The 72,089-nt window shown below is 45.4% G+C and overlaps 1 protein-coding gene across 1 annotated transcript; it reads right to left on the bottom strand.

The window, feature by feature from the left end:
• Positions 1-33,563: 33,563 nt before the first annotated feature.
• LOC123124088 (ankyrin repeat domain-containing protein 65-like) lies at positions 33,564-62,602 on the bottom strand. Its single transcript, XM_044544790.1, has 10 exons — positions 62,563-62,602; positions 61,905-62,078; positions 61,679-61,816; positions 36,549-36,688; positions 35,893-35,976; positions 35,615-35,740; positions 35,130-35,282; positions 34,562-34,663; positions 33,899-34,069; positions 33,564-33,575 (listed from the first exon to the last, which is right to left on the bottom strand). Exons 1-10 carry the CDS (start codon positions 62,600-62,602, stop codon positions 33,564-33,566), a joined length of 1,140 nt encoding a protein of 379 aa, XP_044400725.1.
• Positions 62,603-72,089: the final 9,487 nt, after the last annotated feature.

The following is a 72,089-nucleotide window of genomic DNA, read 5'->3' as shown; positions in this document are numbered from 1 at the left end:
AATTGTCACGGCAGATGTCCTAGTGTGAGGACTTAGACTTGGAGCCATCGCAACGAGGTTAGCTTAAAGGGGTTAATCAGGACAAAGGACACGAGGAGTTTATACTGGTTCGGCCCCTTGCGGTGAAGGTAAAGGCCTAATCCAGTTTGAGGTGGTATTGCTAGGGTTTCGATGACCAGGGAGCGAATACGCTTAGCCTGGCTCTCAATCTGTTGTTTCTTGTCCTAAGCCGCCGCTGGGTCGTCCCCTTATATACACGGGTTGACGCCCTGCAGCCTACAGAGTCTCGGCCGGCTCATACAACGTGTCCGGCTCGGTGACTTTTCTTACATGCCTTACAATACAAGTCTACATATACATGGCGGTTTATATTCATGGGCCTTAAGCCGCCTTCGGGTTTGGGCTCTCTACTAAGACAATCTACGAACGGCCATTGTTAATATCCTTCTTGGCTTCATTGAGATGAACTGCCATAGGGATGACTCAGCCCCTCCTGGGCGGGTCATACCTGATAGTCATATCCCCAACACCAACTGACAGCTCCACCATTCAATATAAACACGTATCCGGTTTGTGATTTAGAGTCATCCGGATCAGTATCAAAGCTTGCATCGACATAACCATTTACGACGAGCTCTTTGTCACCTCCATAAATGAGAAACATATCCTTAGTCCTTTTCACGTATTTCAGGATGTTCTTGACCGATGTCCAGTGATCCACTCGTGGATTACTTTGGTACCTCCCTGCTAAACTAATAGCAAGGCACACATCAGGTCTGGTACACAGCATTGCATACATGATAGAGCCTATGGCTGAAGCATAGGGAACACCTTTCATTTTCTCTCTATCTTCTGCAGTGGTCGGGCATTGAGTCTGACTCAACTTCACACCTTGTAACACAGGCAAGAACCCTTTCTTTGCTTGATCCATTTTGAACTTCTTCAAAACTTTATCAAGGTATGTGCTTTGTGAAAGTCCAATTAAGCATCTTGATCTATCTCTATAGATCTTGATGCCCAATATATAAGCAGCTTCACCGAGGTCTTTCATTGAAAAACTCTTATTCAAGTATCCTTTTATGATATCCAGAAATTCTATATCATTTCCAATCAACAATATGTCATCCACATATAATATTAGAAATGGTACAGAGCTCCCACTCACTTTCTTGTAAATACAGGCTTCTCCAAAAGTCTATATAAAACCATATGCTTTGATCACACTTTCAAAACGTTTATTCCAACTCCGAGATGCTTGCACCAGTCCATAAATGGATCGCTGGAGCTTGCACACTTTTTTAGCATCTTTTGGATCGATAAAACCTTCAGGTTGCATCATATACAACTCTTCTTCCAGAAATCCATTCAGGAATGCAGTCTTTACATCCATTTGCCAAATTTCATAATCATAAAACGGCAATTGCTAACATGATTCAGACGGACTTAAGCATCGCTACGGGTGAGAAGTTCTCCTCGTAGTCAACTCCTTGAACTTGTCGAAAACCTTTCGCAACAAGTCGAGCTTTGTAGACAGTAACATTACCGTCAGCGTCAGCCTTCTTCTTGAAGATCCATTTATTCTTGATGGCTTGCCGATCATCGGGAAGTCAACCAAAGTCCACACTTTGTTCTCATACATGGATCCCATCTCAGATTTCATGGCCTCAAGCCATTTCGCGGAATCTGGGCTCATCATCGCTTCCTCATAGTTCGTAGGTTCGTCATGGTCAAGTAACATGACCTCCAGAACAGGATTACCGTACCACTCTGGTGCGGATCTTACTCTGATTGACCTACGAGGTTCGGTAGTAACTTGATCTGAAGTTACATGATCATCATCATTAGCTTCCTCACTAATTGGTGTAGGAGTCAGAGGAACAGATTTCTGTGATGAACTACTTTCCAATAAGGGAGCAGGTATAGTTAACTCATCAAGTTCTATTTTCCTCCCACTCACTTCTTTCAAGAGAAACTCCTTCTCTAGAAATGATCCATTCTTAGCAACGAATGTCTTGCCTTCGGACCTGTGATAGAAGGTGTACCCAACAGTCTCCTTTGGGTATCCTATGAAGACTCATTTCTCCTATTTGGGTTCGAGATTATCAGGTTGAAGCTTTTTCACATAAGCATTGCAGCCCCAAACTATAAGAAACGACAACTTTGGTTTCTTGCCAAACCACAGATCATAAGGTGTCGTCTCAACGGATTTAGATGGTGCCCTACTTAACGTGAATGCAGCCGTCTCTAAAGCATAACCCCAAAACGATAGCGGTAAATCAGTAAGAGACACCATAGATCGCAGCATATCTAGTAAAGTACGATTACGACGTTCGGACACACCATTACGCTGTGGTGTTCCGGGTGGCGTGAGTTGCGAAACTATTCCGCATTGTTTCAAATGAAGACCAAACTTGTAACTCAAATATTCTCCTCCACGATCAGATCGTAGAAACTTTATTTTCTTGTTACAATGATTTTTCACTTCACTCTGAAATTCTTTGAACTTTTCAAATGTTTCAGATTTATGTTTCATCAAGTAGATATACGCATATCTGCTCAAATCATCTGTGAAGGTGAGAAAATAATGATACCCGCCGCGAGCCTCAACATTCATTGGACCACATACATCAGTATGTATGATTTCCAACAAATCTGTTGCTCGCTCCATTGTTCCGGAGAACGGCGTTTTAGTCATCTTGCCCATGAGGCATGGTTCGCAAGTACCAAGTGATTCATAATCAAGTGATTCCAAAAGTCCATCAGAATGGAGTTTCTTCATGCGCTTTACACCAATATGACCTAAATGGCAGTGCCACAAATAAGTTGCACTATCATTATCAAATCTGCATCTTTTGGCTTCAATATTATGAATATGTGTATCACTACTATCGAGATTTAATATAACTAGACCATTCTTCAAGGATGCATGACCATAAAAGATATTACTCATATAAATAGAACAACCATTATTCTCTGATTTAAATGAATAACCGTCTCGCATCAAACAAGATCCAGATATAATGTTCATGCTCAATGCTGGCACCAAATAACAATTATTCAGGTCTAAAACTAATCCCGAAGGTAGATGTAGAGGTAGCGTGCCGACCGCAATCACATCGACTTTGGAACCATTTCCCATGCGCATCGTCACCTCGTCCTTAGCCAATCTTCACTTAATACGTAGTCCCTGTTTCGAGTTGCAAATATTAGCAACAGAAGCAGTATCAAATACCCAGGCACTACTGCGAGCATTAGTAAGCTACACATCAATAACATGTATATCACATATAGCTTTGTTCACCTTGTCATCCTTCTTATCCGCCAAATACTTGGGGCAGTTTCGCTTCCAGTGACCAGTCCCTTTGCAGTAGAAGCACTCAGTCTCAGGCTTAGGTCCAGACTTGGGCTTCTTCACTTGAGCAACAACTTGCTTGTCGTTCTTCTTGAAGTTCCCCTTTTTTCCTTTACCCTTTTTCTTGAAACTGGTGATCTTGTTGACCATCAACACTTGATGCTCCTTCTTGATTTCTACCTCCGCGGCCTTTAGCATTGCGAAGAGGTCGGGAATTGTCTTATCCATCCCTTGCATGTTATAGTTCATCACGAAACTCTTGTAGCTTGGTGGCAGTGATTGAAAAATTCTGTTAATGACACACTACTAGGAAAAGGCCTACTAATGGCGCACCTAATTTGGCCATTAATGGCGCATTAGTGGTGCGCCATTAGTGCCACGCCATTAGTATATTTTACTAATGGCGCACCACTGGTGCGCCATTAGTATCTGGTATACTAATGGCGCACCCCAGATGCGCCATTAGTATATACAACAGTGCGCCATTAGTATGCCTCCCAGGGGGCCATCTATACCCAGGTGCTTTGGCTTACTAATGGCGCACAACAACAGGATGCGCCATTAGTAACTTCGGCATACTAATGGCGCACTGTTTAGTGATGCGCCATTAGTATCCTTTGGCATACTAATGGCGCACTATGATGTGATGCGCCATTAGTATGAATATTAGGTTTTTTTATTTTTTATTTTCTGTTTTTTGCACAGGTTACAAAATGTATAATTGGACAAAATATAGACAGCACACATCAACAACAGATTCATCGAATACAATAGAAGATTAGTCTCTGAATACAATTCATCATTTTAGTCTCCGAATACAATTCATCATATTAGTCTCCGAATTGAAAAGACCGAACAAAGATAGAACATTATATTACAAGTCTCGAGACCGCGAGTTTGTCTTCACATTACAAGTCGATATCGATCATCTAAACTACCATCACATAGAAGAGAGCTGCGGTCATCACGATGAGCATCATCACGATGAAACTCGTCTTCATCCGGTTCCTCCAACGCTCCCTCCCCTCTCCCGCTAGATAGCGGGCGTATCTAGATTCGGCCTCGGCCCTAGTGGCGTACCCTTTGTAACTGTTACCGCTGAATCGGTGAACCTGTCTCCGACACTCCTCCCAGTCGTCGTAGACTCCGGGAACCTTACCCTTGTACACGACATACCACGGCATCGCTATGCAGTAGCCAAACGAAACGTTAGTACCAATTCACAGACAATACATAAGCAATATATAAGTATGCAACAGAACGATCGGAAGAGAAAAGCAAGACATTAATAGCATCGATTACATCTAAGTTGAACGACTCTCGAAACCAAAGAGACATACTACAAGTTCATTAAAGTTTAATTACAACATGAGCCAATCGATGTTTCAGAACTAGACACAGCATCACTGCTTTCGACTCGACTCAAGGGACCGGAGCGTGGATGAAGCCGCCGTCTATCGTGGGAGTCATGAAACAACGGGCGTTGTCAGCCTGCATTTGTAGGATTGTGTCGATGTCACTGTTGGACGGTTGATTTCTGAGGTAGAACTGCCCCGAGGTACGAAGGACATCTTGATGGATGATTTCCGCAAACTCCGACTGGATGCGAAAGAATTCTTGTCTGATGTCCGCGTCCTGGATTGCCGACACGCTCGCGGCCCAATCTTTGAGTCTACTCGGTAGCAGAAGTTGATGATGGTCCCGTACGATCGCCCGCATGTGATGGATGGCGTAGTAGGCACCCTTCTGACCGCCAGGCGGCTGCTTGACGCAGCAGAACGTCGTATTGTGGGAGAACACGTGCTTGCCGTACTTACGAATAGGCCTGGTGAAGGTGCCTCCAGATTTGACGTAGCCGGGGAGAACATCATCAAGAACCTTCTTGACATTTGTGTAGTCTACGTTCGACTGACGGTCCGGGTCGAAATACGTGGCCATGGAATATTTGGGGCTTAGGAGGATGAGCGTGCAATGTGTGTCACTGCAGAAAACACGGAATGTTAAAAGAAAAACGATCGAAATCTAAGAATTCATATGTTACGGGGCGGTTGAGGGGAGGACTTACTCGGGAAAGTAAGGCACGAGGAAGTTATCCTTATCTTGGTTTGCCAGAATGACGCCTTCGAGGTAAGAACTCGCGACTTGCCGGTCCCCAGCGCTGCCCAAGATCTTGGCACGCATGTAGAAGGGGTCGACTATCACGATGTCCGGGGTCTTGTCGCGAATGATCCGCATCTCCATACTCAGCGAAAATAGCCGAACGAAGGTGTAGTGCAGCGGATGAAGGTTCAACATAGCGTGGATGTCATCAAACCGCAGGACGATCGTACCCCCGATGGAGTTATCCACAAAGCCCTTGCCCTCTGGCACCTTGGCCGCGAAAACCGGGTATGCCACATCCTTCTCTCCGAGACGCCGCTTCTCCAAAGAAAGAACACTGTCATGCAGACTCCGCATAGCACCGGTTGCAGCATCGAGCATATTTCTCGGTAGCATCGGCCTACCCGCCACATGCACCCTCCTCGAGATATCCTCAGTTGAAGGTGGCCCGTCCTGAGCACGGATCGTACTCGGTGCCGGCTGGCCCGCACCCTTGTTAGTCTTTCTTTTGCGTGCCTTCTTCTTCTCCTGTAATGGGACCGAGTTCTGCTCACAGACCGCCTTCTTGAGTGTGTTGGGGCTGATCATATTTCGCACCTCGCCTATCTGAGGCTCGGTGAAGTCGGCAGCTGGAGGCGTCTCCTGAGAGCTGAACTGCAGACGACGCCTGTTGCAACTTGGCTTCTCCGCGGTACCAGCTAGATCGCACACGTCTTTTGTTGGGTTGGGTTCTTGAGAAGGAGGCCCCATGAAGTCGCCACCGTACCCATGATCGGCAAAGTACTGATCGACGTTGGCAAATGTATCGTCGTCGTCGTCGTTCTGATCCTGTGCCATATGCATGTTTGGATCCAGTGGCATAGGGATGTCCGGCACCGTTGCGGCGGTCTTGCCATGGGGCCGACTTGGCGCCGGCACGACTGGCGGTGTTGTCTTTGGGGTGGTGTCCCCCGCCCCCAAACGAATCTGGCTCTTCGGCCAAAGCAGGGGCCAGCTCAGGCAGGCGCTGAGGGTCATCACGTCATCATCGTCGGCCCCGATGGGTCGAATCGGAGGTAACAACTCGTCGCAGCCTGGCAGCACCCGAACCAGTTGAACCCTAAACAAGTTGGGTGGCATCTGGGTACCGTGGAACAAGGGGTTGCCCGGTTGAACGATTTTGCCCTTGGCGACATCGACCAACTCGTTGTTCACGAAGTGCAGGAGAGTGCACGGAACGTCGGCGGCGCCCTGCGAAAACATGTAGGGCGTTAGGGATGCCCAGTCAAAGGCAAGGAGATGAAGTCCTCGGCCGAGAGAGGCTTAATTAGTTACCGTGATGATGGCGTCGAGCTCGGCTAATGTCGAGGCACCGCCAACGGCGGGCGTGCAGTTGACGGAGGGGCCGCTTGCTGCAGAGGTGCCGGCCGGCGTACACCCGGGTGCATTAAGCTCCCGTGCCGGCGTCGGAGACACCAATGCCGCCTCCGCCGGAGACACCAATGGCCCCGCCATCGCGTTCTGCGAGTTGCTGGCCGTGAAGCTAGGAATCGGGGGCGGCCCCTGTTGGCCGCCCGCAATCCACGCACTAATCCCCTGGATCAAGGTAGGCACAATGGCGGTGATCGTCGCTCCGAGTTGTTGTTGCACTTGCTCTTGGACAATCTCCGGAATCCGCGCCACCTGTGCCCTGAGTTCTTGAACCTCGCGCGCCTGGCTTTCCGAGCTGGTCTTTTTCTCCTTTCGCCCACCAGTGTTATAGTATGACGACCATTTTGTCGACAAGCCTTTGCCGGCCACACGACCAGCTGACGTCGGCTTACTGAGCTTATCCTTGTTCTTCATTACATTCAACGCCCTATTTAGAGTGGTGTCCCAAGGGTTGCTCTTAGTCGACCCCGCGCTACTGCTTTCAGTCGCCTGCGGAAGGAATGTGAACCATTTAGAAATTTGGCTTCATTAATTAGAATGCAACCATATGGAGCTAATTACGCGGGGGTGTATTCCTTACCAGAACAAGCTCAAGCGCCCTGGTCTTCGGATCCGTGGTAAGCTCCTTTGTTTTCGGGTCCTTCTTGTACCGGGCCCTGACAAAGTTCCTGGTCTGCTTGTCACCGTATTTATCGAAGAGGGGCGGTAGGCCTTGCTCGGCACGGTCCGCCTCCTCCTTGTCCCATATAGGCTCCGCCACTCTGTAACCGCCGGGACCGAGTGTGTGTTCCCCTAAGTTCAGCTCCCGCATTTCTTTCCCCCACTTACTTGATTCGGAGTTTGCGGTGCTCGAGCAATTGATCTTGAAGTCGTTGTAGTCATCTTCGGTGATCGAAGGATTTTTCTCCTTGATCTTCTCATAACTCTCACCTTTCTCGATCATTCTCTTCACATTGCTTTTCCAAGTAGACAGGGCCTTGCTCATCTTCGTGAGGGCAGCATTGTTCACTTTATTCCCTTTGAGGCTTGTGTTTTCAAATTCAGCGGGGAACTTGTATCGTTCGTGCAGCTTCGTGAAGAGGAGGTTGCGCAAATTCCCTCGGTCAGGATGCCTCAGGTTCTCGGTGTTGATCGAGACGGTGCTCCGGAGAATGCACCCGAGCTGAAGCGAGTACCCCTTGACTATTCGTTCGGGCGCCGTTGGATTCCCGTCGGAGTCCACTTCAGTAACTTCCTCCTTGAGGGTGCGGAGCACGGTCGGGCGCCGGTCCTTCCGTTGCCTCTTCGGTTGGCTGCCATCTGTGCGTGCGCCGCCATCATCAGTGGTGGCATCCTCGGCGGCACCATCAGTGGTGGCATCAGTGGGGTCATCCTCGGCGGTACCATCAGTGGTCTCAGGATCGGTGGGGAAGGCGGCGTCCTCATACAAGTGAGGTTGTTCCTCCATCTCCTGGGACAGCTTCCAGAATGCCTTGACGCCCGAACCCCCGGCCTCATCGTTGTTGGCCATGTTTCTCTCTAAATAGGAACAAAGTTTGGTCAAAAAGTTGGTTATTGTCAAGGAACAAGATCATGGTCTCATCATTTAGGGTTTGTCGACACCGAGGCATCCTAAAAGCTAAGCTTTTATCATTGAGGGTTTTTCGACGCCGAGGCACCCTAAAAGCCTAAGCTTTCATCATTTCGGTTTTTATCGACACCGAGGCACCCTAAAAGCCATGCATTAGTCACAAGTACGCCGGGGCACTTGATCCTACTTAATTAACTACTAAGATACCCCGGCCCATGCATTAGTCACAAGTACCCCATATGTCCTATTTTTAGCAAAGTCATGCTAAAATTCACGGAAAATTTCAGCATGACCTTTGCTGAAAATAGGACATATGGAGTACCCGAATTTGCCGGAACGGAAGTTAATCGACATTCCGGCAAACTCAAGGGCCTCTCGGGTGGACAAGGCAAAAAAGGCCTCCATCACAACATGGAAAATACATTGGCATGTGAAGAGGTGAAACAATATATGCATCTCCAAGCAGTATCATTCAACATTTTGGACAAAACACTACAAGCAACATGAGACACTGAAAACAATTGCTACCAATGAATCTACACTTCTATAACAAAATAAATCAGAAACTTAGTCTGTCATCATTAGGCAGCCACCATTAGTTATTCCGTTATGTTAAAGCAGAAATAGAAAAATAGACTGAAAACACTAAAATCAGAAACAAATCCAACTGTACAGGCCAATGCATATAGGAAAAGTGAGGGGTTGAACTTCATTTTTTTCAGGTTTTCTTGGGTGTATGAGGTCTGCAGATCATATGATCCATTTGACTTATTATACTAACACTAGCATTTGACATATCTAATCCCGACTAACTGAGCTATGATTCACTTTTGTTATTGTGTTGTTCATGCAAAGACAGGCCGGGTGCGGCATTGTCGTGATTTGGTTTATGCCTCAATCAAACAATCAAGAGCAAAAGTTTACCTAAATACTAAACCGAAGACTCAAAAAACATGGTGCCATGGTCGATGCGGTTTATGCAATGCCCAATCAAATAATCAAGAGCAAATGTGGCCACAGCCACTGGACACGCAAAATAAACGGCGCCCACGGTCATTCTATCAACACTTAAAATTTTGAGGAATGTCAAACTGCTGTACATGACTAGAACACATAGTAACAGAGCTTTGTGAACCCAACACTTATGTAACATGATTCAGACTATTGCAGCACAATGGAATTTTAAGTGTTGATCTCACCATACTATGTGCTGGATATGATCTCAACTAGTACTGCTGCAGATCACTTGGCTCCTTCTCCTTCTGGATTAATCAGAAGCAAAATTAAACTGCAGCTCGTGTCCACCGAAAGTAAGGAAACTACTAGGATGCATCTCGTGTATGATGAAGCCACTGTCGCCGTTGACGGCCTGGCCATCGCTTTCCTGCCCACACTTGAGCTCAACGCGGAGGGCAATCGAGTGACAAGGACATTCATTTGACACTACTGATGCCAATGCTATGACTGATCGGTCTGGAATAAGGTGACTCATACCTCATGAGGAGCCATTAATTTCTCCTTCATACATAAGCAGTGCACTATTGTTTCAGGCCTAGGGGACATGCGACTGCAATTTTGTTAGTAATGATTGGTAGCATCAGCATAGAGTACTAGACCACTTCACTTTTTTGAACATTTACCAAGTTTTAATCTTGACAAACTATGAACGAGTTGTGATGCCTGCATAAAAACCTTTCACCTGATGCATGCCTAAAAGCCTCATATGCAAACAGCGGTCCTGAAACTCCCAATGCGGAAGGTATGCTTACACTCCTCTCGTTTCACATTTGCAGTTTGATAATTTACAATTGGTGGTTGATAATAATTTACAGCTTTTAGTTGAAGTTTGGGGATAAGGGATGCAAGGGTCCACCAGTGACTGGACAAAGTCCGTAAATTCAAATTATATCCGGTTCACACTTTTCGTTCATAATATGCATGGACAAGCCATCCAGCCAGCATAGAAAGGAAGTGAAGGTGTTTGTTCAAAACTGCAGGATATCACAGGAAGTCTATAAGGATAATGAATTGCAACTCATCAGAACTTCAGGAAAAATATAGGGGATAACTGCAGGATATCACAGTAAGTCTATAAGTATAATGGATTACAACTCATCAGAACCTCGGAAACTAAATAGGGGGGAAGTGTAGTCTAGAAAATACACAAGACACATATAAGTTGGTACTTGACAAACAGAATGGGGTTTGTAGCATTTTCACAGAGTATAGAATGCTGTAGAGTAGGCCGGGTGGCGGGGTACCTGGAGGAAGGCGGGGAGGAGCGCGAACTTGTCGACGGGGCTGGCGGGCGCGGCGCGGGAGAGAGGCGGCGGCGCGGGGCGTCGCGGCGGAGACGAGGACGACGGGGCGGCGGCGTCGGGAGAGGAGAGGGCGGCGTCGGGGCGTCGGGGCGGAGACGAGGACGACGGGGCGGCGTCGAGGCGGCGGGGCAGCGGCGTCGGGAGAGGAGAGGGCGGCGTCGGGGCGTCGGGGCGGAGACGAGGACGACGGGGCGGCGGCGTCGGGAGAGGAGAGGGCGGCGTCGGGGCATCGGGGCGGAGACGAGGACGACGGGGCGGCGTCGAGGCGGCGGGGCAGCGGCGTCGGGAGAGGAGAGGGGAAGGGGATCGAGGGCGAGGGCGAGGGAGAGAGAGGGGATAGGTTTGGGCCGGGGATAGGAGAGGGGAAGGGGATCGAGGGCGAGGGCACAATACTAATGGCGCACCTCACCCTGGTGCGCCATTAGTTTTTTTTTATTTTTGCTCGAGCCAACAGGTTATCTTCCACCTGACCTGATCCACACCAAGTTCCCTCTACTAGCTCGACTGGTCAGCAGCCAGTTCTCACACTAGGAGGTCCTGGGTTCGATTCCCAGGCTCCACAATTTTTTTATGCATTTAAAATGCTGTTTGATATTTATTTGTGTTTAAATATGTTCAAACTTGTTTAAATCATAACAGTAATATTTTTTTATAAGACAGTAATAATTTTTTTAAAAATATCATCAAACAGTAATGCCGGTGGAGCGGGGGAGGGTGCGCGGGGTGCGGGGGGCCGGTGGACCGGGGGGTGCTCGGCGGCGAGGGGGACCGGATCTGGCGAGGTGGGATAGCGATCGAGATGGAGGGGGATCGAGATCGAGTGTCCATGAAATTTAAAAATATTCATGATAGTTCAAAAAGTGCCCATGAAATACAATCGAGAAATGAAGGCTACGATTTAAATACAATCGATCTTAGCTAGCTATCTGTTCACAATCTTCTTGCCCTTCTTTTTCGCAAATGGAGTTCTTCTGTGGAACGGACGTACTTTAGGTAGGGTGGTCCTGCTTCTTCTTGTGGTGTATGCTGCTACTTCATCATCGTCGTCATGTTCGATTCTCGGGTCGCCGTACTTGTCGAAGTCTTGCTCATTGGCTAATCCATCCATTCCGATGATCTTCCTTTTGCCTCTCCTCACGACAACACGACTGGGCTTTGATGGGTCGGTAATGAAGAAGCATTGGTCCACTTGGGAAGCCAGTACCCATGGCTCATTTTTCGCGGTGACGTTTGCGCATGCGGTCTTGGATTTGGCTTCGGGTATAACCATGATGGTGAAATACCGGTCTTCTTTTAGGACGCTCTTGGCCCATCTGACACGGAACATCGGGACCTTCTCTCCAGCGTAGCTCAGCTCCCAGATCTCCTTGATCCTTCCGTAGTATCTGTCCTTGTCGTTACCGGTGTAGGATTCCATCGTTACCCCGGAGTTCTGATAACCATCGCTCTTCATGTCCTTGGCCTCGGTGTAGAATGTGTAGCCGTTGATATCGTACGCCTCATAGGTCATCAGGTTGTGCTCGGCGCCCTGTGACAAGGCAAATATGAGTTGTTCTTCCGTGGAAGAATCCTCATGTAAAGGGTACGACAGAAGCTTCTGCTTGAACCAACGCGTGAAACATGAGTTGTGCTCTTTGAGTATATCTCCGTCCGTCCTCTGTTGGCCTTGGTCATTGTACGTCTTCTTAATAAAGGTTTTGTGCTCTACCACCCAAGGATCGACCACGTCTATGTGTTGTAGCGCGACTAGGTTTGCTCTTTCAAAGTCGGCGAGTCGACCCTCGAAGTCGGCATGCATTTCGCGGCGACCCTCACGGTGACCCCATCCAGCGAGCCTGCCGAGGTGCCTGTTGACGGGCAGACCAACGGGGTTCTCGATGCCTAGATAATTCGTGCAGTAGGAGATGCACTCTTCGGTCAGAAAGCCCCTGGCTATGCTTCCCTCTGGACGTGACATGTTGCGAACGTATCCTTTGATGACACCATTCATCCTTTCAAACGGCATCATGCTGTGCAGGAACGTCGGCCTGAGTTGGATGATATCGTCCACGATATGGACCAGCAGATGCACCATAACGTCGAAGAATGCGGGCGGGAAGTACATCTCAAGCTCGCATAGTATCACCACGATCTCTTCCTGTAGCCTTCTGAGTTGCCTCATGCCAACAGACTTCCGAGTGATGACGTCGAAAAAGTTGCATAGGCCAAATAGCGTTTCACGGACGTGTGCGTCCATGATCCCACAGATTGCAACTGGAAGTATCTGCGTCATCAGCACGTGATAGTCGTGAGACTTCATCCCGCTGAACTTCAGCTTCGCTAGGTCTAGGTATCTGCTTATCTTCCCCGCGTAACCGTAAGGAAGTTTTACTCCTACGAGGCAGTTGAAAAACTGCTCGATCTCCTCCTGACTTAGAGTGAAGCACGCGGGAGGGTAGTCATTTCCGGTCTTCTTGGCCTTTTTGCCTTTGCGACGACTTTCCGTGTCCTGCTTCGCCTCATCATCATCATCATCATCATATATAGCGTGAAGCTCCTGCCTGATGCCCATTGATTTCAAGTCTGCCCTTGCTTTCGGCCCATCTTTGGTCCTCTCTGGCATGTTGAGCAGGGTACCAAGCAGACTCTCGCACACGTTCTTCGTGATATGCATGACATCAAGGCTGTGAGGCACACGGTGGATCTTCCAGTACGGCAAGTCCCAGAAAACAGACCTCGTTTTCCATACCTTCAGCAGCGGCTCTGGCGCCTTTCGCTTCTTTCCCGGCTCTGGCGCCTTTTGCTTCTTTCCCGGCAGTGGGCAGTCTTTCCAATTTTTCAACAGCTCGTCTATTTCCTTGCCGCTCCTCGTACGCGGGCGTCCTCGGGGTTCGGTTTCACCATCGAATAGATCCTTGCGTTTTCTCCACGGGTCATCGTCGCGAAGCCACCTTCGATGTCCCATGAACACGGTTTTCGAAGACCCGGGATCTCTATCTAGCTGGCGATACGTTGTGTCATCCATGCACCTGACGCATCCAGAAAATCCGTGGACCACCTGCCCCGCGACACATCCGTAACCGAGATAGTCGTGCACCGTCGTGAGCAGCGCGACTCTCATAGGGAAATATTCTTTCTCTGCGGCGTCCCACGTATTGGCTGGCGTTTTCCACAGCGTGTCAAGCTCCTCTTTCTGCAGCCCCAGATACAGATTGATGTCGTTCCCTGGTTGTTTCGGTCCTTCAATTAGCATACTCATGTGAATGTACTTCCTCTTCATGCACAACCAGGGGGGAAGGTTGTACATCCACACAAACACAGGCCAGGTGCTATGTGTGCTTCTCTGGCTGCCAAACGGATTGACTCCATCGGTGCTCGCGCCCAGCACGATGTTCCTTGGATCGTTCCCAAATTCTAGGTCTTCGAAGTTCAACGCTTGCCACTGGCTCGCATCCTTAGGGTAACTCAGCATCTTGTCTTTTTTATCTATCTCCGGATCATTTGCGTCATCTTCTCGCTTCTTCTCCTCCCTATCCGCGTGCCAACGCAGGAGCTTTGCTACCTTAGGGTCCGCGAAATACCGCTGCAGACGAGGAGTGATCGGAAAGTACCACACCACTTTTCGAGGAGCTTTCTTCCTCTTCTTGTATCGAGTGACGCCGCACACCGGACATATGGTAGACTCCGCGTGCTCGTCCCGATAAATGATGCAATTGTTCATGCACACATGGTATTTCACGTGCGGTAAATCCAGAGGACACACGATTTTCTTCGCCTCCTCCAAACTGGTCGGGCACTTGTTCCCCTTGGGAAGACGTTCGTGCCAGAATGACATGTTCTCGTCGAAGCATGCGTCGGTCATTTTGTGTTTTACCTTCATCTCCAGAGCCATGAGCGTTACTTTCAGGCGGGTATCCTCGGTCCTGCATCCTTCATACAATGGAGTAACCGCGTCTAACTCAAGTTGATCCATCTTGGCTTTCTCTCGGGCGGCAGCTCTTGCGTTATCCGTCTGCTTGAGAAGCAGCTCTTGAATATGAGGGTCCTGCACCCAGCCCATCGATGGTCCAGCGTCGTCTGCTTCGCCGGCATCATCATCTTCAGGATCATGCCCGTCGTCTGCTCCGGCATCTTCCTCATCATCATGTCCTGCATCTTCTACATGATGACTGTGTACAGCATCACCGTCGTGATCATCTCCTGGGGATTCTTCGTCTTCTTGCCCGCCCGAGCCGCGGCGGTTGTCTTGCTGCCCTTCCTCATTTCTTGCCCGGCCCCCATGGACGACTTCGTAGTCATCTTCATCACCTTGCCACCGATAGCCATCCATGAAACCACGCAAGAGCAGGTGGTCCCGCACCTGCCCGGATTCAAGGTCCGCAATAAGGCTCTTCAGCTTGCATCTTCGACACAGACATCTTATCTCCGTCTCGTTCTTTTGAAGCATCTCGGCCTTCGCGGACCTCAAAAACCTATTCACGATGCCTTCGGTCATCATGCGGACCATGGTCGCCTGCGGGGTAGAGCAAAACGATATTTTAGAACCAAGAAAAAATTTGGCATGACTTTCCCTAAAAATAGGACCAAAAAGAATGCTTAATGCCAAAATTCTCGCCGAAACGGAAATGAATCAACATTCCGGCAAAATATTGGCAACTATCGCATTTCAAATACCGGTACACCTCCAAACACAAACACATATGCAACACCACAAACATATGCAACACCACGAACATACATAGATCTAGCTAGGCCATAAAAAGTGCATGTGCACATTGTTGTAGGGAGAACAACATAAATATAGCTTCCCCCCTTACTTACCTATCAAAACAAGGTAATTTAACCACTTAAATTGAATGAATCTATGGTGGAAATGAGGTGAAAAAGAGGAGGCACCCGAGACAAGGAGGAGGTGGAGAGAATGAAGTGGGGAGAAAGTGAGTGTGGGTAGGAGAGCCTGTCCAAAATATCTTGTTGCTGCCCACTTACTAATGGCGCACCAACACTAAATGCGCCATTAGTAATCCAGGTTACTAATGGCGCACCTTCTGGTGGTGCGCCATTAGTATTTTTGCAAAAAAAAACATACTAATGGCGCACTGTTCCACAGTGCGCCATTACTAGTTTAAACTAGTAATGGCGCACGGTGGAAAAGTGCGCCATTAGTAGTTTTGCAAAAAAGGGAATAAAAAATATAATAGAAAAAACAACATTAGTGGCGCACTTTCCGGCAGGTGCGCCATTACTAGTTACAACTAGTAATGGCGCACTGCGTCTGGATGCGCCATTAGTATGTTTGGACAGGCGCACTAGTTAAAAAAAAAATTTGATACTAATGGCGCACCCTGGGCCAGGTGCGCCATTAGTAGTTTCAACTCTAATGGCGTATCAGAAGGTGGTGCGCCATTAGTATATACTAATGGCGCACCGCTTGTCTGGTGCGCCATTAGTGTCAATCCCATCTATAGCCTTTTTTCTAGTAGTGACACTATCATCCGGAAGATTAACTCCCAGTTGAATCAAGTGATTGTTATACCCAGACATTTTGAGTATATGCTCACTGACAGAACTATTCTTCTCCATTTTGCAGTTGTAGAACTTATTGGAGACTTCATATCTCTAAATACGGGCATTTTCTTGAAATATTAACTTCAACTCCTGGAACATCTCATATGCTCCATGACGTTCAAAACGTTGTTGAAGTCCCGGTTCTAAGCCGTAAAGAAAGGCACGCTGAACTATGGAGTAGTCATCAGCTTTGCTCTGTGAGACGTTCATAACATCTGGCGTTGCTCTTGTAGCGGGTTTGGCACCTAGCGGTGCTTCCAGGACGTAATTCTTCTGTTCAGCAATGAGGATAATCCTCAGATCACGGACCCAGTCCGTGTAGTTGCTACCATCATCTTTCAACTTAGCTTTCTCTAGGAACGCATTAAAATTCAACGGAACAACAGCACGGGCCATCTATCTACAACAACATAGACATGCAAAATACTATCAGGTACTAAGTTCATGATAAATTAAAGTTCAATTAATCAAATTACTTCAGAAGTCCCACTTAGATAGACATCCCTCTAATCATCTAAGTGATCACATGATCCATATCAACTAAACCATGTCCGATCATCACGTGAGATGGAGTAGTTTTCAATGGTGAACATCACTATGTTGATCATATCTACTATATGATTCACGCTCGACCTTTCGGTCTCAGTGTTCCGAGGCCATATCTACATATGCTAGGCTCGTCAAGTTTAACCCGAGTATTCTGCATGTGCAAAACTGGCTTGCACCCGTTGTATGTGAACGTAGAGCTTATCACACCCGATCATCACGTGGTGTCTCGGCACGACGAACTTTCGCAACGGTGCATACTCAGGGAGAACACTTGTACCTTGAAATTTAGTGAGAGATCATCTTATAATGCTACCGTCGAACTAAGCAAAATAAGATGCATAAAGGATAAACATCACATGCAATCAATATAAGTGATATGATATGGCCATCATCATCTTGTGCCTTTGATCTCCATCTCCAAAGCACCGTCATGATCACCATCGTCACCGGCGCGACACCTTGATCTTCATCATAGCATCGTCGTCGTCTCGCCAACTATTGCTTCTACGACTATTGCTACCGCTTAGTGATAAAGTAAAGCAATTACATGGCGATTGCATTTCATACAATAAAGCGACAACCATATGGCTCCTGCCAGTTGCCGAAAACTCTGTTACAAAACATGATCATCTCATACAATAAAATTTAGCATCATGTCTTGACCATATCACATCACAACATGACCTGCAAAAACAAGTTAGACGTCCTCTACCTTGTTGTTGCAAGTTTTACGTGGCTGCTACGGGCTGAGCAAGAACTGTTCTTACCTACGCTCAAAACCACAACGATTTTTCGTCAAGTGTGTTGCTTTAACCTTCAACAAGGACCGGGCGTAGCCATACTCGATTCAACTAAAGTTGGAGAAACTGACACCCGCCAGCCACCTGTGTGCGAAGCACGTCGGTAGAACCAGTCTCACGTAAGCGTACGCGTAATGTCGGTCCGGGCCGCTTCATCCAACAATACACCGAATCAAAGTATGACATGCTGGTAAGCAGTATGACTAGTATCGCCCACAACTCACTTGTGTTCTACTCATGCATATAACATCTACGAATAAAGCTGGCTCGGATGCCACTGTTGGGGAACGTAGTAATTTCAAAAAAATTCCTACGCACACGCAAGATCATGGTGATGCACAGCAACGAGAGGGGAGAGTGTTGTCCACGTACCCTCGTAGACCGAAAGCAGAAGCGTTATGACAACGCGGTTGATGTAATCATACGTCTTCACGATCGACCGATCCTAGTACCAAACGTACGGCACCTCCACGATCTGCACACGTTCAGCTCGGTGACGTCCCACAAACAAACGATCCAGTAGAGCTTCGAGGGAGAGCTTTGTCAGCACGACGGCGTGATGACGGTGATGATGAAGCTACCGGCGCAGGGCTTCGCCTAAGCACTACGAGGATATGACCGAGGCGGATTATGGTGGAGGGGGCGCCGCACACGGCTAAGAGATCAATGATCAACTTGTGTGTCTATGGGGTGCCCCCTCCCCCGTATATAAAGGAGTGGAGGAGGGGGAGGGCCGGCCCTCCTATGGCGCGCCCCATGGAGAGTCCTACTCCCACCGGGAGTAGGATTCCCCCCTTCCATGTAGTAGGAGTAGGAGAGAAGGAAGGAGGAGAGAGGGAGAAGGAAAGGGGGGCGCCGCCCCCCCCCCCTTCCTAGTCCAATTCGGACCAGAGGGGGAGGGGGCGCGCGGCCTGCCCTGGCAGCCCCTCTCTCTCTCCACTAAGGCCCATTAAACTCCCCGGGGGGTCCAGTAACCCCCCGGTACTCCGGTATATGCCCGAACTCACTCGGAACCCTTCCGATGTCCAAACATAGTCATCCAATATATCGATCTTTATGTTTCAATCATTTCGAGACTCCTCGTCATGTCCGTGATCATATCCGGGACTCCGAACTACCTTCGGTACATCAAAACACATAAACTCATAATACCGAACGTTAAGCGTGCGGACCCTACGGGTTCGAGAACTATGTAGACATGACTGAGACACGTCTCCGGTCAATAACCAATAGCGGAACCTGGATGCTCATATTGGCTCCTACATATTCAACGAAGATCTTTATCGGTCAAACCGCATAACAACATACGTTGTTCCCTTTGTCATCGGTATGTTACTTGCCCGAGATTCGATCGTCTGTATCTCAATATCTAGTTCAATCTCGTTACCGGCAAGTCTCTTTACTCGTTCCGTAATGCATCATCCCGTAACTAACTCATTAGTCACATTGCTTGCAAGGCTTATAGTGATGTGCATTACCGAGAGGGCCCAGCGATACCTCTCCGACAATCGGAGTGACAAATCCTAATCTTGATCTATGCCAACTCAACAAGTACCATCGGAGACACCTGTAGAGCACCTTTATAATCACCCAGTTACGTTGTGACGTTTGGTAGCACACAAAGTGTTCCTCCGGTATTCGGGAGTTGCATAATCTCATAGTCATAAGAACATGTATAAGTCATGAAGAAAGCAATAGCAATATACTAAATGATCAAATGCTAAGCTAACGGAATGGGTCAAGTCAATCACATCATTCTCTAATGATGTGATCCCGTTAATCAAATGACAACTCATGTCAATGGCTAGGAAACTTAACCATCTTTGATTCAACGAGCTAGTCAAGTAGAGGCATACTAGTGACACTTTGTTTGTCTATGTATTCACACATGTACTAAGTTTCTGGTTAATACAATTCTAGCATGAATAATAAACATTTATCATGATATAAGGAAATATAAATAACAACTTTATTATTGCCTCTAGGGCATATTTCCTTCACTTCTCCCCTCTCTCCACTAAAGCCCAATAAGGCCCATTAATTCTCCCGGTGAATTCCCGTGACTCCCCGGTACTCCGAAAAATACCCGAATCACTCGGAACCTTTCCGATGTCCGAATATAGCCTTCCAATATATGAATCTTTACCTCTCAACCATTTCGAGACTCCTCGTCATGTCCGCGATCTCATTCGGGACTCCGAACAAACTTTGGTCATCAAATCACATAACTCATAATACAAATCGTCATCGAACGCTAAGCATGCGGACCCAACGGGTTCGAGAACTATGTAGACATGACCGAGACACATCTTCGGTCAATAACCAATAGCGGAACCTGGATGCTCATATTGGTTCCTACATATTCTACGAAGATCTTTTATCGGTCAAACCGCATAACAACATACGCTGTTCCCTTTGTCATCGGTATGTTACTTGCCCGAGATTCGATCGTCGGTATCACCATACCTAGTTCAATCTCGTTACCAGAAAGTCTCTTTACTCGTTCCGTAATGCATCATCCCGTGACTAACTCATTAGTCACATTGCTTGCAAGACTCAAAGTGATGTGCATTACCGAGAGGGCCCAGAGATACCTCTCTGACACACGGAGTGACAAATCCTAATCTCGGTCTATGCCAACTCAACAAACACCATCGGAGACACCTGTAGAGCATCTTTATAATCACCCGGTTAAGTTATGACGTTTGATAGCACACAAGGTGTTCCTCCGGTATTCGGGAGTTGCATATCATAGTCTGAGGAACAAGTATAAGTCATGAAGAAAGCAATAGCAATAAACTAAACGATCATAGTGCTAAGCTAACGGATGGGTCTTGTCCATCACATCATTCTCTAATGATGTGATCCCTTTCATCAAATGACAACACATGTCTATGGCTAGGAAACTTAACCATCTTTGATTAACGAGCTAGTCAAGTAGAGGCATACTAGGGACACTCTGTTTGTCTATGTATTCACACATGTACTAAGTTTCCGGTTAATACAATTCTAGCATGAATAATAAACATTTATCATGATATAAGGAAATATAAATAACAACTTTATTATTGCCTCTAGGGCATATTTCCTTCAGTCTCCCACTTGCACTAGAGTCAATAATCTAATTCACATTGTCATGTGCTTTCACACCAATAGTTCACATCTTTATGTGATTAGCTCACATATCCATGTGACTAATACCCAAAGGGTTTACTAGAGTCAATAATCTAGTTCACATTGCTATGTGATTAATTCCCAAAGAGTGATCATGTTTTGCTTGTGAGAGAAGTTTAGTCAACGGGTCTGCCACATTCAGAGCCGTATGTATTTTGCAAATTTTCTATGTCTACAATGCTCTGCACGGAGCTACTCTAGCTAATCGCTCCCACTTTCAATATGTATCTAGATCAAGAATTAGAGTTATCCAGATCGGTATCAAAGCTTGCATTGACGTAAATCTTTACGATGAACTCTTTGTCACCTCCATAATCGAGAAACATTTCCTTATTCCACTAAGGATAATTTTGACCATTGCTCAGTGATCCACTCTTGGATCACTATTGTACCCTCTTGCCAAACTCATGGTGAGGTACACAATAGGTCTGGTACACAACATAGCATACTTTATAGAACCTATGACTGAGGCATAGGGAATGACTTTTCATTCTCTTTCTATTTTCTCCGTGGTCGGGTTTTGAGTCTTTACTCAACTTCACACCTTGCAACACAGGCAAGAACTCCTTCTTTGACTGTCCCATTTTTAACTACTTCAAAAAAACTTGTCAAGGTATGTACTCATTGAAAAAAAAATATCAAGCGTCTTGATCTATATCTATAGATCTTGATGCTCAATAGGTAAGCAACTTCACCGAGGTCTTTCTTTGAAAATCTCCTTTCAAACACTCCTTTATGCTTTCCAGAAAATTCTACATCATTTCCGATCAACAATATGTCATTCACATATACTTATCAGAAAGGCTGTAGTGCTCCCACTCACTTTCTTGTAAATACAGGCTTCACAAAAAGTCTGTATAAAACCATATGCTTTGATCACCTTATCAAAGCGTATATTCCAACTTCGAGATGCTTGCACCAGTACATAGATGGGTCGCTGGATCTTGCACACTTTGTTAGCACCTTTAGGATCGACAAAACCTTCTGGTTGCAACATATACAACTCATCTTTAAGATATACATTAAGGAATGCAGTTTTGACATCCATTTGCCAAATTTCATAATCATAAAATGTGGCAATTGCTAACATGATTCAGACGGACTTAAGCATCGCTACGGGTGAGAAGGTCTCATCGTAATCAACTCCTTGAACTTGTCGAAAACCTTTTGCAACAAGTCGAGCTTTGTAGACAGTAACATTACCGTCAGCGTCAGCCTTCTTCTTAAAGATCTATTTATTCTCTATGGCTTGCCGATCATCAGGCAAGTCAACCAAAGTCCACACTTTGTTCTCATACATGGATCCCATCTCAGATTTCATGGCCTCAAGCCATTTTGCGGAATTTGGGCTCATCATCGCTTCCTCATAGTTCGTAGGTTCGTCATGGTCAAGTAACATGACCTCCAGAACAGGATTACCGTACCACTCTGGTGCGGATCTTACTCTGGTTGACCTACGAGGTTCGGTAGTAACTTGATCAGAAGTTTCATGATCATCATCATTAGCTTCCTCACTTACTGGTGTCGGAATCAGTGAAACTGATTTCTGTGATGAACTACTTTCCAATAAGGGAGCAGGTACAATTACCTCGTCAAGTTATACTTTCCTCCCACTCACTTATTTCAAGAGAAACTCCTTGTCTAGAAAGGATCCATTCTCAACAAAGATCTTGCCTTCGGATCTGTGATAGAAGGTATACCCAACTGTTTCTTTTGGGTATCCTATGAATACGCACTTCTCCGATTTGGTTTCGAGCTTATCAGGCTGAAACTTTTCACATAAGCATCACAATCCCAAACTTTAAGAAACGATCGCTTTGGTTTCTTGCCAAACCATAGATCATACGGTGTCGTTTCAACGGATTTAGACGATGCCCTATTAAACGTGAATGCAGTTGTCTCTAATGCATAATCCCAAAATGATAGTGGTAAATCGGTAAGAGACATCATAGATCGCACTATATCTAATAAAGTACGGTTACGACGTTTGGACACACCATTACGCTGTGGTGTTCCAGGTGGCTTGAGTTGCGAAACTATTCCACATTGTTTCAAATGAGGACTAAACTCGTAACTCAAATATTCGCCTCCGCGATCAGAACGTAGAAACTTTATTTTCTTGTTACGATGATTTTCCACTTCACGCTGAAATTCTTTGAACTTTTCAAATATTTCAGACTTATGTTTCATTAAGTAGATACACCCATATCTGCTCAAATCATATGTGAAGGTCAGAAAATAATGATACCCGCCGTGAGCCTCAACACTCATCTGACCGCATACATCAGTATGTATTATTTCCAATAAGTCAGTGGCTCACCCCATTGTTCCGAAGAACGGAGTTTTAGTCATCTTGCCCATGAGGCATGGTTCGCAAGTATCAAGTGATTCATAATCAAATTATTCCAAAAGCCCATCGGCATGGAGTTTCTTCATGCACTTTACACCAATATGACCTAAACGGCAGTGCCACAAATAAGTTGCACTATCATTATTAACTTTGCATCTTTTGGCTTCAATATTATGAATATGTGTATCACTACGATCGAGATTCAATAAACCATTTATATTGAGTGTATGACCATAGAAGGTTTTATTCAGTAAACAGAATAACAATTATTCTTTGACTTAAATGAATAATCGTACTGCAATAAACATGATCCAATCATATTCATGCTCAACGCAAACACCAAATAACATTTATTTTAGGTTCAACACTAATCCCGAAGGTAAAGGGAGTGTGCGATGGTGATCTTATCAACCTTGGAATCACTTCCAACTCACATCATCACCTCGCCCTTAACTAGTCTCTGTTTATTTTGCAACTCCCGTTTCGAGTTACTACTCTTAGCAACTGAAACGGTATCAAATACTGAGGGGTTGCTATAAACACTAGTAAAGTACACATTAATAACATGTATATCAAATATACCTTTGTTCACTTTGCCATCCTTCTTTCCGCCAAGTATCTAGGGCAGTTCCACTTCCAGTGACCATTTCCTTTGCAGCAGAAGCACTCAGTTTCAGGCTTGGGTCTATCTTTGGGCTTCTTCATGAGAGTGACAAGTTGCTTGCCATTCTTCTTGAAGTCCCCTTTCTTTCCCTTGCCCTTTTACTTGAAACTAGTGTTCTTGTCAACCATCAACATTTGATGCTTTTCTTGATTTCTACCTTCGTTGATTTCAGCATCACGAAGAGCACGGGAATCGTTTTCGTCATCCCTTGCATATTATAGTTCATCACGAAGTACCGGTAACTTGGTGATAGTGACTAGAGAACTCTGTCAATCACTATCTTATATGGAAGATTAACTCCCACTTTGATTCAAGAGATTGTAGTACTCGGACATTCTGAGCACATGCTCACTGGTTGAGCTATTCTCCTCCATCTTGTAGGCAAAGTACTTGTCAGGGGTCTCATACCTCTCGACTCGGGCATGAGTCTGAAATACCAATTTCAGTTCTTGGAACATCTTATATGCTCCGTGGCGTTCAAAACCTTTTTTGAAGTCCCGGTTCTAAGCCGTAAATATGGTGCACTAAACTATCAAGTAGTCATCATACCGAGATTGTCAAACATTCATAACATCTGCATCTGCTCCTACAATAGGTCTATCACCTAGCGGTGCATCAAGGACATAATTCTTCGGTGCAGCAATGAGGATAATCCTCAGATCACGGACCACATCCGCATCATTGCTACTATCATCTTTCAACTTATTTTTCTCTAGCAACATATCAAAAAATAAACGGGGAACTACATCGCGAGCTATTAATCTACAACATAATTTGCAAATACTATCAGGACTAAGTTCATGATAAATTTAAGTTCAATTAATCATATTACTTAAGAACTCCCACTTAGATAGACATCCCCCGAGTCATCTTAATGATCACGTGATCCATATCAACTAAACCATGTCCGATCATCACGTGAGATGGAGTAGTTTTCAATGGTGAACATCACTATGTTGATCATATCTACTATATGATTCACGCTCGACCTTTCGGTCTCAGTGTTCCGAGGCCATATCTGCATATGCTAGGCTCGTCAAGTTTAACCCGAGTATTTTGCGTGTGCAAAACTGGCTTGCACCCGTTGTATGTGAACGTAGAGCTTATCACACATGATCATCACGTGGTGTCCCAGCACGAAGAACTTTCGCAACGGTGCATACTCAGGAAGAACACTTATACCTTGAAATTTTTAGTGAGAGATCATCTTATAATGCTACCGCCGTACTAAGCAAAATAAGATGCATAAAGGATAAACATCACATGCAATCAATATAAGTGATATGATATGGCTGTCATCATCTTGTGCCTTTGATCTCCATCTCCAAAGCACCATCATGATCACCATCGTCACCGGCTTGACACCTTGATCTCCATCGTGGCATCGTTGTCGTCTCGCCAACTATTGCTTCTACGACTATCGCTACTGCTTACTGATAAAGTAAAGCAATTACATGGCGATTGCATTTCATACAATAAAGCGACAACCATAAGGCTCCTGCCAGTTGCCGATAACTGATACAAAACATGATCATCTCATACAACAATTTATATATCATCACGTCTTGACCATATCACATCACAACATGCCCTGCAAAAACAAGTTAGGCGTCCTCTACTTTGTTGTTGCAAGTTTTACGTTGCTGCTACGGGCTTCTAGAAAGAAACGTTCTTACCTACGCATCAAAATCACAACGATTTTTTGTCAAGTGTGCTGTTTTAACCTTCAACAAGGACCGGGCGTAGCCACACTCGATTCAACTAAAGTTGGAGAAACAGACACCCACTAGCCACCTGTGTGCGAAGCACGGCGGTAGAACCAGTCTCATGAACGTGGTCATGTAATGTCGGTCTAGGCCGCTTCATCCAACAATACCGCCGAGTCAAAGTATGACATGCTGGTAAGCAGTATGACTATTATCGCCCACAACTCTTTGTGTTCTACTCGTGCATATAACATCTACGTATAGACCTGGCTCGGATGCCACTGTTGGGGAACGTAGTATTTCAAAAATTTCCTACGATCACGCAAGATCTATCTAGGAGATGCATAGCAACGAGACGGGAGAGTGTGTCCATGTACCCTCGTAGACCGAAAGCGGAAGCGTTTAGTAACATGGTTGATGTAGTCGAACGTCTTCACGATCCAACCGATCCAAGTACGGAACGTACGGCACCTCCGTGATCTGCACACGTTCAGCTCGGTGACGTCCCTCGAACTCTTGATCCAGTTGAGGCCGAGGGAGAGTTTCGTCAGCATGACTGCGTGGTGACGGTGATGATGAAGTTACTGGTGCAGGGCTTCGCCTAAGCACTACGACGATATGACCGAGGTGTGTAACTGTGGAGGGGGGCACTGCACACGGCTAAGACTCAACTTGTGTGTCTTTGGGGTGCTCCCCTCCCACGTATATAAAGGAGGGAGGGAGGAGGCGGCCGGCCTAGGGGGCGCACCAAGCATAGGGAGTCCTACTAGGACTCCCAAGTCCTAGTAGGATTCCCTTTCCTATTCGGAGTAGGAGAGAAGGAAAGAGAGGGAGAGGGAGAAGGAAAGGAGGGGGCCGCGCCCCCACCCCTTGTCCAATTCGGATTGGGCAGGGGGGAGGCGCGCGCCGCCTCTTCGCCCTTCTCCCCTCTCTCCACTAAAACCTAATAAGGCCCATTACTTCTCCCGGTGATTTCCCGTAACTCCCCGGTACTCCGAAAAATATCCGAATCACTCGGAACCTTTCCGATGTCCGAATATAGCCTTCCAATATATGAATCTTTACCTATCGACCATTTCGAGACTCCTCGTCATGTTCGCGATCTCATCCGGGACTCCGAACAAACTTCGGTCATCAAATCACATAATTCATAACACAAATCGTCATCGAACGTTAAGCGTGCGGACCCTACGGGTTCGAGAACTATGTAGACATGACCGAGACACATCTCCGGTCAATAACCAATAGCGGAACCTGGATGCTCATATTGGTTCCTACATATTCTACGAAGATCTTTTATCGGTCAAACCGCATAACAACATACGTTGTTCCCTTTGTCATCGGTATGTTACTTGCCCGAGATTCGATCGTCGGTATCATCATACCTAGTTCAATCTCGTTACCGGCAAGTCTCTTTACTCGTCCGTAATGCATCATCCCGTGACTAACTCATTAGTCACATTGCTTGCAAGGCTCATAGTGATGTGCATTACCGAGAGGGCCCAGAGATACCTCTCCGATACACGGAGTGACAAATCCTAATCTCGATCTATGCCAACTCAACAAACACCATCGGAGACACCTGTAGAGCATCTTTATAATCACCCAGTTACGTTATGACGTTTGATAGTACACAAGGTGTTCCTCCGGTATTCGGGAGTTGCATAATCTCATAGTCTGAGGAACATGTATAAGTCATGAAGAAAGCAATAGCAATAAACTAAACGATCATAGTGCTAAGCTAACGGATGGGTCTTGTCCATCACATCATTCTCTAATGATGTGATCCCATTCATCAAATGACAACACGTGTCTATGGCTAGGAAACTTAACCATCTTTGATTAACGAGCTAGTCAAGTAGAGGCATAGTAGCTAGGGACACTCTATTTGTCTATGTATTCACACATGTACTAAGTTTTCGGTTAATACAATTCTAGCATGAATAATAAACATTTATCATGATACAAGGAAATATAAATAACAACTTTATTATTGCCTCTAGGGCATATTTCATTCACTGACAACTACTCATGTTCGAAAATTTTCTGCAGCCAATACAGCTGAGCATGTTATTCTGAATAGTGATGGTCAAACTCTTGCTTATACGAGTATCTTGTGGCGACTAGCCATGTATGGGTTTCGCTTGGAAGCATACTAGCATAGTGTAGAGGCTCACATAATTCTCGAGAGGTAATTTTAGTCTAAGCACATAGATGTAAAGATGATATCCTTCAATACCATGTACTCCGTATTTTTTTTACTTATGGTTTGATCTTGTAACAAATAACAGGAAGATATAAACCTCTGACCTCGAGTATGAGTTCATAACTGTAGATATTGCAGCAAGTGTTATCAAGATTACTCGAGTCCATTGATATAAAAAAAGTTTAGAATGAATTTCGTGGCTACATGATAACATTCCAAAGGAATATTTGCACAACAAAGGAAGATTAATGGTGGGAAAAGGATACATAAGAATAAAGAGAACAAACTTTCTTCGTTTTGAGACAACATGGATACATGTCCATCGAATTTATGGATTCTCCACAGTTGAGAATGTTTTGTTTTCATCGGGTTGATTTATCAGAATTTACATGCATATACTAGCAATTGTTTCACCTAAACCCAGTTGTGACCGAGCTATGCATTTGTTTGTAGACTGTTTGGTTGATCCAACAATTCCCTCTCTACCCGCTAATGACTATGTTCTGCCTTTCATGTACTTATGACTTGCAACTTCATCAGCGAGAAGGGCCGGCGTGATGCTGGTGTAGCGACGGTCACAATTCTGCTGTGTGGGCTGATGATGACGATCTGCAGGACTTAAAAACCAAGCATCAGATCCTTCCCCTCCCTAGGTCTAAGGCTATCGAGGAGGTAGTAATAGGCTTAATAAAAGCAAGAAAATAAAACCATCTCGATGAGCTTAGGAGCAACATGTCATCAGCATTTACATTTTTCAAATACTTGTTCGACATTTTTTAAAATGCTTGATTAACATTTTCTAAAAACATGATCAAATTGTTTCATCATTTTTAATACATGGTCAATAGTTTTTATACATATTTAAAAAATCAAATGTATGATTAACATTTTTTCAAATGCTTGATTAAACAGTTTTTAAATACATGATCAAATTTGTTCATACACATTGAATTTTTTTGTATACGTGATAAACATTTTCTTTATACACATTTAATTTTTAATGTAGTCTGTTTGTTTTAATATAAATATTTAGAATATTTGAAAGTATAAAGAAAAGTAAAAAACTAATAGCAAAAAACAAAAACAAAAACAGAAAACGTGAAAAAAAAAGAAACAAAATGAGGCTGTGGCCTCCCGTGCACCTGGGCCGGCCCATCTGGGGCTCCCCTTCACAGGAGGGTTCCCTAGATCCCGCTATAAGCGAGACATAGGGGCGCCTGGAGGGAAAGTGCTATTGTGATCCCGAGCACCTGTAAACTCGGTATCGTTGCCGTTGTCTCGCTCCGAGATGCCAATCGCATCACGTATGGGCCAGGTATAACTAATGTACTGTTGTAAAATCCAGGGCCCATGGCCCACAACTGTCAGCCAAGAAACATTACGCCGTCAGTCAGGTTCCGTGTGGCTCGGACGGGAGGAAACGGTATGAGCCATCATCCACGAGATTCTGAACTAACGTCGTCATCCACGATACGCCCCTTAATTGTGCCGCACCTTGTCTCCTTCCTCAAAAAAAAACACACACACACACACACACCGCCCAACAGCACAGCAAGATCCCCTCAAGAAAAGAAAAACCACAGCAAGAGTTTTTTTTAACCACAGCAAGAGTTTTCCCTCGAAAGAAAAAAAAAAGACGTATATACAATGCAGGGGTCACCTCCGTCAGCTACAACTTATGTATCCGTCCACCTAAGTTCTCTCAAAAGAAAAAGGCGATTAATAAGCGCCGGCGCACCGGCCTAATCGTTCGGCGGTCCACTTTCAGCCGTCTGATTAAGTTGTCTGCAGTTGTCTGCCGCACGAGCACGTATGGAAAAAGACCCCCTGCCTCTCATCGCTCCCTTTGTCTCGCCGGATCACACGCTCTCTGATTGCCGCACCTCATCGGCCGTCCTCGCCACCCTCGCCGGATGTCCTCGTCGTCGGTCGCCGCACTCGCCGCCGAGCGCCGCATCTCGCCGCTGGTCGCCGCCTGCACTTGTCTCTGACTCCACGCATGCAACGACTGTGGCCTGCAATTGCAGCCCCGATAGTGACGGTTGCAGCTCCGGTGGCGACGGGCCCGTCGCTCGCCGTCGACGCTCACCGTCGGCACGCTCGCCATCGTCAAAATCGCAAACAAACAAGGTGAATTGGTTCCAGCAAAATTGAAGAACAGTTGTAGCACAAAAATACACTGGTTCCAGCAAAAAAAACCAAGACGATGGTAACAAAAATAATGGATGTTTGTTCCAGCAAAAATCAAAGCAGTCATAACAAAAAGAAATTATGCTTGCAACAAAAAAAGAAAATGGTTCCAGCAAAAGTACCTGTCGTTCCAGCAAAACTATGAATCATCTTCGTTGGGGTCGTAGCAAAAAAATCGTTGTTTCCGGCCAAAAAACTGCTGGTTCCAGCAATGATGGATCGCTGCCGTGGCCGTCGCAAGACGGCTATCGCCGGTTCCAGAGCATTTGTTTTGCTGGTTGCAACTCCACCTGCCTACGGTTGTAGCTCAATGATGGATCGCCGCCGTGGCCGTCGCAACACGGCTATCGCCAGTTCCAGCATTTGTTTTGCTGGTTGCAACTCCACCGGCCTACGGTTGTAGCTCCGCCGCGCCGGGGTAGCAGCATCTCTGCCGCGAATCACATCGGTGGTTGGTGGTGGCCGCCCCGCTTGTAGCCCCGTCCTCCGCTGCTTGCAGCACCCCCCGCTCGCGGTCCCCTACCCAAAAAAGAGGGCATCGGCAGGAGGTGCGGGCGCAGCAGTCGAGAACGACGGCGTGCGCACCATGGCGACGAGCTCACCTAGGCGACCCATAGTGACGAGTGAATCCTGGGTGCGCAACTCCCCCCTTTGCAGCAGCCCTGAAGGGTGTGGTGCGGGCGCTCTCAATAGCCCTCTATAGCTCAGGGGGTAGGGGAGGGAGGAGTAGAGAGAGGAAGGAGATGAGCAAGATTGGGGCTGCCGCTCCCATGACTGGTGATGGAAAAAGAAATGGAGGAAGAGAGATGCGGGAGGAGGAGATAAGGATGGGAGGGCTGGGCGGTGCTAGGACCCACAAAACGAGTGGCCAAAGACGTTTCTATCATACAATGCACGAGCGACCGGCCCAAGCGTTGCGCCGGCGCGCCGCACAGAAACGTTTCCCAAAGAAAAAAGGGTTTGAACTAGTACTATCTGAACATTACCAGATACATGCGCGTACACCTGTCTTAGTGGTGTTAATTTTTTTCTTGTGGAGAGTCTTAGTGGTGTTAATGAAAGTACCATTAATATTCTGGACCATCCAGCAAGCAGAATCCTCACATTCTATTTTCCAGACAGATTCTGAGCACGCATCACACAAGCAAGATTCAGAGCACGCATCACACGAACAAAATTCAGAGCAGCTAAATGAATCATCGATCACACACACGCATGGAAAAACAGTTTCATATTACACTGCAGAACGGACTAGGTTTATTCAGTAAACTGCATTCAATCAAGTTTGCAATAATATAGTCTGGGCTACCAATCTAAACATCCACTAGCTCACAGTTCACATACCTGCTAGAAAAATTCAATACTCCAACATAACTGAAAATGTCCTCTTTCACCATGAGCTACAGATTACATCAACCATGTATCAATCAGTTGTTATTCAGTCGTAGCTCTACTGCTTTGTTGCAGTTGTTTCAGCGGCCATCTTCTTTATGGCAACCTCCATTGCAAGATTCTGGTCTACACAAATCATTTGAAACAAAAGAAAACAGTTTCATCACATTCCCAAGCATCCATACAAATTAGATCAAGTGTTTTAGTACAGAAACATACGAACCTGTTAGAATTGTTTTTGGTGGTATACCGACCATCATCCTAATAAACTTGGCAAGAACCCACTCAAAGCTTTCAGCCTTCTTATCACGGACCAATACCCCTGCCAAGATTATGCTAGGAAAATGATTGTTCACCCCAACAAGCATCTCAAAGGGCATGTCACATAGATTTGTCCGGTAGATAATGCCACAACATCACCAAAAAAGGTGTATTGCAATCTACTGCTCCCATTTGCCCACATCAGCAGGCAGACAGTGTAGTGTTTGCCCGTAAGTGGGAGACAATGAATGGTTTTGCTGCTCACAATGCTCTGCTATGTAACACCCACTATGTTTTGAACGCAACAGCCTTATCAGAGCGGCACTCACATCAGCAAGATCGAGTGTTCTGGACAATAGGTTTCTCTGGAACACATTTAGTAAGCACAACTCAGATCACGCAAAACTTATTCAAGAATCATGTAAGCATAAAGGAATTGATGTTTACGTACCACGCAACCGCACACTATTTCTTGAATCCATTTTGTCCTCTCCACATTTAGCCGGCTTTTGCTGTATCTAATGCCGAATCCTTTCTCCCAGGAATAAAGGTTGTAAAAATCATAGGTTTCACCTAAAGGAATGACATTGCCTCCATTTGTTTTCTACAAGACCATGAATCGCCTTCTCTAGATAAGTAGTCCGATATGGACATGGCATCCTGCCTTGTGCAACGGCGCCAATCCTCACTCTGCACGCAAAAACATGACACCACTTTGAGTTTACTTACTCCATTTTCACATTCTACTCCTAACCAACTGAAACGACCACTGAGCAATTTTTTCAATGAAAGTGCACAACCTTTTCTTTTCATATATGTCTGCTCCCAAGTGTCTCTTCAATTATTAATCTGGTTTACGATTCACGGCTGGGTACTGAACTTCAGAATTTTTTTACCTGACAAACACCAATATTGCAACAATTTTTAAATTGAAGAACTACCTTTTTTTTATGATTCTACTACTAGTTCATATTTCTGAACTAACCAACCACTTTTCACTTTTCCGAGCTATTCTAAATATGACAAACTCTAATCAGGTTTATGATTCAGGGCTGGGGGACTCAACTTTACAACTTTCCACCGACCAACACTAATATTGCTATAATTTTTAAGCTGAGGAGCTACTACTTTTTTCTGATGATTCTACTAATTTCTATTTCTGAAGTAACCAACCACTTTTCACTTTTTCTGATGATCGTACAGGGTTTACGGCTCGCACAGGAATTCAATGCACCACATCCCGATGCTACACGCAACAGCTGAGATAACGAGCGCCTGTGTGCTCGGGTTCACAAACTCCGCCTGGAGTGCAAAGTGTACTGATGCTTGAACTTACAGCCCGGTAAACAAACCATCTTGCTACCATTGCCTGCCTCTTCTATTGGATTCAAACCCACAATTCCGCCGCTCCTCTCAGTGTCAGCGTCACATCTTCGGACTACCAATTTAGTACCAGACTGATCAACGACAACGGTTCAAGCAACCACATCTTCGGCATGATTTTGTGACAGCATTTCCTTTGATTGCGTAGTAGTAATAGTAGTACACATTGGTAAATGATAACTGGTCGTGCATTTTTGTACTGATTTACCCTGCACAATAAGCTATGACACTTCCATCTTGTAGCAAAGAGAGGATCTGTACTCCTGTAGTATGTTCCTTGCAGACATAATGGGAACTGGCAATGCAAAATATATCGATCTACCATCAAACGTTGCACTCTAGCATAATTAGCCAATTCATCGTCCTCTATGACACCTCTATACAAACAGGTCATTAAGTTAATAAGTTCCAGAAAGCTAAAAATAGGTAGCCAGTAAACTGTGATGCTCTAAGCTCCCGCTACAGCCCATGAATTGCGTCGCATGATTTAAAGTCCTGCAGGGTTTTTTTTTGTCTGAGAACACACAAAACAAAAGAGCTTCCCATTCTGCGTGATGTGGTCGGCATGCAGGGCTTGCTCACTTCAGCTCAATCACCTCCCTGCAAGAATCATTCGATTAGAACATGTTAAAGAAACAATCGAATTCTACTGATTATGCTCACACCAAGCTGACAGCGTTGATCTAGTATTACTAGAGAAAAAACAAGATGAAAGGTGAATATTATACAAGAGTAGTTTCATAATCTCTTGGCTTTCCGGATCCAACTGTAAAGCGCGCGAGAGGGAGTGATGAGCACCGGCATATTCCTAAGGAAGGCAAGCACATTGCGGGATCAAATACAAGTACTCTTAGGAATAAAGTAGTAACAGATATCAAAGGAACAAAGGGAATTTTCAGAGTCAACTCTTCTATGGCACGGACCTTCATACACATCAGAGCTACTCCAAGCCGATAGTGTGACTTGGCCCACTTTGGGCGAAGCTCCCGACATTTATCTGCATCATCATAAGCCCATTCTCCATGACCCATGCGAGCCCAGCAAAGACTCCGGTTTGACAACAATTTAGCGTCGAAGTTATCCATCCTCAGTGCCTGCAGCAGACAAAGCAGTCAAAAAAACATTGTTGTTGCCACATTTCATTTCCAGGAATGCTGTGTATTATACACCAATAATTTTTCATTTGCCCCACAGGTACAAGGACACATGGACTGGAAAGTTGAACTGTGATAAAAGAGAAACTCCCAGCTGAAATTCCACGCAATGAATTAAGGGCTAAAAGAGGAGCTTATGATTATTTTATTTTTATAGCACAGCTATCGCCATTTTTTGTTATTACCAGCTCTATGCGTGAAACCTGTCCAATCTACACAGTTCACCAAACACTGCATATATGCGACCAGCTGTGCGCACTAGTCAATAGTCTTTCAACAGGTTGATGTGATAGCATTACTAGGTAACTGGTTAAGTTGTACACATTGCCAAGGTCAATTAATGCTAATGATAAACCGACCAAATTGTAATGGAGGAACATGTTTCATGGATGTACCTTTAGTCAACACAGGGAAAAAACTTTGAGAATGTACCTGCGTGTAGAACACTGATGCATTCAGATAATCCTGCTTCCTAAATGCTTCATCTGCTTGTTGTTTCAGGTCAGACACACCCTTTTTCACAAAATTGTCATCCTGGGCAACTCATAATAACTTGAATCAGGTGTACACACATAAAGATGTCTGATGCGTGTGAGGGAGAAACACTAATATAGCAAAGATGTTAAGATGAAGTGGATGGATACAGGAAACAGTTTTCATCAATGCAAAGATTTGAAAATCCGGCTCTCACTTGCTACACAGACAGGAGCTCTTTAAGAAAATTGGTACACCTGTTATTTTTCAACAAAATCGGTCTTGATGAATTACCACTTTAGAAAATTAAGTTAACCAATAAGACATCATTTAAATAAAATGAGTTTTCAGGAACAGAGCTTAGGCAGCAAAGAAGGTGTAAGGAAACACATGCGCATTTGACGAGTATGGAATCGGAAACTATACTTGGAAGTTTCAGTTAAACATCAAAGCCGACATTCCTCAGAGAATTAACATGGACCAAAATTGGCGTAGGTGTGCAACAAAATATGCTACAGTGCCATACCTCAAGCTGTTTGATTTCCATCTCCACATGACTAATGATTCCATCAACGCTCCAATTTGTCACAGTTGGAATGGGAGAGGTGAAAGGAAAGAGAATCTCAAAATCTTCCTGTGTGCCATATTCAGCAGCCAACTCTATTGGCAATCTACCAAACTGTGGAGGAACAGGGAAAGCTTTACAAAAGCTATTCAACATCAGAAAATAAGGAATGGTCTCGAGGCGATCCAGGCAAACCATATTGATTCACTACCTGACTAAATTAACAAAGAGACACCACAACGGCCGAAATACAAAACATTAACAAGCTTATGCACACAAAAAAGGGTAACTTTGCAAAAGCCCTTTATTTTTACATTACACAGATAGCATCATGTAGATGTACTTGCTGCATAACTCGCACATTTAATGCATGTAAGTATAGACGAGTCTACTGAAACTGCAAAGCCAAGCAAGACACAGAAATGTGACAAAGAGTGCATTCTCACCGTGTCAGGGACATTTGGATTTGCACCAGCTTCCAACAGGCACTTAATAACTTCAGTTAAGCCCTTCTCTGCAGCCGCAACCAAAGGAATATCACAAGGACTACCACCGCTCACATTAGCTCCACCCTATGAGATGCAGGAATAAAAGAAAAGCCAATTATATGGTTTTCAAGTCGTTGATACAGACATGATTGAATCAAACGTCAGTCTATAGAAACAAATAAGCAGAGGATACTGTATGTACATTTCTACTGCAGTATAAGCATAGGATACTATACCTGAATCAATAGCTTCACACAGGACACAGATGATATATCTATTGCCATCCCTAAAGGTCCAAACCGACGAGTGCCCTTGTTAGGCTGGAAAACATAAATAAACATTTTATTTTCATGCCAAAATGTGAAGATGGAGCTTGTAAGGGAAAAAGAGCTGATCTGATACTCCTTCCAATCCATATTAAATTGTCGCTGATTTAGTAGAATCGCAACAATTAATATGGATCGTTGGGAGTACTTCTTTTAAAGGTATAGCCTTATACAGTTATATCTCCCTTTGCTCCCACTGAACTTTTAGAGTTTTTGTGTGGGTCACTGGTCCCATCATGCCTGGTCTAACTCAGACATTAACAGCTACAAGCAGGGCCTGTTTGGTTTGGTTACAAAGGTTGACAATATTTGACACACTTTTAGCTGAGCATGACTAATTAATGATAGAAAATGAGTGATGTATGCCGACCAAGTAGTAGGAAAGGAATCTTGCCAGAAGTGCGGTTGCAAACCAAACGGGTAACTAAGTCACACTTGCATGGTAAGTCACCAACCAATAATCTCACCAAATACATGTTGGAAGAATTGGAGAACGTAACAAAAAGCCAGCAAGAGAAAGAATTGGAGTAAAAAGCCAATAGATCAATGAAGATTTTGAATATTACATCTGCATTGTGCTGCAAAAGGATCTTAACCGTGCTAGCATGTCCTCTAAGAGCAGCAAGAGACAGTGGTGTCCCAGAAAATGATAGCGCATCAATATCAGCCCCTCTAGAAAGAAGAAACTTTACTATTTCAGAGTGCCCTGAAGAACAAAAAAAAACTAATTTAAGGTCATAACAGTATATGAACAGAACAGTTTTGGGAAAAATCGTTTCAATAACTATTGATGGAAAGCAATTGTTCGTTCATATTTCCCTGAACAGGCATACAGAACAAATTACCATAAACAGCTACCATAAGATGGTAATCATACACAAAATAGTGTACGAAATAGATACCCAGAGTCCAGAGAAACTTGCATATCATATGAAGTAAGCAAACATATCTTGGGAAACTAGATTAGATGGCCAAGACAAAAACAACATCTCAAACATATATATCCTAAGAGAAGATCCACATACTATAAGGATAAATATAAGAGCCCTTTTACGGTGATTGGGGCGGTACTGGGAGTACTTTCAAGTACTTACCCCTTCGATTTTTATTAGCCGTCCGATCTGGTGGGGGATTAAAAATGAATTAACTTAATTAGTTTAATCAGAGAAGGGCATAATGGTCCAGGGTAAAAAAAAAATTTCAACCGATCACGTCCACGACCAGAACCACGTCTAGATCTAGTAGCTCGGTCAAGTCCTCCTTCTCGACCAGAACCACGTCTAGATCTAGTAGCTCGGTCAAGTCCTCCTTCTCGTCCTCTTCCTTCTGTCCGACGAGCCCGGCGAGAGGAACCAATTCACTGTCGTCGGCGTCGTTCTCGTCCTCCTCCTGGTCCCCTTCACTATAAAAGACGTGGTCGGCGGCAGGAAGAAGAATAAGGCGTGAATCTGCGGCGGCAGTGTCGGTGGCGACGGCGGCGGCGGTATAGGAGAAAGCCCCCCACTGATCCCATCGCTTCCGGACTTGCATCTTAAGGTATGAATCGCCTGAATCTCAACTTACTTTGATTCGTAGCCTGCACTTCCTACTTAGATTTGTTTAGTCATCATCGATTTAGGTTTCCCTAGTGCATGCAATTCAATTTAGCAGTACTTACATCTCTGATCACGTCTGATTTTTATTAGCCGTCCGATCTTGCGGGGAATTAAACTTGGGCGTTGATGATTGGTTTCCCTCACATGTCAAACGAGCAAAGTCTTTTCCATGCACTTGTCTTTGCCTATGAGCTATTTTACACCTGCAACATTGATAAACAGAAAGATGTTGATGATTGGTTTCCCTCACATGTCATATGCAGGAAGACATGGCGTATGCAAGTGATGAGAGTATGTTCGAGTATCTAAATGTTGTCAGCAAGATGTTTGATAGTGAGGCTGAAGGCTATGAATTCTACAACAAATATGCTCTTGAAAAAGGTTTTAGTGTGAGGAAAAGCTACGTTGAGTGGGATGGATCCAACAAATACATAATTTTAAGGAAAAATTGTGTGTAGTCATGAAGGGTTTCACGAAGAGAAGCACATGAAAAGAAAGATGGAAGATTGAAAGAGGAGGCCACGAAGTTTAACTCGTGTTGGGTGTAATGCTAAATTGGTCATTACGAGACAAGAGGAAACCGGTCGGTGGTTTGTCAAGGATTTCATCGATGAGCACAGCCATCCTCTAGCCCCACGGGATCTTTCTTGTCTGCTGCGTTCGCACAGACGAATTAGCGATGAGCAGAAAGCGGACATTGCGGACATGGAAAAATGTGGGATCCGCAAATACCGTATTATGGATATTTTGTGCTTTCAATACGGTGGATTTGATAAGGTTGGATGCATAAAGAGGGACATTTATAATTTCTGCCATGCTAATAAGCAGGAGACAATCAGTGCTGGTGATGCTAATACGGTGATCATGCACATGATGGCGAGGCGAGAGCGAGATGTGGATTTTTTCTTCAAGTACTTGGAAGACGAGCATGGCCATCTGAAGGGACTGTTCTGGGCTGATAGTCAATCGCGACTTGACTACGAGGCTTTCGGAGACGTCATTGTTTTCGATAGCACATACAGAACCAACAAATACAATCTGCCATTCATGCCGTTTGTGGGGTTGAATCACCATCGCAGCACTGTTATTTTTGGCTGTGGTATAATTTCTCATGAAACAAGCCAGGCATACGAGTGGATGTTGCGGACCTTTTCTGATTGCATGGCACAGAAGCATCCGATATCTGTGATCACAGATGGGGACCTTGCAATGCAAAGAGCAATCAGGGTGGTCTGGCCAGACTCAAACCATAGACTATGTATATGGCACATTCAGCAGAACATTGTATGCCATCTGCATGATGATGACGTAAAGGAGGAATTCAGATCTTTCATTTATGATACTTCTTTCATTGAAGAGCATGAGATAAAATGGATACAATTCTTACAACGAATAAAGTAACCAGTGAGGAGTCTTGGTTGCATCAGATGTATCAGATGAGAAAGTTGTGGTGTGCTCCATATCTTGAGGGGCGTTGTGTCCTAGGATTGAGCAGCAATCAGAGGAGTGAGAGCTTGAACTCTGTGCTACATACGCATCTTGAGGGTAAGATGTCGTTGTTTGAAATGCTAGAGCACTATGAGCGTTGCCTTGCGTCGCGACGGATTAACGAAGCTCTCCAAGACGTTGAAGCCTTGCAGTCCGTTCCATTTACAGAGGAAAATGCTTCGCCGCTTGAGAAACACGCCGCAACAGTTTTCACACCTAGTGTCTTTAAGATGGTCTTATGGAGCATAGATGCTGTCAGCAAATGTCAGATGAGAGAGATACTAGATGGATCAGAAGATTCCACTTATGTTGTGTCCAAGCAGGAAAGAATGGATAAAAAGTTTGGAGTGCGCATTGAAGAGCAAGGAGGTCTTTTGCACAGGGTGAGTTGTTCTTGCCGTAAGCTGGAATGCGCAGGCACACCATGTTCCCACATTTTTTACATATTGGGGATTTTAAAACAAACAAGTCTGCCCAGTTGTTGCGTTCCCACTAGGTGGACTATGAATGCAAAATGTGCATATGCACCTACCAGAAAAAACCAGATGTATGACTATTCGGTAAGCCTGCAGAGGTACCGCGAGTTGCGGAATTGTAGTCACGCCGCAAGTTTCAAGGCATGCCACTCTGATGAGGACTATCACCGTCTAAAGATGCTTTTGGAAGCACAACATCATGGCAAGCAATCAAGTTTTGAACAAGCTGACAACAAGGAGTCAACTAATGCTCAGCATAACAGCATTAGGTTTGGCCCGTTGATGCCGCACTCGGAGAAAGTTGATAAGGTTCTGGATCCCGTGCATGTGCCAGGCCGAGGTGCACCGAAGAAAAGGCTGCAGGCAAAGACAAAGAAGTCAAGATCACAGAATATGTGTGGCTATTGCAAGAATCCTGGTCACAATCGACGTAAATGCGCTAAATTGCTAGAGGTACGAAATATGTTCATATTTATTTTTTGCATGTGTTTTACTCATAATTGATGTCCATGTGATTTATTCTATTCTTCTGTGTAGGATCTCGAGGCTGAACTGTGATGTCTACATACATCATGAACTGACGATGAGCCAGAGAAAGTCGTGTGCCATTCAGCTTTGTGTGACGTGGTCTTTACATTCTATTTCATCGTGACAGTAATTTAGTGAAGTGCGGTTGTACTGCCATGTTACTGTATTAGTTCGACATCTTTCGTTTTCATTTTCTGTGTGTATCATTTGATGTCCAACTTTAAGAATGATGATGTATTTCGAACAGGAATAAGGGCTAGCATGGAGCACTTGTTATTTTCGAGTAGAATAATTTTTGTGATGTATTTCTGCACGCATATTCATAATCATCATGCATATTATTCATTTATAGATCATTAATGACTGAAGTATTTTTTAAATAAGCGGGGCCCAGTAGGGTGTGCTTGGAAATATTTGAGAAACCTCCATGTACGTTCATCTTTGCTGCATGCAAATCGGGCGGCAGCCGCTGTGCCAGCAGCTGTCAAGGCCTTGATGAATCACTATTCACATGCAGGTCCCCGACTCTTGCATGCAGGTGCCTAGTTTTTGCATGAAGGTCCCTGGGTCGCATCATTGGTTGAGGAAGTATCTCTAGAGTTTTCGAACTGACATTGCCCACCACCTCCTCCAAATCACCCAAATTTTCTTGTACATGGTGACACACATGTGCCAAACATGTCTATGAAATTTTTTTTTGGAAAAAATTATTTTATAATGCCCCCTTGAGGCATAGACCGATGTTTTCAGCAGTCAGTCTAGAGGGCATTATAAATTCAAAAAAATACAAAACCTTGGAAACCTAGCATTGTTTGTGCAAGAGATCATGTGTGCCAAAATTGAGGTGATTTGGAGGTGGTCGAAAAAATGCCCGCATTCCGGAGGGACCATTTGGTCTAAACTTAAGCCAGTTTTTGAAAAAAGATGAATTTTTCCACCACCTCCAAATCACCCCAATTTTCCTGTACATGGTGACACACATGTGCCAAACATGTCTATGAAAGAATTTTTTTGGAAAAAATTATTTTACAATGCCCCCTTGAGGCATAGACCGATGTTTTCAGCAGTCAGTCTAGAGGGCATTATAAATTCAAAAAAATTCAAAAAAATACAAAACCTTGGAAACCTAGCATTGTTTGTGCAAGAGATCATGTGTGCCAAAATTGAGGTGATTTGGAGGTGGTCGAAAAAATGCCCGCATTCCGGAGGGACCATTTGGTCTAACTTAAGCCAGTTTTTGAAAAAAGGTGAATTTTTCCACCACCTCCAAATCACCCCAATTTTCCTGTACATGGTGACACACATGTGCCAAACATGTCTATGAAAGAATTTTTTGGAAAAAAGTATTTTACAATGCCCCCTTGAGGCATAGACCGATGTTTTCAGCAGTCAGTCTAGAGGGCATTATAAATTCAAAAAAATACAAAACCTTGGAAACCTAGCATTGTTTGTGCAAGAAATCATGTGTGCCAAAATTGAGGTGATTTGGAGGTGGTCGAAAAAATGCCCGCATTCCGGAGGGACCATTTGGTCTTAACTTAAGCCAGTTTTTGAAAAAAGGTGAATTTTTCCACCACCTCCAAATCACCCCAATTTTCCTGTACATGGTGACACACATGTGCCAAACATGTCTATGAAAGAAATTTTTGGAAAAAATTATTTTACAATGCCCCCTTGAGGCATAGACCGATGTTTTCAGCAGTCAGTCTAGAGGGCATTATAAATTCAAAAAAATTCAAAAAAATACAAAACCTTGGAAACCTAGCATTGTTTGTGCAAGAGATCATGTGTGCCAAAATTGAGGTGATTTGGAAGTGGTCGAAAAAATGCCCGCATTCCGGAGGGACCCTTTGGTCTAACTTAAGCCAGTTTTTGAAAAAAGATGAATTTTTCCACCACCTCCAAATCACCCCAATTTTCCTGTACATGTATACATGTATACCCCCAGTGTACAAAAGTAATCGGGCCGGTGCAAAAAAAGCCCGCCTACTTGCCCGCTTTCACAATTCAACGGCCTGCATACGACTAGTAACCCCATCATTTATTAGGCCAGGATGCAGAGGCCCGTCAGATTGTGAAAACAGGTAGCAAGTAGGCCCCACAGGGCAGGGACGGAGACGGTTAGGCAATGTTCTGCCTGCTTTAGAAAGGAACTTGAGAGGGAAAGCTCAGCGCGCTATATAAACCGGTGCTAGCTCCCCTCGCTCGGCGAGGTGGGACTAAACTCCCTGCACCCCTGGGATGTGCCCGGCGCGAAGCTCGCTTGGGCCTAATTCGGGTGGGCCGTCCCACGCCAGCCTCACCCGCTGGGTCGCTGGATGGACCGTTGGGCCATCTCGTTGTCTGCGCCTGAGGCCTGCATGCATGGGAAGGGCGGCGACGTGGGTTTGCATGCGCGGGTGGCGGACGTGCATGCATGCAAGCGCGGGTGGCCGACGTTGGTTATCTGTGTTTTGCTTGCTATTTCTATCTTGTTCCCTTGATATTTCTATCTTCTTCCCTTGATATTTCTATCTTAATTGACGTCAAAACCAGCAAGTTTTGGGGTTAGCTCAGATTTCACGCGGCCCACGGGGGTGTGCTTGCGCACTTGATGGAAAAAATTGGTGTTCCGTCTGGGAAGACGGATTGTTTCGGCATGCTAGAAATGGACCCAAAATTTTTTTGAAACCCTTGTACCAACATGACAAGCATCCATGCAAACTGGAAATTGTTTTGCGACGTTGTATGGTTTTGTAGGCAATAATGATTACACGTGTAGATGAAAGGCACGAAAAAACAGTTTCAACAAAGACAACATAAATGATTTTTTACAAGTTTTATAGATGGAAACTTCTTTAGATGCAATGCCATCTCACAAACAACTCAGAAACAACTGTATGATTGATCATAAAACACATGCATTGTTGTTCAAAGAACTGTCTCATGAATAAATTGTACCATAATTGCGAACATAGTGTGAAACAGAAAAAAAATGTTTGTTTGCAACAAATAATCCTGGTTTGAAGCTTAAACTGGTTGAAAAACAATTGAGCCTACTCCATATGGTCTTCTGCACTGCCAAAATCCAGTGACCTCTTGCGTTGCGACGTTGGAGATTGCGTCGGGCTTGGCGACGACCCATGTGCTTCAATCTTTTTCTCTTTAACATCAATGTAACCATACAACTGAAGTTGTTCTTGATCTTTCTCCGCCAACTCTCTAGCAAGACCCTCCATTTCTTGGATTCTCACTTCCTGTAGAAAACCATAGGAATTGTATTAGGAAGAACTTAAAAATGACGTAGCCATAAACTAGATGCATGTAACATGTAAAATTTGAACCTCTGGATCAAAGTCATGCTCGGGATAAGGACCCGTAGTTCTATTGTACACAATGTACAGGTGACATTTCTTGCTGCCATTCAGATCAGAAAGCATTTTTTCTACATCATCTGGTCCTGCAATCAAGAACATTCCTTCTGGCAGCTTCCACGCAGACCCGGGTAAGAAGTAGTACAGTTCTGCTCCCAGTTTGCAACCAAAAGTATCTCTCATTTCACTCATAATGAGATCGTAGGTCACTTTGAGGGGTTCAAAAATTCTGACTTCTGCCGGGTGTTCATCAAAGTATGCTCTCGGGACATGTGACATCTCATCATCCCTACTAACAATAAATTCCATGACCAGCACCTAGTATCTCACATCAGAGTTAATACATTAAATGAGTAAAGGGGCAAACATAATTTTTTATGTGCATAGCAAAATTGCGGTGTTGTTACCTGCTTTTGTGGAATGTATCCTTCATGTCGAGTGACTGGGGATTGTGCCATCTCAAACCTTCTCACCTTGTTATGTGGAATGTATCCTTCATGTGGTGTGACTGGGGACTCTGCCATCCCACGTTTCTTATCCTGCGTATGAAACGTCGACAGTGGGTTTACACACAAATTTTAAAAGGTCATACCATATCTTGGGTATGGCATCGTTGGGAGGTACTTACAAGGGGAGAATTGAAGATATGTTGTTGGGGTGGAGTGATGTGGCATTGAACGGGTGACTCTATCGCACTTTCTCGAGTGGATGGCGACTGTGCCGTCTCATGATGCTTAGCCTACATACAATCGCCGACATAAGGTTGCCACAAATTGAAGATGTTTGTATCATAGAATACTAAGGTCCTTAATATATACAATCGGTGCGAAATACTTACAGGGGGAGAAAAATTGAAGACATGTTGTCGGGGTGGCCGTGAGATCGCACGGGCTTCTAACATATGTCCTTCCAAACGGACCTTCTCCAGCATGGCCTTATAATCCATGTCCGACCGCTCCTGTAGCAGCTTGCTGTCCATATCCGAACGTGCCTGCAACACATAGGCATCCATCCTGACTCGCTCTGTCTGTATAATACTGTCCACAAGCTTCCGGTCCTTCTGCAACGTTTGATGCATTTCCTTGTAGCCAAGGAAAAACTTTTTTTCCATGTCCTCACAGTCCCGCTTATACTTTTCTTCAATCTCAAGACGCATCTTCGCCATCTTACGGGAAAACTCCTCACGCTCCTCCTTTATCATCCTGTCCACGTATGAACGTTCTTTTTTGAGTTTCTTATCTACCTCAGCGCGATCCTTTTGCACCTTCAAGTCGATCTCCCGGCGCGCTTCATGCAAAGACTTGTCGTACTCCGCATGGTTGTTATGCGCCTCTGAGACCATGGTCCCTACAACAACACATATACCCATAGTATGAAAACTGTATCCACAACCTCATCCAACTAATTCCTAACAATACCACCGAGAAAATATATTCATAACCAGTTCGTACGAACAACTACTACAAACTATCAATCAAAAAGCTCTTGCATGACATCCTGTACTCCAATTACACCAGAACTACTCAACTATGGCAAAGGCTGTATTTTCTAATCTCTTCGGAAATGACTTCTTGGTCGAATCAATGGAAAAAATAATCAGCACTGCAATCGAAGATGGGAGGAGCCGTGGAGGAGACCTTTTTAATCCGGCGTCGGCGTGGTCGCTTCAGAAGCGATGGCGCGATCCCGGCGATGGCTATGTGAGGAGAAACAAGGTAGATGGGGGTGGTTAGGATAGGGTTGATATGCGGTAGAATGGGAAGGTATATATCCGTGATTGTAGGGATAATTAGTTATTTTGAAGTAATGCGCTTTGATGCAATTTTTTTAAGGAGCACGATCTTTTGGGGGCTTCCAAAACATGTGCACTGACCGCGGGTCCAACCACATATCACACAAGCCCGAGCCATCGCCGTGCCCGTGCCAACCCGCGGCCCACCATTGCCTCCCTTTCCCTTGCCCCACCAAATTGTTATTCTTCTCCGGCGACGAAGCCTGCCATCGCCGCCGGACGGTGAGAGACGAGAGATGTCCATGTCCAGTTCGGCCTCTCCGTCATCATGGCCGCGGTATGGTTCACTACCGATGACCAGATGCCCCGACTGCCCACGCATCGCGCCACTGAAGCGTTTGACAACCATATCGGAGAAGAATGGAAACCATGGGCGGGAATTTGTGAAATGCGAGAGCAAACCAGAAGCGGGGAAGGTTAAATCTATGTTCTGTTGTGTCTTTTTGCTATGAATTCTGACCCCAGATTTATTTATATTTCCTCGGAATTGGTATTTAGGGTTTCCCTTCCCTTTTTCAGAACCTGAAAACATGCAAGCATTTTGAGTGGCTGGATGAATACGTTGAGAGGCTTCAAACGGATGGCTTCATTGATTTGAGGCACGGGGCAACCCTAGAGGTAGATCTGCCATCGGCGGTGGATAATAAGGGCTATGCCAATGTTCCTCCGATGGTGGCGGATGCGGAACTCAAGGTGGAATTGAAGAAGATCAACAAGAACTTAAGGCAGTTGATCGATCTGAAGAAGCACGCAAATCAGATGGCCGCGGGATTTTATTTTTCAATAATTGTTGTGGGATTTGTTTACTTGTTGATCATCAGTCGTTAGTAGTTGTTAACAAATTATTTCAGTCAGCTTCTGTATAAGCAATGTCATGTGTGCTTAATGCCTTGTATGACCAGACCAAGGAAAAGCTCATTTGAAATCTATTGGAAAGGACAAATAAAATTGAAAACTGATTTCTTGTTTCCAAAATAAAATTTGTAACTTATTGTTCTCTAAAAAAGGAAGAGCAATAAATTCCTTCCACGAATTTCAAGAAATAATTGTCAACCCATTTATTACGTGATATGTTTGGCGCAATTAGTGGCTAACTGGTTTTTTTTGAGGAATAGTGGCTACTTGGTTTGATACATGCCAAACGTTACGTTCAGATTAGTTGCATCATTTCGTTCATTTTTTACCCAAAAAATCTATACAAAGTGTTAATTGGACAATGTGAACAATGTGGCATGTACCCTGAACCCTAACCACCCCCCCACCACACAGACACACAAAACCGTAAAAACATTCAAAATTTTGCCCCACATGGAAACCATTATGCATGAATTCTCTATGGGGTCATGGGATGCCATGATGAAAGTTTGGGATCATTAGTACATGTACACGCAAGTACGATCTCTGACACGCGCATTTCCGGTCCCTGTACATGTACATGTAAACCAACCCAACATCGATCCGGTTCAGTGGATGGATGCATGCTCTATGTGGCACGAAGTATGTCGGTCGAGCCAGTCGACGGGCCAGATCGATGCTACCGGAGGGATTCCATTGTAGACCAACGCTCGACCTATGTCCGGTGTGTGTGATAGGTCCACTGTAAGACAAACATAGTTCCGTCAACCCTAAAATCGTAAACACTGATAACCCTAACCCCCCCCCCACTAAACCGTAAAAACATTCAAAATTTTGCCCCACATGGAAACCATTATGCATGCATTCTCTATGGGGTCATGGGATGCCATGAAGAAAGTTTGGGATTATACACGCAAGTACGATCTCTGACACGCGCATTTCCGGCCTAGCATGTCAACACCCCGAAAGCACTAGCTGGGTTCCTCACCTGTATGAAACAACCCAACATCGATCCGGTCCAGTGGATGGATGCATGCTCTATGTGGGACGAAGTTTGTCGGCCGAGCCAGTCAACGGACCGGATCGATGCTACCGGAGGGAATCCATTGTAGACGAACGCTCCACCAATGTCCGGTGTGTGTGCTACGTCCACTTTAAGACAAACATAGTTCCGTCGACCCTAAAACCCTTAAACCCTAAACCCTGATAACCCTAACCCCCCCCCACTAAACCGTAACAACATTCAAAATTTTGCCACACATGGAAACCATTATGCATGCATTCGCTATGTGGTCATGGGATGCCATTAAGAAAATTTGGGATCATTAGTACATGTACACGCAAGTACGATCTCTGACACATGCATTTCCGGGCTTGCATGTCAACACTAAACCCTAAACCCTGATAACCCTACCCCCCCACTAAACCCTAAACCCTGAACCCTGATAACCCTAACCCCCCCACTAAACCCTAAACCCTAAACCCCTAAACCCTAATAACCCTAAACCCCTAAACCCCTAAACGAGTTGACAAGATTTTCTTAATTTTTTTTATATCATTTATCCAAATCTCACATAACTCATGCGGCCCACCCCTCCCTAAATACTGCGATTACAGCTCCGCATTGTAACCACCCGGGCCGTCCGCACCTCCCACGACCGCTGCAAGATCAGATCGGAGACGCCGGTCGCCCACGGAATACAGGAGTCGGCGGCCACCACTCGCCGCCCACCGCCAATGTGATCTGAGGGGTTGGATGTCAGTGTTCTTCTCGCCGCCTCCTCCTTGCGTGAACGCGCCGTTTTTCCTTTGCGCCGTCGACCGCGCTATACCGGCACTTATAGTTTGCGACGCACTAACCGCCGCCATGTACTCGGCGGCACCGTCTCCGAGAGAAGGTATTACCTGATCGTAACTCTTTATAATCGTTGTCGGCCGCTCCTTTAGTAGTTGAACCCTCATAGGTTTTGCACCCAAATAGGTTCTCTGCTTAAACCCATAAGTGGATGATATGTTAAATGACCCAGTTAATTTTGTTAAAATTAATTCGCTGCTAATTTTGTTATACATTTTCCAATTTTGTTCAGATTAATTGAGCCGGATTTTATCATTGCATAGGAGCCAGCAATGTCAGTTTCAGATACGAACCTTCATAATGGAGAAAAGCCCATCTCCGAAATTACCGATGCGGTAAGTAATTGACTGTTTGTGTACAATCGTTTCGTACACATAATTCATGTGTACTCAGTATAATTTAATGGCATGTAACAGGAACTCGGCGAAAAGCATGGTCATATGAAGTTAGTATGCTCACAGACAAGGTTCGGAAAAACCATGAAACTGTTGTCACCAGACCACAAAAAGTACATCATATCAGAAACCAGTCTTGGCGGTCTAACCCAGATGCATGAAGTGACTCTACGGCGCATAATGTTGGTTAGACTAGCCAAGAGCATAGATATGGACACCCAATCCATTACCATCGGAAAAACGCCAATTCCTATAACAAAAGAGGACGTGCAGTGTATATTTGGCATTCCGATAGAAGGGGAGGATATAGAGCCACATCTGGAAATGCAAACCGACACAGAATTGTTTACCGCCTATGCAAACAATGGGCAAATTTTGATTTCTGACCTTGAAACGGCGATCCGAGCTTCCAAAGCCCCAGACGGCGATTTCCTGAGACGGTTCATTCTGTACGCAATTGGTACTGTACTAGCACCAACAGCACAACAGTATGTGGACTCGAAATATCTCAACCTTGTTACAGATCTTCAAAACCTTCGGAAATTTAACTGGGGATGTTTCACACTTAATCACTTCTTCAAGTCCGTTCACAAGTTTAGAACTCGAGATCACGTAAATCTACAAGGAAATCTAATTCTGCTCCAGGTTAGTGCTAGATCACTACTTAATGTCCTTTAATTATTGTTCTGTTGCATATCTGTATGGTGATGAACTAATTTATTGTGTAGTATTGGTACTGGGAGCACGTGCGTAGTGGCCGATTGATGTATGCTTCTAGACCCCCACCATTGATCGCACGATGGGACGAAACGACGGCTACTTTAAGAAGCGATGCTTACGACAAAGGAGGTCTTCATAACGGGCTGGTACCTATCTACAATTGAACTTTCTATATCCATTTTTTATTTGGTACTAATGGTTCATTATATTTTATAAAAAAGGCTGTCATGGAAATTTGTGCTCCTCAACGACCGTCTGAGAATTCTAATAATTTTCCAAGAAAAAATGATGAACATGTGCATCAACATGATTCGTATCGAGCACCATCACAAGGACAGCAATTTAGTAGCCAGCAAGTATGTACTCCAAAGACTATTTGTTTTTGCAATATCACAAATAGGTGTCATGGAACCTCATTCATTTAGCTATTGTTATCAACGGGGTTTTATTTGGTTTACACAGATTGACATGGTAGTTGAAGCCATGAATGCACGCTTAGCTGATCATGAAAAGAAGGTAGGCAGGAAGTTAATGGAAATTGAGCACAGATTTGATGTCAAATACCAGACGCTAGCTGAAGACTTGATCGACATGAAGACTAAAACTGGCACTAATCCTAGGTTGTCGAAGGCCGAGGACGAAATTAAAGACTTAAGGAGGGAACTACATGTATGTCATACTGTGCATTTTGTATTTTGTATGAATATGTTCCTTCATGTTCATTATTGTTTGCATTGTTACAGGAATTAAAATACGAATTTAGAAGCAACCGACAATCAGTGTCACAGAAAGGAGGCGTGCAGGTGATCTTTATGGCCCAACACGTTAATATCTAAAAGTAACAAACTAATGATGAACTACCTTTGTTCTTTGTAGGATCAAGTCAATGTGTGCAATTCATCACTGACAGGAACTCCTAGGGCTATCCAATTCACGGCAGGGACTTCGACTACACCAAGTGCAAGACATGTGACGGAAAACAATGAGAATCCAGAATTAACTCCGATGAAGCCTGTCTTTGGTAATGATTACAAGTTCACGGATGAGGACATAGAGACAGCCGTTTACATCCGCGGAACATACGACCCTGTTGAAATAGCTAGAATCGGAGACATTACCCTCACAGCAGAAAAACTGAAGCGAAATTTGGACGAGAATACATTTATGGTGATGTAAGCCCATTATACTCTAGTCTACATCATTACTGCAACAACTTTCTTATTATTGTATGATTGAAAATTTGGCAGGTTATTATGGCATATGCTCGCATTAGCCAAATTGAGAATGATACTACCTCAATCATATCCCCTGAAGAAACCGAAAAGCTGTTACAAATGAAGGGGTGGTTCCTGTTGGACGTGCAGCCTCATGGTTAGCTCGTGTAGCAGAAAAATTTGTAGGGCGCCGAAAGGTACATGTTTTCCTCAGTTTCATAGTTTATGTACACACTGTACACGACAAATTTCAGTTCTCAACCCAACCCAAATTTTACTGCAGGTGCATGTCCCACTGAATGTACACCAAAACCATTGGATGCTAATGATGTTTAATTTTGACAAAAAAGAAATTCAGACTCTGAACTCCATGAATTATCATTGCGACAAGACCAAGGAAGATTCTCTTGTAAGTGTTCTCTTGCTGCCTCTTTTGATCCGCATGGCACATGAGCTCCCAAAGTACCGTAACCCTATGTATAACTCGTCGTACCCTAGGTGGACTCGATTCAGTTCTGCATCGACGAAGCTGTCAAGAATGGGTTGATATCACCAGCTAAGAACATCAATTTTGCCGAATGGACCAAAAAACGCTATGAGAACATACCACAACAGACCGATGGGTAGGCATGGCCTCATAAATTATTATTTGCCTACACGAATAAGATTACTGATCTTTAACTAAACATCGCAGGACTTCCTGTGCGGTTTGGACACTGCAGTACATGTTGTCATGGAACGGGGATGAAATGACCGATATTTTCAACCAGGTAATTGAATGCCTAATTAACATTTGTACTTTGTTTAGCTTGAAAGCTATGCTGACATAAGTGTCGGTTATCAAATATAGGCAAGGATAGATATTTTCAGGTGGAAAATATGTACAGCCTTACTGCATTCAAATTGCAACGCGCTTCGTCTCGAATCATATAAGTTCCCCATAACGGTTAGTGCTACATCAAGAATATATCATTTATTTCATAAGTCTCATGATTAGAACTAACGCAGCACTCTCTCTTATACAGAAGGAGGTGTACGATGCCCAGCAAGCAGTTCTACCTGATGGTTCAGAAGACGACGTGCAATTAGTAAACAATCCTGATGGTTCCAACGAACCCGACACATCCAACTCCCAGAAGGATACCGGTGCACCCAACTCCCCCAATAGTGGTGCACCCAACTCCCCAAAAAGGAAGAGAGCACGTGGACGCCCGAGAAAGCTAGTCAATCCCGAGGAAGCAGCAAAAACAAAGAGTCTTAAAGAACTGAAACTTAAATTTGACAGCAAGACCATAGCCAACCAAGTGTCTTCGTTTCCATCACGGTCACGCAGAGAGCATAAACCAGCACCAGCTTTATTGAGCCCATTCAAACACAAATAGGTTGCATCAATTGATCATCAATTGATAAATGCTCATGCTCATGCTCTACTTTTAGCATCATTTCATACACGTTTAGTTCTTATCAGAAAGTGGAAATAGGTACTTTTGGCAATCATGAGCATCCTCTACTTATAGCAATATCTAATGCATCATCAGTACAAAGCTTGATTTGGCAATAGGTGGAATCGGCAATCATTTGCATGGTTTAATTTTGTGAAGCTATAATCATGCTGAGTTATACACTAAACATAATCATGCCAAGCTATAACTACCATAGTCATAAACCAGGCTTTTCTTAAGCACAGGTGCTTATTTGTACAGGGTAGACGCATAACTAGGCGTCTCTCCTGTAGAAATAGGCACCAGTGCTTCAGAAAAACCCTGTTTATTTTTCTAAGCACCACCGTACGCATCAAGCATTGTACAAGGCTTATCATGCATCACCAAAAAAGTATTAACAACTTGGAACACTAAACCAGAGTACCAGCAAACTCTTAAGATAAACGGCAGATCAACCACCGCACATCATAAGTTCAGACACACCATAGGACATAAGTTCAGACACATCGAACAACAAAGAAACATAGATATCATAAAAGGACACTGCGCTAGCAACTTGAAGGCAGACTTTGATCTCTCTTCATGCCGCGTAGTGGCAGTGGTAGTAGGGGTCAGCCTCCTGTGCTTCTGAAATTTCCACACCTGAAGTGATGTTGTCTATTATCTTCCAAGCCTTGTAGGTGGCGTACGCATCCTTCGCTGCGTACTCGATGAGGTAGTCTGGCAGCGGGCTGATCCCCCACAGTTTATGGTCTTCGGTCCTGTTGATCTTCTTCTTCATGTTTTGGTAAAATGGGTGGATGACGCTGGCTGCAACATCAGCCAAGGAGTCGTACTGCTTCTTTCTGCCGGCATATGGAACTCTATAGTTTTTCTGAATGTCGATGTACTTTTCGGGATTGATCTCCAAACCAGACATCTTCAGCATCTCTTTGTCATTATGAATGCTGAAACCGGCAAAGGTGAACAACTTCTTCTCCTGGAGGAAGCTCTTGAGGCGCTTGGGCCTTCAAGGGGAGAGACATTTTGAAGATGAATGCATGAAGTACATGATGTTATTTCTCTTTTTGGATCATACAGTTGAAAATAACACTACAGCAAACTACTTCACTACATCAACTTCAGAAACAACTTTTAATACATCTAGTCCAGTGCATCCACACCGGTAGACACGACACTAATGCATCAATATCAGAAACTACACTAGTAGAACACAACAACACTAATACATCTAGTCCAGTGCATCAACTTCAGAAAATAACACTAATGCATCCACAGGCGGTAGACACAACACTAATGCATCAAGATCAGAAACTACACTAGTATATCAAGTTTGGTGATTAATCTGGTGCAAGATTTTAAGATACTAATCCAGTGCATCAGGGTAAAAATCTATGCCAGTGCATGTACTTGAGAAACCACACTAGTGCGTGCACTTCACAATCTACACTAGTAGATGTAGTTGAGAAACTAGGGTATATGAGTAGGATGGCTCACCATTTTGTGGCCGCAGCGATGTGGTAGACCAGGCAGAGTTCATCCACGCATAACTGCAGAACTGCTGCGTACTGCGGAGGTTCGTCATCCCTGGTATACTCCACATCAACGCCGACGAATCTAGGATACCTGCCGACGGCTTTCATGAAGAGCCTGGTGAGCATTTCGTCGGCAGTGTCTGGATTGCTGGTGCAGACGACCTCCAGCGTCTCTTTGCCGTGGAGTTCCACCTTGTCAAGTTTGGTGGTGTAGTCGCGCTTCTCACCGGGGACCTGAACGTCGTCTTCCTTGATGCTCTGCTCTTCCTTGATGCTCTGGTCGGACGTCTCGCCACAGTGACGCTTGGTAGACGGCTCCTCCGCCATTGCCCTTCTCCAGCGACGGCGGTTTTGAGACAGAGACGGTGGTTGCAGTTTGTGGAGTAGATGGACGTGGTTCGCATAATGAGGGAGGAATGGAGGAGAAGGTGCCTTTTTGAGTTCTGGGGGAGGCGGTTCGTCGCGTGAGGGAGGCGCTCGTCGTTATCGTGATCGTGGGGGTCGTGGGGCTCGTGCTGTTCGTGTTCCATTCTGTAACCACCCACGGGCCTGCAACGATAAAATGCTTAAAACACTTCTGACATGAAAAAAGAGAGCAAAAAACAGAGTACTATCGGTCTCACAAGTGCACGCGGTCGTGCACCTCTGCGGTCGTGCACCTCCTGCGGTTTGCCATCAATTGCTATCGGTCTCACAAGTGGGTCCCCTTGTCATCCACACAACCGCGCCACCACATGTACCACATTTTTCTTTCTCCCCGTCTCGACCACTCCACATCTTTCTTTCTCCCCTTCTCGACCAGCGCCGCCGCCGCCGCCATCTCCCGACGACCCCTCTCTTCGCTGCCGGTGCGCGGCCGCCGCCAACTCCGGCAAGTACGTGAGATCTCCCCTCTTCTTCCCTTCCCCAACCGCGTCTCCCTACGGAGGCGGATCTGAGCCGATTGGTTTGGACTGAAACTTAGTTTTTGGATTGGATCTTGATTTGGTTTCTATGGTTTGAACCTTTGGATTCAATCCAAAAGTTGAAAACGGTTTGGACTGGGTTGGATGACGAGCATGTATAGTTCGGTTTGGTCTAGATTCTAAATGAAAATATCTGGATTGGTTTGGTTTTGATGTGTGCCGTGGATTGGACTGGTTTTAGTTTGGATGCCGAACTATTCCCAGGTTTAGATGAGACGGGCATTGCCATTGTCATTGGCATTGCTTTATTACGTAGATGATAGTAAATAGATTGATTGGCCATTGCCAGTATAGGTTATCACTATGATTTATTATATGTATGATCTTTGTATTGTACTATGTACAATTCAACTTAGAGTTCAACATGTTCTGTGTAGAATGGAGGAAGCACCATGTGGACGCTGCAACTCACGGTGCCGGACCAGCCTTTCTACTGCCACGCTGTTCGGCATCTACTTCCAGCCTTCTTTTGTTGTTGCAGCGGTAACAATTTATATGAACCTTCTGACAGTACATTCTTTTTTTTTGCTATTTCCACTAATGTATTGTGTCTGTTATTTGTTTTTATCTTACACAGATCGTACCATGCAATGTGAGATTGGCATTCAATGAGCTCATCGGAGACACCGTGACCTTCGACGCTCTTGGGGGCCCATACACTATGCAGGTCGAGAAGGGGCGAAAGATAACCCAGATAGGAGGAGATGATTGGGATCGTTTCATCGCCCGCATGCGTCTTAGTGGGGGTGAATTGATCAGCTTCTCCTTCAGAAGAGATAGGCCCAGGATTTCTGTTATCTATCTAAATTTGATTCCGGATAGTGAGGATGAAGTTCATGAGGAGGAAGATGGTGCTGATTCAGATGATGACGATTCAGATGATGATGAGAACCCACTTGTTGAATACCTGTATGCCCAAGGACTCAGACTGGGCGACGAGGAAATCGGCAACCTCTGGGACATGCTTCCGCTACGTGAAGACTACCTAGGGAAGCCATTCGTGACCCGCCTCACAAGGACGAATGTTAAACGGCATATCATGGTATGTTACTTAGTGTGGTAATTACATGATATGCATGCTTAGTTAGTGTAGTAGTTCATATGATATGCATGTTGTAGTACTGTGATGAGAGGCCTAGTTTAGAATTCATTTAGTGAAGAATTTTATGACATGCATGTAGTGTAGTAATATGCGATGATATGCTTAGTGTACGCAGTAATCTAATGATATGCCTAATTACTGTAGTAATTTGATGCTTGGCGTATAGTGTAGTGATGTGATGATATATATGCTCAGTGTTGAATCCAATGATATATGTGTCTTGAAGTGTATGCTTTGTTGATAATTGCACGTGACATGATCATATATCATGTCAACTGTTTTCAGAAATTACCTAAGAGGTTACTTGATAGCTGTGGCATCGACCCGGACGAAGAAGGCATGGCTGCTGGACTACGCCTTACCAGAACGGGCTCCATCACCAGCTGTGCCTATGCAGTGGACACGGACGGTCGCACTGTCTTGAGCAGGGCAGGGTGGAAGAAGTTCCTTCGTGCCAAGAATCTTCGGGTAGGACAGGCCATCCTACTCAGTGTTGCGAACACCCGTCGCCATGACTTGAGGATGATGATCACCATCCACCTCATTTAGAACTGGGGTGGGCCATGTATCAATGTGAAATGAACTTATTATGTTAGCTCTTGTTTGCGAGTACTTGTCGTGTATTACCGTACCTATATCTACTCATATCTAGGTACTATTGCTTGTGATGGATTGCAACTATTATTAACTGGTAACTAATGCTCTACTAGCTATGATTATTCCACTGTGTTACATGGTAACTGTTATATATGTTTGCTGAAGCTTCCGAAGAATTTACATACATTTTCTGAAATTCGAGAACATTTTTTTAATTTTTGATTTTTTAGATTTGAACTTTTTTTAAAAATGGGTGAACACTTTTGAATTATATTTTTCATCAACTTCAAAAAATATTCGTATTATTAAGAAATTGCGAAAATTTTAAAATTCACGCTTTCTTAAGAAAAACATAAACATATTTTGAATTCAGGAACAATTTTTTAAACGATGAACTGTTCTTGAAATCAGGAAAATTTTCCAAATTCAGAAATATATTTTTGAAATTGTGAACATTTTTAAAATTTCCTAATATCTTTTACGAATTCATGAACATTTTTGAAAAATTCATACATTTTTCAAAATATTTTGAACATTTACTAAAAATTCATGAACATTTTTTTAACATATGAACACTTTCTGAAATCACGAACATTTTTTGAATCTGTGAGATTTATCATGTCCTGAACATTTTTTCAAGCCATGAAGAACTTTGGAATGCGAACATTTTTTCGCAATTTGCAACTTTGTAGAAATCCTGAATTACTTTCAAAAGGAAAAATAGAAAACAGAAAAAATAAAAAGGAAAAACGAAAGGGGCTTCCCGCCCCTCACATGGGCTGGCCTTAAGGGCGCACGAGGGACGGCGGGTGCACGCTTCCTTGGTTTCGGGCGTGTTGGTCGTCATATAGGATCGTATGCCCGGCCGTATACGTATTTGTTTGTATACGGCGGCCTTTCGTGCACGCGTGAAGCCGCCCGCGCGTGGGGCAGCACGTGTCACGGGTAGTTGCCAAAACTGTCCCATCATATAAATGTGGACGGCAACCACCTCCGGCCGCATCGCCCACCATTTCCCCCCGCCGCATCGTCTCCCTCTCTCCACTCCCCACTCCCCAAAACCCTCTCCTCTCCAACCTCCTCGTCTCCCTCACCGCATCCTCTCCATCGCCATGGCGGACGCAGGAGGCGAGCGCCCCGATTGGGGCGCAGATCTGGTGGAGCAGGCGCGGCAGGTCGCTGCGGGCACCTTTGTGAGGGGGCGTGCCGGCGTCCAGCGCGGTGCTCCCTCCGCTGGAGATCTGGAGAAGGCGGGGCCGGGCCGCAGCAGCGCGGTCCAGCCAGATGCGCCCGCTCTGGCGATCTCCGGCGAGGCGCAGAAGGTGGAGGCGGGCTCTGTCGAGGCGCAGAAGGTGGGGGCGGGCTGTGGCGAGGCGCACGAGGTGGAGAAGGTGGAGAAGGTGGAGGCCGGCTCCGGCGAGGAGGAGGCGGAGCAGAAGGTATCTGCTTATCACTTTTAGTTGGTAGTTTTTAGATTGTAGTGTTTGTGGCCAGAACTTTGTTTGGTTAGATTTGTGCATGGCCTTGTGATTTGGAAATTGTCTACCTGAGGTGATTAGATGGTGCATTAGTTTGGTTGTAAATATAGTGAAGGATGTGCTCATGTACTGGGTGTTGTCATGTTAATCCAAAAGAGCTTCTCAAGGGCTGGATTTTTTGTGCTGGATTGGGGCTTCTGAAGGAGAGGGGAAGCGTGGTCGAGGGGAAGGGGCAGTCTATGCTTATTTAGTTTGGGTTAGTTGTGGAATTTTGTTGTTGCTTCAGACATATTGACAGCATTGAACATCCTCTGCAATGCCGTTGCTTCAGAGATAAAAGCATCTTGGGGTTTTTTCAGATGCTTATTAGATTAGTAGTTGAATTTTTGCTTGTTAGATTTTAATTAGTATGAGGTTGAATACCTTATTTAAGGGGGAATTTAAGGTCAGATAGATGTCATATGATTATTAGATCTGTAGTTCAATGCTGCTGACATTTATGATTATTTGATTTGATCTGTGGTTCAATGATACTGGATGGAAACATATTTGATTTGGAATGCATTAATTTTGATGTGCCAATGAATTGATTTAGATGATACAAGATTCATCTATAGTATAATTTGTTGTTGTTTTGGTAAGTAATGAAATTTTAGATGTTTGTTGGAGATGTATGCATTTATAGTTGAAGTTGTACCTAATTAACTACTGCATTATGTTAATATGTGTAGGAGCTTTGCTGCATTATCCCAAAAACAGTAATCTGTGCATATTGAAATTTGTAGTTGGCTTCTGTAATTAGTATATACTATATGTAAAGTGTGAAGTAAACATTCCAAGGCAGGATCCTAGCAACAAAATATACTATATGTTTCCATTAAGTAGTGTGGGGGGGGAATTCCCTCAAAAGAAAAGTGTTGGGTAAATTCAGGGAATGTCAAGAATCCAGCTTGCATTTTCATTAGCATTTATGAAGGAAATCATTTGTCTTTTGATTGATTGCTTAGATTCTTTATTTATAAGGAAAGCATTTGGTCACTTGCAACATACCAATGTGGTTCACATTCACAATTTTGTTTGTAATGACATTCTGTTAACTGCAATTCAATTCATTGTAATTGATGTGCTTGTTTGACAATATAGCAGGAGGAGGAGGATCTTGTGGGCAACAAGAGGAAGTGGGAAAAGACTGGGTTCTACCCATATGACTCTGATGAAGATGAGCCGTACGAGGTAAGGCCTAGTTGAAATGTTATTTGTGCATTGAGTTAGTATTACGTGTTTATAGTTTTTTGAATGCATAATGTATTAATGTCAGTCATTAATGTGTGCAGTATGAATCTGGCGATGATGTGGACGAGGGGAACGTCGAGTCCTTTGAAGAGAAGGAGGTGCAGAAGATCAGGGCCTAAGGATCTGCCATGTACTACAACTGGAGGAAGGACAAGTACAGGTGCCCCTACTGCAGCAAGCCCAAGCCCAGGTCTGGGTTGCAGGAGCATCTGATGGAGCATTGTCGGGCTACATCCATCAGCAGTCATGACCACAAGATCAGTGCTCAGCATTCTGCCCTCCACAAGGTCCTGAAAAACCCTAACATGTAGTTGCCCTAGACCCTGGTTGTCGTATGATGGAGGAAGCCTCAGTTCTTTTGGTGAACTTTATGTGGTATTCTGTTGGTGGAAACTTTTAGTGCTAATGTATTATGAACTTTATCTAAGTGTAGTACTGTCATGTGTGGTCTAAACATATCTAATATGCTAGTGGTCTGAACTTCGAGGTGTCTGCATCAGCAAGTGTGCTGTGTGGATGCTGCTATCTATGGTAGTAATATATATTGCTATCTATATTTCTGTCCCTTAAATTTGCCATTATGGTTCCTTAGATGTATGATTTGCTTGAATTTAGCTGCTGCAATGATCAGACATGCCGCATCAGTGTTGCTTCACTGATCAGGCATGCTGCAAACACTTGGTGAAAACATGCATATTCATATCAGCAACATTGATATGGCATCGGAGTACTACCCAGTACTTCGTATTTGTCTGCCGTTAGATCGACATCAACGAACGGTTCTAAAAAAGCCCAACCACTCTAAAACATGAGTAAGCCAACATCCCTACAAAAATTATTTCACTGCTTATGTCTATTTTTTTGCTGAATCATTAGGAAGCCCTAAATATTTGGATGCAAGATCACCGACATGGCACTACTGAAATATTTCAGTGTCTACATCTCTGTACTGAAAGTGCATTACTGAAATATTTCAGTGGCTACGTGTGTGTGTACTGAAACAGCACCACTGAAATATTTCAGTTGCTACATGCGTGTACTGAAATAGCACCACTGAAATATTTCATTTCGTACGTGCGTGTACTGAAAGTGAACCACTGAAATATTTCAGTGGGTACGTGCATGTACTGAAAGTGCACCACCGAAATATTTCAGAGGCTACGTGCTTGTACTGAAACAGCACCACCAAAATATTTCAGTGGCTACGCGCGTGTACTGAAACTGCTACACCGAAATATTTCTGGGGTTGCGTGCGTGTACTGAAACTGCAGTACTGAAATATTCAGTGTCTACCCGTGTGTACTCAAATTGCATTGCACTACTGAAATTTTTCAGTGTGTACCCGTGTGTACTGCAATTGCACTACTCAAATATTTCAGTGTGAACCTGTCAGTACTGAAATATTTCAATGCCTACAACTATCTACTAAACTTGCAGTATTGAAATATTTCAGTGTCAACCCAGAGTCTATCACTCTAAACTGTGTACTGAACTTTTCTGGAGGCACTGCTTGCAGCCAAAATATTGCAAGTTCAATTTACACAGATTGCATCACGTAATTTGAACACAACTCTTGAGGTGACAGACAAAATTTCCTATCATGGATACAACTCCAGCACATCAAAACGTAGCAAGTAAACATAGCAATGCTATATGCCTAGACTCATTACAGCCTCGTCGATCAAACTAAGCTGCCATCCAGAGGCTACGGATTCAAGTACACAGGTAGCAAGAACATATTGCAGAGAATCAAATTAAGCAAGTGGCAAGTAATGATGAATGAAATTCAGCAATCTTACCCTAAACATAGCTACGGCCGCCGTTCAGACGAGGAGAGCGGCGAGGGAAGCGTGGAGAACGGCGGGGAAGCGATGTCGCGACCACTGTCCTCCTCCTCTTGCGCTTCGGAGTCATCTCCGACTCGGTTGGAGGCTCCACAATCTGCAACGGCACCTCGTGCACCGTGGGTTCCTGATCCAGTGGATGCTCTACCCTGGATCTGAACGCCCACCACCTACGCCTGGTCCACGGGCTAGACGAATCGGCCTGCTCCATCGCCCAGAGGAGGATCTCGACCTTGTGCATCGGTTGTGCGGGTGGGGGGGAAAGCTTTGCCCTCTCCCTCCTCGTCATTTGCTTCAAAGTGGCCATTGCCGTCCAGTTCATCTGCAATATGTTGTGAAACCAAGAACGGATCTCCGTCAACCTGGCCATCTTGACCTGGTCGCCGCCGGCGATCTCCACGAAGTCGGCGTTCTCGCCGCCGCCGATGTGCTCGATCTGCTGCTCCATCGAGGATCTTGCGTGGATGGAAGAGGGGGGTGGATGTGGAAGATGAGAAGAGCAAAGTTGCGGCCGCGAGAAGGAGGAGAAGGCTAGGAGATGGCCGCGGTTGCAATGGTGATGGAAGAGGGGAAGGAGCACGGCGGCGGCTTTGCATTGGACGAGAGGGGCGGCGGTTTTGCATTGGAGGAGAGGGGCGGCGGTTTTGCATTGGACGAGAGGGCCCCACCTTGTCATATATTTCCTAGGACTAAAATGCCCCTAGACTAATAGTACTTTCGAGTACTTTCATCCGCGTACTTTCGAGCACTACGTATGTATGCGCCGTTAGATCGAGACAAACGAACGGCTCCAAAAAATGCCAACTACTGTAAAACTTGTATAAATATAATGCCTAACAAGATTTGTAGCAATACATGACACATGGATATTTTACATATCATCGAGCAGGGAATTCAAATTAATGTGACGACTATCTTTAAACTTACAATGATTGACCCCTGTTCAGACGCTGACGGGCGTTAGAAGCAAATAAGATGAGGTTTGTTTTAATTTATGGCAACAGGAAAATTGCTTATAGGTTAGCTGAGCTCTTGGCAAAACAAGGCCGAGCAGAAAACAATTCTCATAGAGAAAAACGTCCAGCACAAAACAAGGGAGCAGGGGAGTAGTCAAGACTATGAGCATACAGTAAAGGAAATTTAAAACCAAATTAAGATCCACTTGATACCAAGAGCTGCAGCTGAATGAAGAAGAGTAGACATGGTTCCATCTTTATGGCGCTGATGCAGATCAGCTCCACGATCAAGAAGGTACCTGACGGCAGGGAGGTGGCCTTCGGTGAGGGCATGCTCCACAGGTGTATAGCCTAGCATTATGATCAAGGTGAAGTTGATGATCGAGCCATAAATAAAAACTGTATATACATTAAGACCGGAAACGGGCGAACGAATTACCCCGGGCATCAGGCTTGTCGATCTCCACCATATTGACCTCCTCGATGAGATACTGGTAGACCGGCAGCCTGCCGAGGCCACAGGCGGCGTGCAGCGCGTTTACGCCGTGGAAGGTCGTGTTGGCCACTGTCGCGGGGATCCCATGCCCGTGCACGTCCAGCTCCTTTGCAATCTCTTCATTCCACACAGCAAAAAGAGGAGCACTGTTAGTTAGGAACATGAATCATAGTCAGTCATGTCAAGATTGCACAAGTCCGGCTCAAATCAAGAAGAAATCGGCACTGATCCTTAAGAAAGGGGTTCAGAAATCCCCAAGTTGGCTGCAACGAGAGAATCTCAAGCATCACATCCAACGTAAATCACAAGCAAAATTGACTTCTCCGAATTACCCCGCAAAAAAAAAGACATCTCCGAATTGAACCCGAGGAACCAATTAAGGCCCAGCATCGCATTAATTCCAACCTAAATCACAAGCGAAACCCTAATCCCCAAGGAACCCGAGGAACGAATTAATATTAAGCCCCAGTATCTACCGATCGGAGGCGAGGCGCACACGGTAGCAAACAAAACCCTAAGGCCGCCGCCAGATCTAGCGAGCAGATGGACGCCGGAGAGAGGAGAGGGGGGGGGGGGGGGGGGGGGTCAGTGCGGCCCTTACTCTTGATCTCGAGGACGTCGCCGTCGTGGGCGGCTTCCATGAGCCTGGCCTCCGGCGGCCACCGGGCGCGGTCTGCACACATCAAGCGAATCGAGCGTTCAGACGGCCGGCGGAGGGAGAGGGGAGGGCTAGGTAGATCAACCGTCGACCGATTAGGGCGCCGTGGCGGTCACCTTTGCCGAGGAGGAATTCGTAGCAGCGAGGCAGCGACCGCGTCCTCGTCACTGGCGGTGGTGGTGGGTGGCGGAGCAAGCCGATGAAGGAAGGAAGGTTCTGGAGTGGGTGGGGGAAGAAAAAATGGCGGGAAGGGAGTGGGTGGGCCCGCAGGCGGGAGATCCTATAGGAGGTGGACACGTGCCCTACGGTGGATGAGACCATGGGGTGACACTCCTGCCATTCTTTGCTTCTCCATTCCTAGTTTCGAAATTTGTATTTGAACTTTTTTTTTCGTTGTGCATTTGAACTTGCTTTATTGACCTCCTCCGACAGTGACGAAGGTGGCGTTGGCCACAACCGTTGGTGTGGTATAGAAATGCTCGGTGGGTGACATTCGCCACCTTCGGTCTTCCGCTCAAGGCTTCGAGGGAGACCCAAGGGCCCAGGAGCAGGAGACCAATGGTGGGCGACTTGTGTGGCAATAACAACAACAGTGGCTTTGCAAAAACCGGAGTTGCCTTGGTTGTGTGGTGATGCCCAACTATGGTGGCTTGGGTCACATGATATCGGTGCCGCTCTTTGGCGGTTTGCTTATTCACGGCGCAGGCATGATAGTCGATGACAATGGCGTCTAGTGGCACACGTTAAGTTTCTGCTTGGGGGTGCTTTTGCCCTCATGGCTATCGCAGTCAATTATGTGAGTTTTCCTCAATCAAATTAACCATGCGGCTCTCTTGTTCTTGTACTGCAATGGTTTCACCAAGCCAGATGAGGTAGAAATCAGTCAGGGGACTCCTGACCTAGTTGATGGAGGCTGTGTCACACCGGCAGTGTCAACACCACCGTGTGACTGATAAGTAGGGCCCAAGTGTGGGTCTGCGTGTGTGAGTAGCCAGCTGGCCGAGGCTGGGGCGTGTACTAAAGCCTCGCGAGGTGTGTGTGGGTTCAGAGTTGTAAGAACTGAATTCTGAAATCTCACCTAACCTTTCCCCTTGCTCATCCCCTTCTCCAAGTTTCCCTCATCCCATTCTCCAAATCCCCCTCCAGCCTACTCTGGTCGCCTGTAATCTAGATCGGGGCGTTACAACTGGTAATCAGAGCCTCTATTCCTGGCCAAAAAATTTCTCCGCTGCTTCCTGATTCAGATCGACAACATCCACCACCACGGGTGTGACTTACTCCGGCGAGCTCACACGAAATCCCCGGCGGGGTTCGATCTAGCAGGCGTGCGCGACGGCCCCATCCAAGCCATCAGTCCAGACCCGGCAGCTACTGGCGGCCATGGACGACAACACTACCAGCCTTGTCGGATTAATGGGCCACGGGTAGCCTAACCCGAGTCCCTGAGCCTTTCAAGACATTGGGCTGGCTGCGCCCCTCGAACGTCCAGAATAAAGCGCCACCTTCTAGTGGCCGGCTGGCTCAAGCGGCCGGCCACCAGAAGACGGCACCAAGACGGGTCAACTCCTAGCAGGCGGCCTCCAGAGAGGCCGGCTCCTATCCAGGGCACGGCGCGGCCACAGTGCCCCGTATCGGCGGAGATCTCCGCACGACGCGACACTGTTGCCACTCCACCCTTGACGTCATTCCTGTCAGGCGGAGCCCTGCTCCCACGACGGCCTGCCGGTACGGCCTGCAGGCGGCGGGCCATACCAGGCAGCGAGAGCCCGGAAGGCGGCGGAAGCCTGACCAGTCGGACCCGAGGGAGGCCGGCCTCTAGCAGGCGGCCCACTCCTCCCTCGGGGTCCATGCACCATTAACCAGATGAGACACGGTGTGGCTACAGTGATCTCCCACCAGGCGGCGGGACTGTAGCCACGCTTCCCTGACCAAGTATGCGTCATTAGCATTACGGCTACAGTAGCAAGCAGCCGGCAAGACCCGCGAGCGGCGGGAGCGGCCTATCGGCCCCGTACCAGACCAGTCGGCGGGGCCCACTAGGCGGCAGGCCCCAGTAGCCGACGGAGAAGCCGGAGGCCAGAGACGCTGACAGCCGGGTCCTACACCCGGCCAGATTACCATTGTACCCCTGGGGGGTAGGCCTATATAAACCCCCCAGGGCACCCATGTAAAGGGTTCCCAACCCGTTAGACCTAGACTCATACATAGAGAAAGGAGAGAGCTAGCCTGCTTTCTTCTACCTCTAGCATACAGCTCGAGGAGCACCATTATACCCACTAGTGCCTTAGTGATCATGCGGAGACCCCGCAGAGCAGGACTAGGGGTGTTATCTCCTAGGAGAGCCCCGAACCTGGGTAAAGTACGCCGGCGTTCGTGTCTACGCCTCATCCCGCTTCCGGGCACCGGCGACGTTCTACTTGCTCCCACCATGATAAGCCATCCTTTGGCATATGTCGCACCGAACCCCCGACATTTGGCGCCAACCGTTGGGCGAGGTGCACCGTCGTCCGGAGACCTGTTCTGGACGGGAACCTTGTTCCTTCCTGGCGAGCGCAGCCAGCCCGGCACGCCAAATGGCGTCTGCGCCGATGCGCTGCACGGCGCGGAGGTCGTTTGCGCGGCGAGCTGCCTCGCCAATCTTGTTGGCGAGATCCGCCTCTCCGACGAGCCCATATCCGACGCGGGCATAGATGTCCCCGAGAGCCGCCTCGTCAGCCTCCTCGACCAGCTCCATGTTGTCAGCGAGCCTGCTGTGGACTTGGAGTTGGTTGGTTCTACTGACCAGATGCTGGTCGATTCCGACACGGCGTCGCTCGACGCATTCCCCACCAACCTGGTGGTCTACAACGAACCGCTTCCTCGTGCGGACAGTGGCGGAAGCACCGTCACGAAGGTGCTTGTCTTCAGCCATGGCGAGCACTCTGGCGAAGGTGGCCAGGATCCGCTGCAGACGGCATTGCGAGACCTGGCCGCACCCCTACCCGAGGACGCTGACGGCGAGGCATTGGAGGCGCATCGCAAGGCGCTCTACGACAACGCCCAGAAGCTGGCCTCGATGAGGCGCCTTTCTGAGGCCCATCAGCGCGAGGTCGATCGCGCCATTGGTGGCACGCCGGATGCTGGCGAGCCCAGTCGCGTAGGTTCCGTTCGGCAAAGCGGGGCCGCTATCGCCAGTATGCTGGGGCCGATCGCCCGACTTACGCCACGCCTCAGGAGAACATACGAGCCGCCCAGGCGGCGACAGAAGAGTTGGTGCATTTGGAGGGCGATGAGCGTCGCTGCATGATGGCCCGCGTGCAACAGCTCCTTGACGCGGCCGCCACACAACAAGAGGCCGGCCGCCGAGTGGCGGAGCCCGGACTGCAAGCTGACAATCAGCCCCCCCCCCCCCCCCCGCCGAGAGCATGGCGCGACCTCCCGGACACCGACTGGCGGCACCCGCGGACGGCGAGACAAGGAGCCAGCTGCAAGCCGCTGAAGGAAATATGCCCTAGAGGCAATAATAAAGTATTAAATATTTTCTTATATCATGATAAATGTTTATTATTCATGCTAGAATTGTATTAACCGGAAACATAATACATGTGTGAATACATAGACAAACAGTGTGTCACTAGTATGCCTCTACTTGACTAGCTCGTTAATCAAAGATGGTTATGTTTCCTAGCCATAGACATAAGTTGTCATTTGATTAACGAGATCACCTCATTAGGAGAATGACGTGATTGACCTGACCCATTCCGTTAGCTTAGCACTCGATAGTTTAGCATGTTGCTATTGCTTTCTTCATGACTTATACATGTTCCTATGACTATGAGATTATGCAACTCCCGTTTACCGGAGGAACACTTTGTGTGCTACCAAACGTCACAACGTAAATGGGTGATTATAAAGGTGCTCTACAGGTGTCTCCAAAGGTACTTGTTGGGTTGGCGTATTTCGAGATTAGGATTTGTCACTCCAATTGTCGGAGAGGTATCTTTGGGCCCACTCGGTAATGCACATCACTATAAGCCTTGCAAGCATTGTGACTAATGAGTTAGTTGCGGGATGATGTATTACGAAACGAGTAAAGAGACTTGCCGGTAACGAGATTGAACTAGGTATCAAGATACCGACGATCGAATCTCGGGCAAGTAACATACCGATGACAAAGGGAACAATGTATGTTGTTATGCGGTCTGACTGATAAAGATCTTCGTAGAATATGTGGGAGCCAATATGGGCATCCAGGTCCCGCTATTGGTTATTGACCGGAGACGTGTCTCGGTCATGTTTACATAGTTCTCGAACCCGTAGGGTCCGCACGCTTAAAGTTACGATGACAGTTTTATTATGAGTTTATGTATGTTGATGTACCGAAGGAGTTCGGAGTCCCGGATGAGATCGGGGACATGACGAGGTGTCTCGAAATGGTCGAGACGTAAAGATCGATATATTGGACGACTATATTCGGACTTCGGAAAGGTTCCGAGTGATTCGGGTATTTTTCGGAGTACCGGAGAGTTACGCGAATACGTATTGGGCCTTATTGGGCCATACAGGAAAGAAGGAAAAGGGCCTCAAGGGTGGCCGCACCCCTCCCCTTGGTCTGGTCCGAATTGGACTAGGGAAGGGGGGCGCCCCCTTCCTTCCTTCTCTTTTTCCCTTCCTCTTTTCCTATTCCATATGGGAGGTGGAATCCTACTAGGACTAGGGAGTCCTAGTAGGACTCCACACTTGGTGCGCCCCCTCCTAGGGCCGGCCTCCTCCTCCCTTGCTCCTTTATATACGGGGGCAGGGGGCACCCCATGGACACACTTTGATATACGATATTTTAGCCGTGTGCGGTGCCCCCCTCCACCAGATTACACCTCGATAATACCGTCGCGGAGCTTAGGCGAAGCCCTGCGTCGGTGGAACATCATCATCATCACCACACCGTCGTGCTGACGAAACTCTCCCTCAACACTCGGCTGGATCGGAGTTTGAGGAACGTCATCGAGCTGAACGTGTGTAGAACTTCGGAGGTGCCGTGCGTTCGGTACTTGATCGGTCGGATCGTGAAGACGTACGACTACATCAACCGCGTTGTGATAACGCTTCCGCTGTCGGTCTACGAGGGTACGTGGACAACACTCTCCCCTCTCGTTGCTATGCATCACCATGATCTTGCGTGTGCGTAGGAAATTTTTTGAAATTACTACGTTCCCCAACAGTGGCATCCGAGCCTGGTTTTATGCGTTGATGCTTTGCACGAGTAGAACACAAGTGAGTTGTGGGTGATATAAGTCATACTGCTTACCAGCATGTCATACTTTGGTTCAGCGGTATTGTGAGATGAAGCGGCCCGGACCGACATTACGCGTACGCTTACGCGAGACTGGTTTCACCGTTCGGAGCACTCGTTGCTTAAAGGTGACTGGCGGGTGTCTGTCTCTCTCACTTTAGTTGAACCGAGTGTGGCTACGCCCGGTCCTTGCGAAGGTTAAAACAGCACCAACTTGACAAACTATCGTTGTGGTTTTGATGCATAGGTAAGAACGGTTCTTGCTAAGCCCGTAGCAGCCACGTAAAATATGCAACAACAAAGTAGAGGACGTCTAACTTGTTTTTGCAGGGCATGTTGTGATGTGATATGGTCAAGACATGATGTGATATAATGTGTTGTATGAGATGATCATGTTTTGTAACCGAGTTATCGGCAACTGGCAGGAGCCATATGGTTGTCGCTTTATTGTATGAGATGCAATCGCCATGTAATAGTTTTACTTTATCACTAAGCGGTAGCGATAGTCGTAAAAGCAATAAGTTGGCGAGACGATAGCGATGCTACGATGGAGATCAAGGTGTCGCGCCGGTGACGATGGTGATCATGACGGTGCTTCGGAGATGGAGATCACAAGCACGGTGCTTCGGAGATGGAGATCACAAGCACAAGATGATGATGGCCATATCATATCACTTATATTGATTGCATGTGATGTTAATCCTTTATGCATCTTATCTTGCTTTGTTTGACGGTAGGATTATAAGATGATCCTTCACTAAATTATCAAAGTATAAGTGTTCTCCCTGAGTATGCACCATTGCAAAAGTTCTTCGTGCTGAGACACCACGTGATGATCGGGTGTGATAGGCTCTACGTTCAAATACAACGGGTGCAAAACAGTTGCACACGCGGAATACTCAGGTTAAACTTGACGAGCCTAGCATATAACAGATATGGCCTCGGAACACGGAGACCGAAAGGTCGAGCGTGAATCATATAGTAGATATGATCAACATAGTGATGTTCACCATTGAAACTACTCCATCTCACGTGATGATCCGACATGGTTTAGTTGATATGGATCACGTGATCACTTAGAGGATGAGAGGGATGTCTATCTAAGTGGGAGTTCTTAAGTAATATGATTAATTGAACTTAAATTTATCATGAACTTAGTCCTGATAGTATTTTGCAAATTATGTTGTAGATCAATAGCTCGCGTTGTTGCTTCCCTGTGTTTATTTTTGATATGTTCCTAGAGAAAAATTATGTGGAAAGATGTTAGTAGCAAAGATGCGGATTGGATCCGTGATCTGAGGATTATCCTCATTGCTGCACAGAAAAATTATGCCCTTGATGCACCGCTAGGTGACAGACCTATTGCAGGAGCAGATGCAGACGTTATGAACGTTTGGCTAGCTCAATATGATGACTACTTGATAGTTTAGTGCACCATGCTTAACGGCTTAGAATCGGGACTTCAAAGACGTTTTGAACGTCATGCCATATGAGATGTTCCAGGAGTTGAAGTTAATATTTCAAGCAAATACCCGAGTTGAGAGATATGAATTCTCCAACAAGTTCTATAGCAAAAGGATGGAGGAGAATCGCTCAACTAGTGAGCATGTGCTCAGATTGTTTGGGTACTACAATCGCTTGAATCAAGTGGGAGTTTATCTTCCAGATAAAATAGTGATTGACAGAATTCTCTAGTCACCATCACCAAGTTAGTAGAACTTCGTGATGAACTATGGTATGCAAGGGATGACGAATGTAATTCCCGAGCTCTTCGTGATGCTGAAATCGACGAAGGTAGAAATCAAGAAAAACATCAAGTGTTGATGGTTGACGAGACCACTTCAAGTGTTGATGGTTGATGAGACCACTATTTTCAAGAAAAGGGCAAAAGGAAGAAGGGGAACTTCAAAAGAACGGCAAGCAAGTTTCTACTCAAGTGAAGAAGCCCAAGTCTGTACCTAAGCCTGAGACTAAGTGCTTCTACTGCAAAGGGACTGGTCAACTGGAAGCGGAACTACCCCAACTATTTGGTGGATAAGAAAGATGGCAAAGTGAACAAAGGTATATTGGATATACATGTTATTGATGTGTACTTACAAGTGTTTATAGCAACCCCTCAGTATTTGATACTGGTTCAGTTGCTAAAGAGTAGTAACTCGAAAACGGGAGTAGCAGAATAAACAGAGACTAGTAAAAGGCGAGGTGACGATGTGTGTTGGAAGTAGTTCCAAGATTGATATGATCATCATCGCACACTCCCTATACTTTCGGGATTAGTGTTGAAACTAAATAAGTGTTATTTGGTGTTTGCGTTGAGCATGAATATGATTTGATCATGTTTATTGCAATACGGTTATTCATTTAAGTTAGAGAACAATTGTTGTTCTGTTTACATGAATAAAAACCTTTTATGGTCATACACACCAACGAAAATGGTTTGTTGGATCTCGATCGTAGTGATACACATATTCATAATATTGAAGCCAAAAGATGCAAAGTTAATAATGATAGTGCAACTTATTTGTGGCACTGCCGTTTAGGTCATATTGGTGTAAAGCGCATGAAGAAACTCCATACTGATGGGATTTTGGAATCACTTGATTATGAATCACTTGATGCTTACGAACCGTGCCTCATGGGCAAGATGACTGAAACGCCGTTCTTCGGAACTATGGAGAGAGCAACAGATTTGTTGGAAATAATACATACAGATGTATGTGGTCCGATGAATATTGAGGCTCGTAGTAGGTATCATTATTTTCTGAGCTTCACAGATGATTTGAGCAGATATGGGTATATCTACTTGATGAAACACAAGTCTGAAACATTTGAAAAGTTCAAAGAATTTCAGAGTGAAGTGGAAAATCATCGTGACAAGAAAATAAAGTTTCTATGATCTGATCGTAGAGAAGAGTATTTGAGTTACGAGTTTGGCCTTCAGTTAAACAATGTGAAATAGTTTCACTACTCACGCCACCTGGAACACCACAGCATAATGGTGTGTCCGAACGTCATAACCGTACTTTATTGGATATAGTGCAATCTATGATGTCTCTTACCAATTTACCACTATCATTTTGGGGTTATGCATTAGAGACAGCTACATTCACGTTAAAAAGGGCACCATCAAAATCCACTGATACGACGCCTTATGAACTGTGGTTTGGCAAGAAACCAAAGTTGTCGTTTCTTAAAGTTTGGGGTTGCGATGCTTATGTGAAAAAGTTTCATCCTGATAAGCTCAAACCCAAATCGGAGAAATGTGTCTTCATAGGATACCCAAAGGAGACAGTTGGGTACACCTTCTATCACAGATCCGAAGGCAAGACATTCGTTGCTTAGTATGGATCCTTTCTAGAGAAGGAGTTTCTCTCGAAAGAAGTGAGTGGGAGGAAAGTAGAACTTGATGAGGTAACTGTACCTGCTCCCTTATTGGAAAGTAGTTCATCACAAGAAACGGTTCCTGTGACGTCTATACCAATGAGTGAGGAAGTTAATGATGATGATCATGAAACTTCAGATCAAGTTGTTACTAAACCTTGTAGGTCAACCAGAGTAAGATCCGCACCAGAGTGGTACGGTAATCCTGTTCTGGAGGTTATGTTACTAGACCATGACAAACCTACGAACTATGAAGAAGCGATGGTGAGCCCAGATTCCGCAAAATGGCTTGAGGCCATGAAATCTGAGATGAGATCCATGTATGAGAACAAAGTGTGGACTTTGGTTGACTTGCCCGATGATCGGCAAGCAATTGAGAATAAATGGATCGTCAAGAGGAAGACGGACGCTGATAGTAGTATCACTATCTACAAAGCTAGAATTGTCGCAAAAAGGTTTTCGACAAGTTCAAGATGTTGACTACGATGAGAGTTTCTCACTCGTATCTATGCTTAAGTCTGTCTGAATCATGTTAGCAATTGCCGCATTTTATGAAATATGGCAAATGGATAAACAAAACTGCATTCCTTAATGGATTTATTAAAGAAGAGTTGTATATGATGCAACCAGGAGGTTTTGTCAATCCTAAAGGTGCTAACAAAATATGCAAGCTCCAGCGATCCATCTATGGACTGGTGCAAGCATCTCGGAGTTGGAATATACACTTTGATAAGTTGATCAAAGGATATAGTTTTATACAGACTTGCGGTGAAGCCTGTATTTACAAGAAAGTGAGTGGGAGCACTACAGCATTTCTGAT

This window comes from Triticum aestivum, chromosome 5D (genome assembly GCF_018294505.1).
Source record: "Triticum aestivum cultivar Chinese Spring chromosome 5D, IWGSC CS RefSeq v2.1, whole genome shotgun sequence".
Taxonomy (NCBI): Eukaryota; Viridiplantae; Streptophyta; class Magnoliopsida; order Poales; family Poaceae; genus Triticum; species Triticum aestivum.
The sequence above is the reverse complement of the archived record's forward strand: the minus strand, read 5'-3'. Positions and strand labels throughout refer to the sequence as shown.

What these genes read in the sequence shown, in the direction of transcription:
- LOC123124088 (XM_044544790.1), bottom strand. Translation starts at nt 62,602, where the DNA reads ATGGAAGCCGCCCACGACGGCGACGTCCTCGAGATCAAGA. An exon ending in TTTTGCAGCACAATGCAGAT is followed by an intron (nt 35,977 to 36,548) that starts GTAATATTCAAA and finishes TATGTTTTCCAG; the next exon opens with CCTAACAAGGGCACTCGTCG. An exon ending in TGGAAATCAAACAGCTTGAG is followed by an intron (nt 34,664 to 35,129) that starts GTATGGCACTGT and finishes TGAGTTGCCCAG; the next exon opens with GATGACAATTTTGTGAAAAA.